Here is a 72,089-nt window from a genome sequence, read left to right on the forward strand (position 1 = left end):
GGCCCACGAATATTTTCTGGCATTGATGTCAGGGTAATTTGGTAATGTGTGTAACTGCTATTCACAATGAAAAAGACACCCCATTTTGACGTTACGAGCATTCTGTTTGGTATCGTTGTTCTGTTAGAAAATGGAATTTCCATCTAAACCCACATTTTTAGCACTTTCCTTTTGACTGCTGCGAAGTATATTCAAGTAAACCATATGGTTTATAATGCCTTCTATAAAAATTAAATTTACTACCTGATGTGAAGCAATGCAACCTGAAATCACGATTTAGTCACCACCATATTTACCTGTAGGACGTAAATTTTTTGGATCCAAAGCAGATACAGTAACCATCTTACTGTATCTCTCAATACAGTAAGATGGCTGTCACTGCCAGAAATGTTGAGTTTCCTTTCATGACTAAATATAACTTTCTATCAAAGTTATTGGTTTTCAATTGATGAGATTTTGCAAACTTTAAGTTGCTTCGCATTATCTGGATTTGCAAGCTGATGAACGGTTTCTCTCTAACAATGCGCCTTTTATATCCAGTTTGTCTAATGACATTTTGCACAGTTTTAACACTTACACTTTTGCCTATGATTTGAGAAGTTTCTGCAGAATATTGGAAGAACCATACAGTCGCGGCAATCGAAAGGAAAGAGTTAAAAATTTGGGTTTAGATGGAAATTCCATTTTCTAACAGGACAACGACCCCAAACAGAACGCACGTAACGTCAAAATATGGTGTCATTTTCATTGTAAACAGCAGTTACACAGACCACCACAGTAACCTGACATCAATGCCATTGAATATTTGTGGGCCATACTCGAAAAAGTGGTTCAAAAACACAGAATTAAAAACAAAATCCATTTAAAACAAGTGCTGCAAGAAGAATAGGATAAAATATCTTTAGATACCGCCAAAAATGGGTCGAATCGGTACCATGACGTTTAGAGGCTATTATGAGAGCCAAAAGATATGCAACTTAACAGTGACACTTTGTTTCTATGCGAGATATTGCAAACATTTCATTGTTGTATTCTCAATTTTTTGAGGCAAAAATCTGAGTATGTTTATTTAAAATGCTTCTAAAAATTTTCAATTTAGGAATTTTTCGTTGATTTTTCTTTATTTTTACTTTAAATTAAACCATTTGTTATGGGTAAAAATAAAAACATGTTTTCACTTCTCGGTAATGTGTTATTTATTTTGAAAGTCGGATTTATCAAGTAAAAGTAAGGTGTACTCTCAATTGTTTGAGCCACTGTATATTTATTATATATTAATATAATATAATATATATATATATATATATATATATATATATATATATATATATATATATATATATATATATATATATATATATTATAATGGTTTTGCACTTTTCTTTTTTTATGATAATAACATCATTTGGTGAAATGCAAAGGATAAAAAATGAAACAAATAGCAGAAAAAAAAGAGAAAGAGAAAGCCAATGAAATTTAAAAAAAATTCTGCAATTGATCGTATAGTATTTAAATTATATAAAAATAATTTTCATGATTCTTGTTGCACTAATTTAGTTTTTCCTCAAATCAGCAAAGAAGCAAAACGTTTTAAAACAAGTTATTGTATTCTTCCTTAGATCAATAAAGAAAAGAATTGACTTCATTACAAAGCAGTCAATAAAAAATATCAATAACAAAAGTTATTTTTATTTTTTATTATTTTTCTTCTTTTAAATTAAAGATAATTTTTAAACAAAATGGTCTGAAAAATGAGTTCAAAAATAAAAATAAAAGGCATTAAAGAAAGTTTCAATTTGATACATTTTTTCACATTTTTAGAAAAAAAAATTATTTAAAAAGAAATACTAGAATTCAATAAACTGTAAAAGCAAATTTAAAGTAATCTTTTCACAACTTAATTTTTCAAATTCTTTAAAACGATGATTACGTTTTTTCTTAAATATTTCATGGAAAAATTCTACAAACTGTTAAGCGGTATTATAAACCGATAGGAATAAAATACCATACTAAACAACACATTAAATGATTAAATAATTCGTACATTAAATTTTAAATTTTGAATTTTAAATGTATTTATGAACTACTGTTACGACATATGCACTATATATACTATATGCACAACCACTTGGCTGTAAATGCAACAGACTTGCTCCTAAATATGTACACATCATCACTACCTTTTATGAATTTAGATTTGTGTTTAAAATACTATTTTATGCGTATGATCTCTCTATAATATATCGTCCACAGTTTGTAACACTGTGTAGAATTTAAGATATTCTCGCTACTTCAGTCTTCGCATTAATTGGCTTTGAAATAACAGCTTCCATTTTGACGTCTGGCAATTGAGACGAGTTTTAATTGTGTGTAAATAAAACTTTTACCGATTATTTACCGATGTGTAAATAAAACTAGGTAAATTGAACTAGGACTTTATAGACTCCAAGCGTTATTTTCATTTTTTATGCAGAATTGTAGCACTTTTAATGAGTTCAGAACCGCACTATTTTTATTACTTTATAGTCTCATTTCATTCGCTGCTTATTTCTAATATTTTCTTTCTTATTTATTTTTATCTTATATTTACTATTTCATTTTCTTCTATTCTTAGACCCCCTTTTGTTTCAAACTCATTCTAGAGATAATATTTAATCTGAGAGCTCGTAAAAATGATGGGTAGAGAAAAACCTGCAAGGACAGAAAGTTTAAAAAAAATATTTCAAAAATATTTTTTAAATACACTGCTAAATTACATGAGATTTTATAGTACAACTTTCAATAGTTCATCTGTGATAATCAGATTCGATAACAGCCTAATATGACTGACACATTTTTTTTTGTTTATAATCTATACTTACATAAAGCTAAATGTGTGTCTGAATGTGTGTTGGCGCTCTACAGGCCAGACCGTTTGACCTACAGCTACCAAATTTGGCATATGTATACCTTGGAGGTCGGGAATCTGTAGCTTTGGTCTCTTTTTTGAATTTTTAATTAGAATTTTAATTATTAATTACAAACTAACTTTCCCGCCAAAAAAATCCTTCATTTCCCCACCGCCAAATGAGTAATGCTTCAGTTTTTTTCCCCACTCTAACGAGGTTTAGGCCTAACATATTTTCGGCCGATTATTTCATTTTCTGTTTATTTTCTTAGTGTTTGATGCATTGAAAATCAAACATTGTTAATAAAGCTATCTTTCAGATTCATTCTGAAGTACTTTTGAATTGAAATAAAACAGAATAAAGGAAATTAAAAATTTCTAATCTGCATAGCGTTACCCCATAAGGCGTATGAAAATTCACGCATTTGCGTTACCAACTGGCGTTGAAAATTCAAACATGCGCATTATGTTCTGATTGTTGACAATTATTATCAACGTATTTAAATTATTTTTAGGTTAGTTGTATGCTTTTTTAATTAAATTCTATTTATGTTAGTTATATATTTTTGTATATGCTTATAGTTTTAAGTACATCTTTCTTTAAGTATCTTTTTTAAACTATTTTCGACCGATTATTTTAAACGATTCTTTTTATTTTCTTAGTGTTTGATGCATTTAAAATTAAACATTGTTAATGAATCGATCTGCTCAAGATGAATCTGTGAAAATTTTGTTCACAAATTCTTGAGTTTCTTCATAAATTAAGAAAGGCATTCTTTAGTGCCCATAAAGTTTAAACTCTCAGTGTTTTCAGTAATCATATTATGAAAAGAAATGCTTTGTTTCAGTAAAAAATATTATTATTTTAATTGCAGATTAATCCTTTCCACTTTAATTTAAAGTATAAATTCAACTGGAGCTAATAGAAAATTAGAGAGAGACATATTAAGTTATGACTGAAGGTCTTTATAATATTATGAGTGAATTATATGACTATCAAAATTTGAAGTTTTAATTTTTTTTTTATGAAGACGCTATTGAAGTAGGAATTGCATAAAATATTTAGTTATTAAAATTTTAATGAACATTAAGATTGGCGAACCGGCTGGTCGCCAAAGGCGGCTAGTGTTTAATAAAATAAGAAAAAAAAAATTCAAAAAAGTATAAATGAAAAGTATACTGACTGAACGTCAGGAAAGCGTTGCTTCAATGTAAGTATCAGGTTTTGAAAGCTATATGATTTTGTAAGAATATTTCAAAATCAATTCAACTTTTGCTGTCTGCAAGAAAAAAAGAACTTGGAAAACTTGGGCGCAGTTTTGAAATAATCAAGAAAATAATTTTTCATGAAGGCAGATTTACAAAAAATAAGTTTTCTGTATTTATAGCATTGTTGTTAATTTGAAGAATTCAGGTACATTTATATTTGAATAAAAGTTTTTTCCTTTTTTAGCATATTATACTTTGATTGAGAAGATTTATTCTATTGTTGTTACTTATGGCACTTGTCATAGACATGCCGCTGATGAAGTCAGCTGATAAAATGAGTTAGTGCAATAGCTTCTCAGGACAAAGGCTCCAGAGCACCCGAGGGCAGACGTCTGACTTCGATCTCAGTTGAGGATGACACTCTCATATTCACTTGCACAACCCCTTTTTACAGAAGAGCTCTTTCACAAACCTCACAGATAAAACACAAGGTAAAGAACAATCACGCCCGACTAGGACTCAAACCCGGATGCCGAGATCGTGGGGAAGACGCGCCACCCCTAAACCAGGTCGACGGCAGGTTTATTCTAATTTATATTATTGCCGCTGTACAAGAAATCTTAAATATTCATAATTTAATATTCCATTGATATTTAATAATTTGAAAATATTTATAATTTCATTAAAAATGTACTCTTTTGCATTATCATGCAGGTGTTTCAAGTTACGCAACGGATAAAGTTTAAACAACGAAAAAAATAATCGAAAATAGAAAAAAACAGGAAAAATGTGAAAAAAATTTGGGTTGAGGATAATGGAGAAAACATTTTTCTATTTAGGATGATCCTATTTCAAGTACAGAAAGTTCCTAACTTTAATCACAAACATCTTCATCAATTTGATAGATTTTTCATGAAAAATTTCTTGTGTTTTTATTAATGTGTCACATGCATTTTTTGAACCGAACATTTTGAACACGAGGCGAAGAACAACCATGCTCGACCCAGGACTTGAACCCGATATGCTTGAATCATGGGAAAGACACGCGACCCCTTAGGCAGGTCGACGACATGTTTAACCGAATTTGTATCCTGCACAAGAAAACTCAAATATTCATAATTTAATATTCTGTTGATAGTTAATACAGCTAACAGAAAAAGTGGTAATAAAAGTAGAGTTTTCCTAATCATATCAACTTTCAATAGTAAAGGAAATTATAAATATTCGCAGTGTAACCACATAAACCTTTATTTAGTACTTAGTACATATGATTGTATGTATAATATTGGTATTTTATCATAAGAAAAGAAGCAAACGTAGTACTATATTTTAATTGAAATAAATAAAATGTTGCCCAATATATTGGAATTTTTTCGCCTTTTATATTTGCTTTCTTCATAATATTAAATTAAAAATTTCTTAATATTTCTCAATTATCAATGATTAGAAAAGGAAAAACATGATTTAAAAATCATGATTTTTTTTTTCAAATCAAGCACATTTTTCTATGTTTCCATTTGCATTAGTGGAAATGGGTTTTCTCCAATAACGTGAATTTATCACTTCATTTTGTTATTTAGTAAAAAATGCAGCCAATTATGTTTTACTTTCAGAACAATAATTTTTATTTAAAAATTTATAAAATACAATGATATTTCTGAAGATGAATCAGAAAATTCTAGAATATAATTATTTATTTTTTTTAGTTTTTCACTGTCATGACTGTATGTTCACTTTTGAAATTCGATAGTTACATTCTTTATGCTTTGCAAAAGAATTTTAAAAACATAATAAACTATTAGCTCATGGTAGCAAAATAAGCAAAGCACTCAAATGTTTAAATGCATAATGTATCATTTTAATAACAAGAAACGTTCATCGTCTCTAAACCGAATATTATAGATAATATAATGTGCTTGCATATCAAAGCAAGATCCTTCATTTCATATTTAAATTCATACTACTTATAAAATAGTAAAATGAATAATAATAATTTGAAACGACTTTTTATTATTTTAATAAATATTTAATAGCTAGAAATACTTGAAATCGAGAGTATATTTCAGAGAGGGAAATGGCATCATTCAAAGAATATGTAAGCAATTTTTTATCAAACGATTTTGCTATTGCGATTGAATATTTAAAATATGAGATTGCATAAAATTGCTGTTGAAGTTATATTAAATATGTTATTTGGGTTATTTTGTCTAGACAGCAGGATAAATATTTCATTGCCATTTTGAAATGAATTTTTTAATAAATGTCAAAGTGCGTAGCTGCTGCAGCAGAAAATACATGTTGAATCGATTCATAAATTCACTATTATTAGAATATTTTGCAAGCTAGTGTTATAAGAGAAATCGAAAAACAATATATATATATATATATATATATATATATATATATATATGTTCTAACATTTATGCAATATTTACATATTTTTGAAACTTCTTACACATTTTATGAGTGCAATTACAAATCGGCTACAAGAAAATAATTAAGAAGCAAAACCTATTTTCTTTTAACAAGAGTACGAATTTTATAAATGAAAGCGAATGTGAAAAACTGCAGACTTAATTATTTAAAGTAAAAGAAATAAACAAACTAGCTGTGCCACCAAAGATACCATTATAAGCAAACTTTACATAAGCGAAATATAAATTTAATTAGCTTTGAAGTTATCGACAACAAACCAGACGATATTAAAATCCCTCTGAAAATAATTTTTATTCCGAAATGAAATGCTGATAGATAATTTAACAAAAGAAATAAACAAACTCGTCGCGCCGTCTGAAGAGGATGTTATAAGGAAACTCTACAGAAATGCGGAATAGTGCGAAATATGAATTTACTTAAATATGAAACTTGTCGACAAGAAACGCAGACGATATGATAATGTTACGGAACATAATGATTATTCTGAATTGAAATGCTGGCAAATTATTTAACAAAAAAATCAGATTAATATTTTAAATAATAACCTGGAAATAATAACTCCAATAAAATATTATGTCAGTAATTTAAAATCCACACTTTATGAATAATTTGATACTAATTAATATTTTTATTTTTTAGAAATATTTTTAGTGGGCTTTGCTATTTGTTATGAAACCTTTTTAGGTCATTTTTATTCAAATGCTTTAAGAATTTTGATTTAGCTTTACATGTTTAATTCATTATAAACTGTGCAATGTGTTATGCGAGTTTCGCCAAGTGAAATAAAATAATAATAACGATATTTTAGGACCAACATTTATAGAATTTATCTTCTTTAATTTATAAACAAATCTTTAAGCTTCTAATAATTAAAACAACATTAAATACTATTTTTCACGAATGTGCAGCTTTATGTTTTATTTTATATAAGTATCACAATTCATGAATAAACAAAAAAATAAATAAAATCTTTTTTTTTTCTCTGCCAACAGAAATTTATCCTACAAAGAGTAGTTTAGAGACTTTAGAATAGTTCTTTGTCTTTCAGAATCGGAACCTCATGAACTGTAAAGAAGAAAGCAGTATTTGTTTAATTTTACTGTCTTATTAATAATTAGTAAAACAAAAAAATTCAGATCGCCGCCAATTATCTTGGCATTTTATATATAACAAAAGTTGGCGATTTTGGCATAATCTGAAAATTGCCAAGTTAACCTAATGTTCAGTGATCTTGATGAAATCCTTTCATCTTATGTACTTATTTTCTATTGTACAGCTCTATCTCCCGGTGTTTTTCGAACTACTTTTTTTTTCTTGTACTCCGTTTCCCCATGTCTTGAATAGTATGTTCAACAAGTTTGGAGCATTTACACTCAGTAGTTCGCTATAGAGAGAGCTCAGAGTAGGGATGTTTTAATTTTGATCATTTTGTGTAACGGAGTTTGCTGATCTTGTCATACTCTGAATGTTTCACTCACTTTCTTGGCCATATCAGTGTGTACAAAAAATCGCCAAATGAACGATTATCGAATGAATGATTACCGATATCAATCTCACTGCTATGCGCATATTAAGGACAAAAATGGAGGCCCCTCTCATGAGTCTAACAAAATAAAAGTTAGTAACCCTGATAATATTATTATTAATGCCATCTAATCACCAGAATGGAATGCACTCGATAAATGGCTGCTATTAAACGAATGTCCACAAAAAAAAATTATCTTGAATATAAAATATAAAAAGAAAGAGTTTAGCACTTCATGTGTACTGGCATTGTCGAATGTCTTTGTGGATTATGAAGAGACAGATTCATGCATATTCAAAATATTAGTATTTGAATACTTTTCAAATGACAACGCGATTTTGTACAGCTATTTTATTATGGCGTTTAATACAAAAACAGAAAGAAGAAATCGATGAAAATAAACGATTAAAAACAATAAGCTATGCTACAGAGAAAAAAAGCAAAAATATCTTATTACATGGTTTATGGCAAAATTATTATGATGGCATGAAGTTCAGAAACACCATGTTTCGATCTATATATCAAAGTATAAATGCTCCTTAAACTGCAAGTTAAAAATATTTCCTCCATTTTGGATAATTGCTATATTACAGCGTTGTATCTAAAATCGGTAGAAATAAATACAGAATAAAAATAACCATTTATATGATATAGAAAACAGTTAAAAAACGCTCTTTCCTTTAATAATAAATGTCAAAAGATTCGACGAAAGATTATGTAAACAATATTAAGCGAAGTAATAGCTGCTTAAATAATCGCTTTGGCGATGAGGGGAAAATACGTTGCTAATTACATAGGCCAAGTATTTGAAAAAAAAAAGCATATCCGGAAATATATGCTATAATTAAGTGTTATGTAGAACAACTTAATGTTAGAGACCACATATAAGCGAAACCTTTAACGCTTAAGTAAGCCATAACGTAATTAATACCGAAATGAAATAGGTAGATAGCAATTTATACACAATAAATCTCTTGCGTCTTCATAAAAAATGTTGCACTCTAAAGTTCTGTCACTAGGACTAATTTCTCTTCTGTGTTTTTTTTTCTTTCCTTTACTTCTGTTGATTATTTTAATCACGGTAACCGTTTAATATCTCGTGTAGCTCCAAATTAATGATTGTGCTAATGAATTGCGGGGAGTTCTGCAAAAGAGGGGAGTTTGGAACAGTTCTAATTCTGTTGATTAATTATTGCCAGCAGTTGTGAATACTGGCGTGTTGAAGAAGAAACGCTCTTTTAATGGCTGCTACAAAAAAGAATGGAAAATGGAACTCAAAATTCGTTACAGCTGATAGATAGACTGTAAAGGAATTATAATAGCATTTATGCATTTGTTAAATACTGTGTACGGATACGGATTTATTTATTTACGGAATAATTATAATAAAAAAATATTGAATATTAACCCTTTTTACATATTTATTGAATTGATTTTTGAACTCTGTTTAATTTTTTAAATGCATTACATGCCAGATAAAATTTTGATGATATTTTATCATTATTATTTGTTTCAATTATATTTTTTTTATATTATATGTAAATTATACTTCGCATTCTTATAGTGTAATTTACATTATAATTAACACATTTATTAATTATTTTCATTGTATTTCTCATATTATGCTTATTTATATTTTTACTTTCTCGTATTCGTAGTATAGAGAAATTATAATAATCGACAAAAAATTCGAATTCGGAATTTTATAGAATCTCCACGTTTTAGATCCCCTTGAGTTCGAAAAACACATTTTTGGAAAATGTCAGTCTGTCTATCTGTATCTGACAAAGATAACTCAGAAACACTTTCAGATAGGCAAATGAAATTTGATATACATTCTTTATACCAAATTTGTAAATTTCTACCAAATTTTGAGCAAAAATCTGTTCTGAGGAAGTCTGTCTGTCCAATTGTTCGAATATAAGTTAACACGATGCAAAAGATGAAATTCGGCATACATATTTAACATCTATAGTGTAGACACCTATCAAATTTTGAGCCAAATCCAACACTCGCCAAATAACTCGCCAAGGGCGACAAAAAATATTCAGTAAAAATGTTCAATTCAAGCCAAAGGTTGAGGTTGGGTAATTATTTTACACCAATGATGTGTTAGAAGTTATCCTTATTAGAGAGTAAACGAAAATGTTTCTTGGAAACCACTCCCACTGCTTTAATTATATCTTATATTATTATTTTTATTCTATTTTCTGTACAAATTTATTTACACATATTTTATTATTATATATTTCGCGTACAATACACTTTTTCAAAATTCCTGGTACCTGCATCAGAAAGTAAAAGGTCACAACTAGACAAATACAAATCTTCATAAACTGTGCGCTTCGAACTAATTTTCATCATTTCCAAAATCTGTCAACTATTTTGTCAACATATTAACTAAATTAATTTTGCCATTTTATCTGTTGAACTCTTTGTTGTACAAAAGGTGAAAATCTCGGTTGATTTCACCCGAAGTATTTTATTTCAAATGTCTCTTGGAAGAAAATGGGTGACGAAATGTTAATTCTCAGAAAACAATTTTTTAATAAAAAATAAAAATAAATATAATTTTGGCACGTCATCACGGGTATTCTTTTTTCATTCAAGCCATTTCAATAAGACAATAGGACCGCAGTGGCCTGGTGGTAAGGTCTCGGCTTCGGAACCGGAGGGTTTTATGTTCGAAACCCGATTCCACCGAAGAACAGTCGCGTAAGGGGGTCTGTTGCACATTAAATCCGTCCTGATCAAACGTCCTCCCGCAGGTGTGGTGTGATGTGGAGATGGGGGTGCCAGCTCAGGTGTCGTCCTCGTCATCTGACAGCGGTTCAAAATGACGAGGTCCGTCCCAAAATAGCCCAAGTGTTGCTCAAACGGGATGTTAATATAACTAAACCAAACCAAACCAATCAAAAAGACAACAAGGGGCTGGAAAGATAATTCGTCTTCTGGCTTCACGGCTGTATTCCGAATATGCATAAATGCCTATTTGTGCTTCTCAAATTGTATTCTACCGTTTCTTCACGCAAATACTACGGGTTTCAAAACACCCTGGATACTCTAAGACACGTTATATTTAATAAAATATACCAGTGAAATGTTAAGATTTTTTTTTTTTTTTTTTATTTGCGGGGGTGGCGAGTTTCTACGGAGGGTTTCTAAAAAAGATCTATAAATCTCTGAACTATCTGATTGGTTTGTTTTTTCTTGAGTCATCTTTAATTTTAGAATATGGGGTTTTTTTCCTAAAGAATACTTTATTATGTCGCCATGATGGTTAATCAGGGATATATATATATATATATATATATATATATATATTCAGTTTAATCGTTTAGATATAACTTCATATCCATGATACCATGAAATTTCAGACATAAAAATGTGCTGGCTTAATTGTTTTACATAAGCGCCGATCATTGGTACATGAATCGTTTTAATGTAGACCATTTCCATGAGACCATGGCACTATTAAAATGTAAATATATGGCTCATATATCTTATAAATTTCATGGCATTTCAATTCCTCTTTTTTATTCTTATCTTACACAGATATTATGTGAAATTTTTCCTCCTAAACTTTCGATAATGGAAGAAATTTACGGATAGTTGAAGAAAATGACAGCAGTTTGAATTTTATGTCAGCATTGTAATAAATTGTTTGAAATCCATCGAAATATTTTTTTCAAACAATTTTCGAATACTCCGAGAAGTTTCACAGCTAATTAATTGATATCAATGTATTAGAAAAATTACAATTTTTTTAAATTTTAAAATGCTGTAAAATTAATTTTTATGCGATAATAGTACTGGATTAAGGTTAATTTTAATTAATTAAAAATCCAAAAATCGAACCGAGACAAACATTTCTACCTATCAAAGTATATTTAAGCCAAATTTGGCAGCTTTAGGTCAAATGATTTGACATGTAGTGCGCCAACACATACACAATTTTTCTTTCTCGTATACAAAGTGAAAAAATTCAACTCGAGATTTCGACGAATCTCTATGTTTCTAATTTCTCTGAATTCATTTTCGGACATGTGGCCGGACATCTTTGGGAAATGTCCGGCTGTCTATGACAAAGATAACTGTAAAACGGTTTAAGATAGACAGAGGGAATTTGATATACAGACTTAAATCAAATCTGTTCAGAGAAATTATGTCTGTTCGACTTTCGAATATAAGTTAGCAAGGTAATTACAAAAAAACGAAGAAAGCTAGACAGATGAAATTCGGTACAGAGATTTAACACCTTCAGTTTAGGTTTCTACCAAATTTGAGTAAAATCCGACAAGAGGTAGACTATCTGTCAGTCTGTACTTTCAGAAACATATAAACACGTTCATTCAAAAATGCAATGACTTAAATATATCAAATTTGGTATGCAATTTTATGACAACAATATCAAATTTGGTATGGAATTTTATGACTACAATATCAAATTTGGTATGGAATTTTATGACTACAATATCAAATTTGGTATGGAATTTTATGACTACAATATCAAATTTGGTATGGAATTTTATGACTACAATATCAAATTTGGTATGGAATTTTAGGACTACAATATCAAATTTGGTATGGAATTTTATGACTACAATATCAAATTTGGTATGGAATTTTAGGACGACAATATGAAATTTGGTATGGAATTTTAGGACTACAATATCAAATTAGGTATGGAATTTAATGACTACAATATCCATTTTGTGTCAAATATTGCTTCAAACGGTTGGGAAGAAAGGGTCTGGAATCCAAATTCGATTGTTGGATACTTTTGATCTCATGCCAGGGATTAATCGCCAAATCATTTGCCAAGGACGGCACGATAGAGACTAAAAATGCTAAATACTCTCCAAAGATTAATATTTTTTTAATTATTGTTAGCTAATACCATGCAAGGCGAAAACAGCGATAACAACTTTATTAGAAAGCATGCGAGAAAAGTTTGTGGAAACCATCCCATCGGTTTAATAATAGAGATTGCTCATAAATCGTTTATATCGAGAAGTGTGCTACAATTTTTAACGCATTTGTGCATTATCTACTTAATGGCCTTCGGTCTATTTTAAATAAAACTTCGAAAACTTTCATTATAAAATTCCGTTTTTTCATGTAGCGTCATCTTCCACGGAGACGATAAATTCGCAGTTTATTTTAAACGTCAGATCTCCGTCAAATGTTATCACCACATCTGTCAATAATCGTTATAGCATTTAATTTAATCGTGGGACCCATTAACCAGCTCTTCAAAGTCGGCTAATGGAAAATCTATCTTCTCCAAAGACTTTGAGAAAACTTGAATATCCTTGTAATAGAGAACCCGGGAAAATACTGATGGAGGGGGTCATGGCTCGAGATAAAGTTAGAATATCTCAATCTTCTCGATAAAGCAAGCTAAGTCCCTTAAGTCATGTTTTGATTAATTTGCATTAACCCCTTCACGTTTATTGGCGCCTTCCATAAGGATCTTAAGTTATTTCTAGATTGAAAAAAGTAGATTTTGTTCATTATGTTAATAAAGCACAGTTAATACAAAACTGGATTTTGACATTGATACTTCTATCAGGTTTAAACAAAATTCGATGGAATTGGTTTTTATTATTTAATATCTGCCATTGATAACTGACTGATTTGCCTTAAATATTGGTAGAATTTAATTCAATTTAGATGATTAAGTATTAATTGATGTACATGATTCCTTCGAAAATAATATAAAACAATGTCTATGCTTTTTTTATGAGTTACACAAAATAAAATGCGAAAACATTTTTTTGCACTAAGAAAGATAATGATTCTATACTGAACTGAATTTAATTTTGTTTCCTACAAAAAGGTTCGAAATTGTATTCCATAGTTTTTTTGTCTTGGTCATTTGCCATTATTCATGGAAATATTAATACATAAAATGAAAAGACATTTTATAGAACGCCGGATCTTAAACTTTACTGGTTATATTCTTCCATCAAAATGGGGTTGACAACCTTCCGGTATTGTAGTTTATTGTCATTATCCGGGATTGAGTCACTTCTGGCTGATGAAGGAACGGTCTTCCAAAGGGACAGAATACACCGTTTCTTGTAGATGGCCATTACAATTCAACTATAATTCTCATATATACTGTAGCGGGGCATTTTGACCATCCAGTTTTAACATATATCTTCGAGAAAATAGGAATACCTCAAGCGTGCTTTGATAATAACAGTGAAAATAATTTTTTGCTAGTAATGCAAAAGGCTAAATAAGTATTAAAATTTTCTTTTTGCTGTTTGTTTCCAAAAAGTCATTCGCAGTTTTAAATACAAATTGAAAATATTTGAGATAAAAATATTCATATGTAAAAACTTTTTCATTTCGAAAAAAATTAAGAATTTAAGTTTCTTTCAAGAGGACGATTTGTAAAATCAACCAAATCATTCAAATTTTGTATCGAATGTAGGTTTAGTTTCTTTCAATTCTACTTCATTTTTGACGAAATTTCAATCCGAGGATGATTTTGTTATGACACAAACTTGAACAGAAGAAGTACATATTTATGTTCAGCTTTTTTAGAGTTAATTAAAAATATCCGTATCCGAAAAATAAGTTAAAAAACTTAACTATTTCGAGAAAATTAAATAACAACTGAATTTTATATTCTTTTGTTGGTAAGTGAAGGTTTTTGTTTATCCGATAATATAGAGTGATAATCAATTTATAAAAAATATTTTCAACATTGAAATTCTAAATGGTGAAAAAAAAACCCATTATATTTTGTTTTTTATCATTTGCCATATATTTTTATTGTAATAAATGGCAATGTTTGTGGTAATTTGAGAATGTTTGATGGAATTCCTTCTTAGCCGTGAATGATTGATTTTTATAAATATGTCTTAGAGAAGTGCGGACATTCAGAAATGAAGAGGTCTGAAAATCTTGAGACTTATCAGTGCAGCGTTGACCAACTGAATTTCTCTGTGATCCTTAAATATTTATTTACTTGATAGATAAATTTATATATCTAGATTAATAGATCTATTTCTTTACTCCCATATTATCAAATTCGTATAAAAAAACATAAGTATCGCACTTAACATAAATTTTGGGTTAGCAAATATATAAAAATTTTGCCATCAAATAGATGAGAAAATTAAATTACTGTTGTGCAAAATAATCACGATATATGAGCAGTAGTCACTATCATATGTAATGCAAAAACGTTAAACAAAATGTTTTTTTAGAACACAAACTTCTTCATTTATTATCATGTGTGAAGATGATTTTATTTTGGTTTGAGGTTTTGTGAGGTTCCAAAAGGCATGGGCAGAAAATCGGCGATCCATCGCTTTTGATTCATCATTTTTTTTTTTTTTTTGCTTTTAAGATTATTAGAGAATGATAAAGAATGTTGTCACATTTGACAACTTATTGCCAATAAAAAGTTACAGTTTGGGGCGAATGTCCGTCATGTACCCGATTCTCCTGTATAAGGGAAATGGAGGAAGGAGGGGAGGTATCTTAAGTTATATATATATATATATATATATATATATATATATATATATATATATATATATATATATATATATATATATATATCAATTCGATGCAAAGAAGTTTTGATGCTCGAATACTTTTGAGATGAAAAAAAAAAAAAAAGGAAAGAAAAAAAAAGAAAAACACCGCCTTTCTAAAAGTTGACGATTGCGCAATATAATAGTTGATGATTGCGAAATATCAGTCAGGTGAGAACATGATGCTTTTCAGTCTGAATGATACCACGTGACTTAAAAATGTGATACTCTCTCATGATAACTGGGCATTTCTTACTGAAATGAGTTTAAACATATATTAATAACCTACTGTAAAAAAACTGGATTTTTAAAGTTAAAATTTTAAAAAAAATCTTCAAGTGTGTGCGCACAGCATTGACCAATCGAGCATTGACCAAATCGCAAATCGTCTGCGACGATTATCTGCCATTTTAAATTTAATCAAATGTTTTTGCTTTTATTCAAAAAAATAGTTTTTAAAAACGTTTTGTGACATTTGAATCGATTTTGAAGCAAAAATTTCATCGGGAATATTAAATTTGATGCATTAATCAAATATCACGAAATTGAAAATTCTTATCTTACTAAAAACAAATTTATTTGCAGATAATAAATTGTTTTTCGCAGTCTAGAAAATGATTAATAAAATTTGGCAGATGATTTCTAGTATTAATGTGCTTGAAATAAAGTAAATACTTATTGACCATAGTATAATAATATATATTAGCGTAGTATAGCATGATTGTATGCTAAAGTAACAACTCAGATGGATTCAACTTTTTTCATTTGCAAAATGTATGCTTATATATGAATGAAATAGGTTTAATTCCTGGTTTATTGAATTCTAATTATTACTATTTTACTTATTTAAAATATTTATACGATTCGTAGGAGTAGGAATGACATAATTTAATTTCGGATTTAAAACCAAAGGGAGTGGTCTTCTGAAAACTTTCTCGCATAAATTCTGATAAAATTATCATGCCAGATAATTCTTTAATGGCGTGCAATAGTTACGAAATATTAACTTTTGCCATGAATTTAACATTTTTACTGAATCTATAGTGCCATCATTGGCGAGTTATTTGGCGATTAATCCCTGACAAGTAAAAGTTAATAGTATCCAAATATTGAATTTGTGTTTTAGACACGTTTTTATCACTTGTAATCACATAATCCCATACCAAATTTGATATACTTAAGTCATTACGTTTTCGAATTATTACTTTTATGTGTTTCTAAAAGTACAAACCGACAGACGGTCAACCCGTAGTTGGATTTGTCTCAAAAATTGAACAGGTGTCTACATTATAAATGTTAATTCTGTGAACCGAATTTTATCCATCTAGCTCTCTTTGTTATGTAATTATCATGTTAACTTATATTCGAATAGTCGGACAGACGACTTCGTCTGTATCGATTTTATTCAAAATTTGGTAGAAATTTGCAAATGTGTTGTTAAGTCCATATACCAAATTTCAACCGTCAAGTTCAAAGCACTTTATTGTTATTTTTCTCACAGACAGACGGAGGGAAGAACGGACATGTTCTATAAATATGTTTTCGAAATCAAGAAGATCTGAAAGGAGAAAATACGTCAAAATCTCGAGCTTGATTTTTTTCTTCTTTTTATTACTATATTTCATCCAAATTACATATACGAGAAAATTAAAATTAATTTATTTAAGAAATCACGAATGAAGCCTAATTCTCCCCTTTATGTTTTGTCATGTAATAATAAGTAAATATTAGATGAAAAAAATTTGAAAACATTCGAAATACATTGAAATTGTTTTAAGTTATAATTAAAAATATTTCCTTTAAATAACACATTTGAATCGTCTAGTTCAAAACTTTTTTGTGTTATCTTTGTCACATACAGACGGACTTGCGTACATGTTATAAAAATATGCTTTTCAAACTGAAGGCGGTCTCAAAGGTGGAAATTTTATTTTAGTTTAATTAACTTACATCCTGTTTGAAGCCCTTCAAAGCCTGCCATTTGAAGCCTGCCATTTTTCAAAATTTTGTAAGATAGACTAATATTTTAAATCGTATGGTTGCAAAGATATTATCCTGTTATACTATCTAGTATATGACATGCACAAATGTCCTGTCCTAGCACCAGTAGTTATTTTGTAACTATTAATAGCCGAAGATTCGCAGCAACTGTATGATTTATGATATTCGTTAATGATAGTTTAAGATTAATGGACATGTATGCATACCGGAAAATTCATGTTATTTCTGGTACACATAAATATATGGTAGAAAGCAACTCATATGCAGCTGAATAGGGTTCATTCTGAACTGAAAAGTAAGTTATTTTTAAATATTTTTGTAGACATAAAAATATAAATCTGTGATTTTTGATAAAAATTTGACAAACATAATTCAGGAGATTAGATATTCAGTTAAACCGAGGAATGCTAAATTTATGAAAGTGTGACATTTTTAAATATTAAATTGTCTCGTGTGTCAAGTATACAAAGAGTGAGTATTCTAATCGTCAAACTATTCGATCTCGGAATTTTTCATGAAATTCTAAGGCGCAGATTTCCTGAGTTCTAAAAATACATTTCTGGAATTATATATAATACCTTCTTCTTCTTGCGTACAGCCGACCACCCCGCCACCACTGAACGTAGCAGTATCGACAGGATTTGTTGTGGCCGACTGCTATCTTGAGTATTGTCCATCCTTGCATTGACCGATTTGTCAAACTGACATTCTCCTCGAGGTAATTGGCCACAAAGTGGTCAATTATTGTCCTTATTCCTTATCTACAAACTCTCAAATAGTTGGTAAAAAACTGACAATTTTTGACATCATGTCCTTCAGAGTTTTAAGATTACCTGGTACCATCAGTACTGTACTTAAGTCATTATTTATAATTTTCAGATTTTTTCTTAACTCCGAGATTTCAATACATTCCTTTAAATAGTGGTAAACAGTACCTATTCCTCCACAAATGCATTTATTGTCCTGCATTCTTCCAAATCTTTGGAAATATGCAGGAAATCGCCCATGTCCTGATATAATTTGAATTATCAGTGGATGGTATCTTCTTATTTTTATTTCTGGATTAGGAATAAAATCGAAAGTTACTCTTCCGTTTTTGGACATATACCATCTGTCAAACCATTGCAGCTTTATTTCTTCTCTTAATTCCCATTTTAAGACACCATTTGATTTGGGGACAACCCTATCAACACCCTCTTTCTGTGCCGCCAACTTTGCATATTGATCCGCTATTTCATTACCATATATCCCAATATGAGCCTTAACCCAATTCAACTCTATCCACTTGTTAGTTTTTACACTTTTTATCTTTTCTTTTATTGTCCATATTTCCTTATTACAATTGTGAGAAGATTGTATGGCTTGTAGGACTGAGAGACAATCTGAAAAAATTGAGCACTTCTGTCCGTCCTCCACCCTTTCACAATATTCAATGGCCATCTTTAAAGCTTGCACTTCTGCCTGGAAACTTGTGGCATGGTTCGATAATTTCACAAGACTTTTATCGATATCTTTCCCATAGTAGTATACTACTATTGCAGCTCCTACTTTATTTTCATCTTTTGAACCATCTGTAAAAATTTCTATTCCATCCATATCTGGGATTTTAATTTGAAAACCGTGAATAAACCATTCAGCAGGATGTTGTTCGAATTTGTCAAAATGCATCTCATAATCTTTTTTGCTGAAGCATTTGTTTCCTATTTTAACTTTATTACTAGAAGTTCTTATTTGAAATTTAGTGAAAATTTCCGTTGCTCTGAGGTCCATTGGCAAAATTCCCGTTATCACTTGAAGGGCTTCTGTAGAAATGGTTCTATAAGCCCCAGACATAATGATGAGAGGGCGCCGTTGGATTGAATTTAATGTTTCTCTGATTTTCTTTAGATTTAGCCTATGTCCCCATGCTCCGTGCCCGAAAAGAACAAATGGCTCAATGGCCCCAGTGTAGATTCTTCTTAGATGATATTCCTTTTTCCATAAAATTTATCCGCAACTGTCACTAGTTTATATGTTAATACATCCACTTTTTTCTTGACCTTATTAAAATGTGACGTAAATGTTAATTTACAGTCCCATGTAACTCCCAAGTACTTAATTTGATTTGACACATTTATATTGTTATTGCCCATTTTTATGTTAGGCGGATCTGTTAATTTTAAACATTCTCCAAATGTAATAGGCATTTGAATTGTTTTCCTTTCATTAAACTCAAGTTTATGAATTTTGCCCCATTTTACTAGCCTATGAATTATTTGTTTTCCTTTAATTTCCAGTTCATCTTTTGTTCTTCCCGAGATTATTAGTAGTACATCATCGGCATACGCCTGCATAAAGCAGTTCACTGGAAGATTGATTTTAAATGCAGAATTCATAACCAAGTTCCAGAATAACGGTCCGCTGCACGAGCCCTGTGGCACTCCTCTATCCATTATAAATTCCCAATTGTTCTCTCCATCTTGGTAAATACATTTCCTTTCATTTAAGTAATCTTTAATCAATTCAAAAAGATTTCTCGGGCAATTCATTTTTATAAGGGCATATAAAATGCTTTTCCTCCATACGGAATCAAATGCTCCAGCTACATCCAAAGATATAACTGTTGTTTTTAGTTTTTGATTCATCGCACCTTTTATTTTACTCCATAGTGCATTTTGGGCTGTTTCACAAGAGTGGTTATATCTAAAACCATGTTGATCATGATGCAGTCTATTTTGTGCCGTTAATAAGTGCTGTACTCTTTGAGTTATCAGTTTATCCAAGATTTTACTTGCTGTTGTTAGCAAACAAATTGGTCTATAGGATTTAGGATCCTCTAAGTCTCTATTAGTTTTAGGAATTAAAATCAGTTTTGCTACCTTCCACTGATTAGGGAACGCACCTAATTCTAGGCACTTGTTGTATAACTCTAAAAGTATGAATGGATTCTTTCTGTTAATTTCAGCAAGCATCTCCATTGGGATGTTGTCTAATCCAGGTGTTTTCTTTTTGGCCATTTTATTAATCGTTGTTCTTATTTCATTTATTGTAAATATTTTATCTTTTTCTTTTGTTTTATATAACTCAATACTTTTCCTCAATTTCTTCTGCTTTTTACTTTCTTGTTGGGATTGTTCCTCTTTGAAAAGGCATCTCACAATAGTTTCTATAGTTTCTTTTGTATTTTTGGTTTTTGTACCATCCTGTTTTTTGACACCATGCAAAACTGTTTTCCTTTTCATTTTATCTGCCGCTAATTTATAAGGTAGCTCAAAAGGGTTCATTCTCGTTATTTCGCTACATAACTTTTCAAAGCATTCAATACTTTTATTTCTTAACATCCCTCTGTATATTGATTCATTCATTTTATAAATTTGTCTTCTCTTCATTCTCTCTTCAGTGTTTTTACATCGTTGGTATCTATGCCGCAAGGCTCTTGTCAGTTTTCTTTGTTTCTCCAGTTCAGTGTCCCACCAGGGGACCCTGAGATAATTTGTCTCTTTACTGTTCGATCTTTGGCTAATTCCTTGAATGAATTCTGTAAATTCTTCTACCCATACTTCTAAATCCTTTTTAGTCTTTATCCTTTGCATTGTTTCTCTTATATCAGCATATTTTTCAGCCACTTGAAAACTAATTTTTTATATATATACATAATACCTGTCCGTGAACATGGGAAATTAAAAGCAAATTGATCTGGAGAAATGAATTTTGCCATAAAGTGAAAACACTAAACTTATAGGTTTTTTTAATCAAACAGATATCTTTGGTAAACGTCTATCTATCTATTTGCATGCATTTTATCATAGTAACTCACAACTGCAAAGATCTATATGAATGAAATTTGCTATGAAAATTAAAAATCAGAATTTTAGATATGTGTGGTATTTCAAATAAAATCTGTCTAAAGATTAATAAACTATTAGTGCGTATTTCTGTTTGTATATGAATGTTATGGCTAAAAAATACAACGACTTATATAAATAAAATAGGAATTCTTTCTTTAAGGTCATAAAACTATATTTGTACCAAACTTTCAATCCAGTCGGTACAAAGAAAGACATCTAAAAGGCATTATTAATTTTCTTTATTATATTACAAAACACTCCACTACTCGTAGTAACTGAGCTGTTGAAGAATTTGAACTTGCGGAATGCCTTGAACTTCGAGGGTTTGCAATTAATTTTCTTAAACTATCCTATCCTCTCAATATGTTCAACGGATGCAGAGTAGAGTGGAAAAAAAAGCAGAAAAGAAGGTGCTAGATAATCTAAACGTACCAGAAAGTCGAAGAGGCAGTATCCTCCTGATTTATTTTTTTTTAAAATAATTTATACTAATAGCCAGCAGGAATCGTATCCCCGAAAATTTCTTGTATATTCCCCGGTCAAGGTCTTATCCTCGCCCTTTTCGTATAAAATTATTAATAAGGTCGGGACAATCTAACATTTGCTGAATCTATTATGCGAATATGCATTTTGAATATCTTTATGCCTATAGAATGAAAACAAAATTAACACGGAGCTACAATTGTATTAACAAGATAATATACATATTTTCGTTGATTTAAAACCCTTTCGCGACTGGCTTGTCATATATGCATCACCAGCGAACGTCTCTCATAGTCTGGCTTCGCACCCGTGCATTTCTGGAAATCGAACTCATGGGATGATGTGGCACGTATCCATTCTAAACTAAAACATTTAAGACGTCACTAGATGGCTCCCTGTGTCCATTACTTTTGAAATAAATATAGTTTTACTACCTTTGCTTCAGTTTGCAGTCAGCCTTTGGTATTTTACTCATCAGCTAATGCGAGGGAGGGAGGGGGGTGGTTGGATAAAAGTAATGTAAATAAACAGAGCTGAAACGTGTAACGCTGCAATTGATAGAATCATTTGCATTTCTGATCTCGCCACGAATTCTTTCTTTCTCCTTTTTTGTTATTGCTGTGTTATTGGTTTTACGGCCACTTATGTTTGTTTGGTAAGATTTCAGATACATTTCTTGTACATATCTTTCTAACGGAAAGCCTTGGTTTCGTTTTATCATGGCAAGAAAACGATATTTGTGCAGAAAGGATGTGCTCCAATTATGAATGAAGTAATAATCTAAAAAGGTAGAAAAAATGAAGACGTTAGAACTTAAACTTTATTTTTTGTGATTTTTTTTCCAGAGTTAGGCTTAGCGACGCAGAACCCCCCCGCCTCTGCGTACGTCTAGGATAGAGACCTCTCTTCCGGAAAGGGTTAAGTCATTGCGTTTATGAGAATTTGGTTTTAAACGTATGCAAAAATACACACCAACTAACCTATCTTCCAATTGGAAATTTTAGCTCAAATTTTGATGAGAATTTATATTGTAGATGCTGAAATCGTGTACCAAATTATATCTTCCTAGCTCTTTACGTTTAGGACTCATCGATTCACATGCAATCAAACAGCTAGACAGACAGATTTTCAATGAATAGATTTGGTTCAAAGTGTGATAGAAATTTACAAATTTGGTCGGAAACCATATGCAAATTTTATCAATCTAAATTAAAATGTTTTGCATTATTTTGCACTCAGACAAACATAATGCTTTTTTGTCCTTTTATACTCAAGGAGATCTGAAATGGCGAGATTCTTCGAAACCTCGAGTTTCAATTTTTCAATAACATTACATCCTTTATATTTCTTAGACGAAAAATCAAAAAAGGAAATTGAATATATCTCTAAATGTTTGTGCGTGTTGGTTATCTACAAACAACCACATATATAATTTCAAGAGTTTGCAATGTTGATAGCGCTATTAATTCTAAATCTGTTTAATTTAAATTGTTGCATTTTTCAATAACAATTTTCACATATAATATATTGTAAGAATTGTCTAAATTACTTTCTTGTAACATTAATGCCATTCCTGAGAAAGAGTGAGTTACAAACATTCCAAACCCTATCATAAATGAACCGGTCTAACCGACCGTGAAAATTCTCTCCTGGTGGGATGTAGAGAGGTTCGATAATGATGACGGACCTTTTTTGTATTTTAAAGATTTTATTGTTTCTCCGCTTTCGGGAGTTGGATTGAGCCTTGCCTTTCGGCGTTGCTGCTACGTCGATGATGTTACAAAGGCTGACGGTTTTTTACATATACCACTAGAGGGCGTTACAAGTGAGAGGCGGGGCAACATGCTTACGTAACAGGATGGTTTCTATTTCAGGCGAGGGAAGCAAGATCAAAAGCTAGGACATCATAGGTGATAACTCGTTTTACAACCTGTACACCTAAACGGAAACCGATCTGCCATATGCACGGTCGGCTGGGTCACGTCAATAGCGAAATGAGTAATTGTTGCTGAATGGATTCTGGTCGTTTATGTTTAATGGATGTTAGTTTGTTTATTATTGCTGAATGGACCCTTATTTAGGTACTTTTGCGACACCAATGAAGAACTTTTGACTCTGTCTTTATTATGAGCTAGGAAGATATGTTATGAAGATTCTTATAACAAATTATATACCATGTTGAGCAATTACACTTCATATCATATTGGGACACAATAAAAAGCAAAGTGCTCACACAAGAAAATGATTCTTTCTTTGGTGTATGTGTCATGGAAAGTGTTCTCTAGAGGCAATCTGAATGCTATTGTTTGTGAATCCGTTGTAATATTCTACGTGTTCTGTTTTTTTTGTGTGCGCCTTTACTGTGAGTTTCCTATCTGTGGAATAAAGCGTCACTTTCATTATCAAACCTATTTAATTTTTTTTATCGTATACCCATTGAAAAATTCCGTTGCAATTTTCTGAAATATATCTTGAATACTTTCACAGAATAGACACAAACGAAATCCATATCTATGATTTAATTAATAAATATATATGCTCAGTTGTATTTTTCCAAACTACTGCGATTTTAAGTGTATATAAAAAAATGTTTTTACAAGCGTTAATAAACTGAATTTATTACACACTCATATGCAAATATTTGGTTAAAGAAAACTGAAAAAAAATCTTCCTTCTTTTGAAAATCGTATTGAAACATATTTTTTCGACAGTGTTTTCATTCCAAACATTCCACGGCATGTACGAAAAAATACACCAACCTTCTTAAATCTAGCACTGTTGGAACAAGGTTTTGATTTATAGGGTAAAAACTTTTTTTCGCAAGATTGCTGCGTGGATTTTACGATTGGTTATACCTCCCTAGATTTATGGGCGATGTACTGAATTAAATATTTACACCCTAATTATGTTTGGGGGTAGGTTCTCTCCATATTGTTTTGTTGGCTATGGTGTTGCCAAGAGAAATGAGAATTCCTGCAATTTCACGTTCTGACAAATTGTTTCCTGAAATTGAAAGTCTCAGAATTGGAGAGAAGGCGTAGTTTACGAAAATAGATCGATTCGTTTTCAAAGTTTTCATCATCTTTTTAGTTAGAAAATAATTAGTGATACTATTAGAGAGTTAATAATTAAACACTTTTAATTTTGTTAAGGTAGAATTTTTATCCGATTTTCTCTTCATTCCATTACTTTCAAGAGTTTTGTAAAAATGTACACATTTGCATTCTTTTCAATAATATACTGTTTTAATATTTTGAGAATTAATTCATTATTTAATAAAGTAAATTTACTAAATTTTTAATCTAGTTAATTTAACCATAGCGACATCTGGTGGAGAATTTCAGAAAATTGATGTAATGATAATAAAAATTGATATAATTCAAAAGCTTACGTAATGATTCAAAAATTGTCGTAATAATAATAAAATAGTTAAACCATGAATTACTTCATAAAAATGAAATGTGAATCGAAGATTAAAAAATAGGAAAAAAATTAATCATGAAATTTTGCCTTTTATCTATAAATTCAAAGTGTTTTCTTGAAACTATTTTCGAATTAATTGCTACTAAATATTGAAGAGAAAAATAACAATGCTATTTTTATCAATACCTTCTTTTTCAGAAATAAGATTCCTTGGTTTTTAAATGGAATATTTTACAAAAAAAAAATGGCTGCTTAATGTTTGAACAATAATGAAAAGATATGATACCTACATAAAATCTTACTGAATTACATTTTGGGAAAACTTTGATTTTCAGAAAGAAAAAGGATAAAAAATGCTTTTATGTTAACTTAGGATGAAATTAATTTGATTGTGATATAAAAACTATTGCCTTGTATACCATGTATTATTCCTCATGTTGTAATGGTTTAATCATCGAATTTTGTTAAATGCAATTTTGCCTTAATATTAAATTTTAATAGAAATATGCAAACGGTAAATATATTTTAAAATAATAATAATAATTTCTCTGACACACTTCTAGCGCTCTGTTACCATTTCCAAATGTTTTTTTCTCCTTATCTAAGTGCTATAAATATAAAAAAATATTTATCTGTATAAAATACAGACTGTATTAGATATCTCTAAATTTAAAGATTTACATTTTTTTTTTATAAATCTATACCAACGCATTGAAAAAATATTTTCATTCTATATTTCCATCATTGAACTCTTATGATTTGTATTCTATAATAGACACTAGTGGTAACTAGATAATTGGTTAAAAATATAGATAGTGTTTAATTCCATTTATATAACTTATACACCTTTCATTGTAAATAATTTCTGCAAGAAATATTTTTAAGCATTAAGTTTTAGTAGGTAAAATATTGTTCAACTGTTCTGTAGATATATACCAAAATATTCACAAGGCAATCACATCCCATGACATAATAACACCATTCAAATCTCCCACTCAGCTACCCGAATCGCCTTTCTTTTAATTACGTGTTCGCCTTTGAGGTTTACTGTAACTTCACCTTCTAATTCTTGCAAACAGCAGAACATAAACAGAGTCCTTATTTCGCAGCTTATGGCACTGTTAGAAAATCACTGAAATAAACATTTGAAGAACTATATAAAGTTGGTTAAATTTCATTTTTGTAAATAATAATAATAATGATTTTTTTTTCAAAAAATTACAAATTATAAAAATATATATATATATATATACTATAAGTTTGCCAACGGCTTTCACACGGCGCTTTAACCCTTATCTGGGGAGGTGCGGTGTCTCAAACCGCTAGGGATGGACTTACCCTATGATAGGATGGTCACCTCTATTCTACTTTTAGCTGAAACGAATGGATTTGCCCTGTAGCTTCACTACACGTGCACTTTTTCATCCGGTTTCAGCGGATGCTTTTTCAAATATTTCAGCTGTTACTCTGTAAGACGTCAGTGAGACCGCACCTCTCTTTTAGTGTTCCAGTATCACACAAGGCTTAGCAAAGAGCTCTAAAACTTTGTCCTCTAAATATCCTTCAACTTACTATCTCCTTATGAAGCAGAGCTCCAGAGGCTTTTAAATGAAGCATAAAATGATTTTTAGTGACGTGGATAATTGTACAGAAAAATGTTTTCGATGAAAGTTTACATTTGGCTGATTATGATGTGTATGTTCAAATATAATTAACTTTTCCCGTGATAATGTATTTTGAAAAATTTATAAAATATATTAATATGCAAGGGAAATATTGTTGAATTTATATATTATATTTATGTATACTATATTAATATATCTACAAAATTTATAGGTTGACTTTTATACAAATACTTTACCTAACGTTTAAAATGCCCTCGGAAAACGAGCTAGGAAAGTTTCTGATCTGAAATAATACCGAGAAAAAAAGAGTCAATTTTACCCATTGTCATTTTTTTTTTTAATATTTCATATCAATGTTGAATTTTAAATTACATTGTTTTCTATATAAATTTGTATACTGTAAAAATAAATATTATTTAAAAAGTAAAATGTAATATGCTTTTTCAAGAATATTATTTGTTGTAACAAGTAATTTGAAAAGAAAGTGCATGTTCACACCCAATTTCAATCTTTTTTCAATGATAACATTATTTTGAAAATTTTTTTAAACTTATTTATGTATTAAGAAAAATATCTGCAAAATAAATTGGGCGTCTTTCATATTAATACTTTTATTAGAAAAATTAATTTGAGTATAAAAAAATGCGTCTTTTAGACCACACTTCCCTAGTTAAGCCCTACATTTTCACCTGCCCAGTTAAGAGTTAAACTTTATCTGAAGATTAATTGTAAAGTACTGGCAGCTGCAAATATAAGAGCTGAGCCATCTAGCGAAAAGAATGTTAGAGGTGTGGGATCCTACCATAATGGTTTCTCTTACTGCGTTTTGCTTTGATTAATTGTTTATACATACATTATTGCTATAATGTGTATAAGACTGTTTTCATGCTAGTACCTATCAATCTCTTACATGTGTGTGCATCCGAAATCAAAAGTGTTAAGAAACTGGCGAAGATTCACTATATTATTCTGTAACTGTAGACAATTCTTAAATTGTGTTCAGTAATTCGTTTCTATTTTTCTGGGCAAAACCGTGTGACAGCATCGCATGGTGCAAAAAGTGCAATGCCACATTTAAATATCGTGTAGATTTGCAATATGATTGAAGGTTAGACGTATAAATATTGACGACGCTGGCCTTGAGGAAAGAACTATGAACTGCGGCAAATTCTGATATGGTATTCATGAGAATAAAATTAGAAGAAATGAATGCACTGAACAATTTGGAAACGCCTCAACGAATGTTTAAACAGTGGATGTAATTATAAAGGAAATTATAATTTGCAGGAAATTTTTGATTACAAATATAGCTAAGAAGTGGTGCAATGTGATAGAAAATGATACAAACATTGACGACGCTGATCTTGAGGAAAGACCATCAACTGCTCTAAATTATGTCTTCGCTGCTCATGTGAGTAACGTTATACCGGAATACTTTGCAGAAAGCACTGAAAATTGTGTGACACACCTCAACGAATGTTTAAATAATGGAGGCAATTACATCGAAAATTTTCAGGAAACTTTTGGATAAAAATATAGCTAAGAAAGGTGCAATTTGATAGAAAATGGATGTACAAACATTCACGTTATACCGGAATACTTTGCAGAAAGCATTGAAAAATGTGTGACACACATCAACGAATGTTTAAATAATGGAGGCAATTACATCGAAAAGTATAATTTGCAGAAAACTTTTGGATTCAAATATAGCTAATAAAGGGGCAATTTGATAGAAAATGGATGTACAAATATTGACGAAGCTAAACTTGATCCAAGACCATCAATTGCGACAAATTCTGTCTTCGGTGCTCACGTGAGTAACGTTATACCGGAATACTTTGGTGAAGTCATTGAAAAATGCATGACACACCTCAACGAATGTTTAAATAATGGAGGCAATTACATCGAAAAGTATAATTTTCAGCAAACTTTTTGATACAAATATAGCTAAGAAGTGGTGCAATGTGATTGAAAAAGGATGTACAAATATTGACGAAGCTAAACTTGATCCAAGACCATCAACTGCGATAAATCCTGTCTTCGTTGCTCACGTGAGTAACGTTATACCATAATACTTTGGAGAAGACATTGGGAAATGTGTAATATGCCTCAACGAATGTTTAAATATTGGAAGCAATTACGTAGAAAAGTATAATTTGAGATACCAATAGAATATTTTGATCTACTTTATTTATTAATACACAGTCTTTTTTATTTTTTAGAAAGCAGTCGAAAAAAAAAAACACGTTGATAATTTTAAAAAAATGACTCCAGATTGTTATAATTAAAGATTTTAGGCTATTAAAATGTAAAACTGTTTTGTAAAAATTGCATTTTCATTGAATTTTTTTGTGAATTATCTTTTGCAGTACTGTTTTTGAATAGACTGATTTCGAAGGCTGTTAGCATTAATAGCATTGGCTCATGCATTGTTGCCACGGGGATGTCGTAACTTAATTGTGGAATGATTCCTTCTAATACATCTCAAGTTTCGATGAATTCAATAGAAATGCAATTAATTAATAAATACTTGAAAGCAATTAATGAATACTTTATTAACTAATGCAAGTAGTAAATACATTGTTACAATATATTCGCTGAATTTATATTGTTATATAATATTTTTCCTCTTTTGTGTCTCTTTAAATCTAGTGTTCATTTACGATCACAGAGAAAAAAGATTAGCAGAAATAATGAATTGATCGATGTGGAGCATTTTACGACAGATATCGCATTTAAGCCTACAAAGGTTTGTTGTAACCATGATTGTAAAAAAATGACAAGAGTATCTGAATATTAGTTTCAAACCTAAATCTAGAAATTGCAGAGGCTATTGGAAAAAAATCCAAAATGCAAGTATAAGTATCCAGCCTAATATAGCGGAAGGACAGGACGGTTAACAAAAAAAAAAAAAAAAAAAAAAAAAAAAAGGCCGGAATTCTATGAATTCATTTAATTTATTTGCCCACCAATAAAAGAACACAAAATTTTTAAATCAAAACTCACTGTTATAATATATATTTTCTCATTTCTTATTGAGTACTAAGCCCTCAATGTGAAACCAGCCGCAGCCCGGTGAATCATAAAAGCACTTGCCAGTAACGTATTGAGTTAAAATAGAAGGCTCTGTACTGGTAGTTTATCTATGTTTATATACTGTACTGCACATTTCAATAATTTATTAGAGAAAAAGTTAAACTTTTCATATTTTAACATAAACCCTGTAATGTCTACTAAATTTCGTTAAGGAAAACTAGGCTGGACAGTCACAAGCCGATTTTCGGAAGTGTACTGTATAAATTCCGTAATGCTCATCTTAAATGCAGAACACATAAACAAAACATAAACGTAAATTGTAGGTCCAATTCATAAGAAAATTGACTCAAACTGATTTTATTTTTCATTGATAAATGATTACACAGATATGAAAAGGAATCCTAAGATGAGTCAAAACCTAGTTTTTAGTTTTTGAAAAAGTCCTTAATAGATGATAATGAACAACGGGAAGGACGCTGTTCTTTTCCTATCACAACTTATATTTTGCACACGATACGTAGGAGGATCGTAGCAGAGGCTCACTTCCAGTGCCTTAGCAATGTTGTCAGTACAACGCCATGGTTTCCTCGTTTCATTACAATAAAAGAAAACTAGGACAGATAGTACGAAAGCGGAAAGTCGCGAACCGAATATTCGGGAGTGTACTGCTTATGTAAATAAATGAATGAATTGAAATAAAAGCTCAGAAACGATGGAATGGTTAATTATTTAAAAATATTAAGAGCCAAGATGAGATTAAAAATACATAAATAATATTTGACATATTACTTCCCTTTCAGCTTATAAATCGATATTGATCATATTAAAGTGACAGTATTCAAACATAGAACAAGTTTCAAGAACAATTTCTTCATAATCTAATTTTTAAAAAATTTCAATTCAGTTGATATTTTTGAAAATAAATTATTTATCGATTGTAACGAAAGGACACAATCAAGAATATTTGATTCAAATTCTGAATACATTTTAGTTCAGAAGAAGGCTGAATAGAATAGGTATTATTCTATACGCATCTGATGATTCGTATAGAATAATACCATCTTATACTGCGACACTTATAGTTATTGAACGGTTCAATGGATATAAAAACATTGCCTTTATTAATGATAAGGCATATCAATACTCCGTCCCGGCCGAACCAATGCGGAAAAAACAATGGGCCGCCGCAAAACAATCCTACTCAGAGCAGATGCGTAGGTCTAAGAACTTCTAGGTCCAATTGAAACTGGTCTAGGTTCTTCAGTCCACCATCTACTCCTTTATTTTTAGAATATCAAGTTGTCTCTAGGTGCCCATTTCATGTCCATAAATACGGACCAAAACCTAATTCACATTACCTTAATAATCTACTAACAAATAATAGTTATTCAATTTAGTCATCAGCAATCATAATACCAATACTGTACTAAATTTACATATTTGTTAGTGCATAATAGGAAATTATTATGTTAATATAGTAATGGCATGATAATTAACAGAGTTAATTTTAAAATTAGAACATTTCCAATAATTAGTTTATTTACATATGTACATGATGTTCATTCCAATGCTCATTCCGTGATGTTCATTCCAATGCTCATTCCGTGATGTTCATTCCAATGCTCATTCCGTGATGTTCATTCCAATGCTCATTCCGTGATGTTCATTCCAATGCTCATTCCGTGATGTTCATTCCATTGCTCATTCCGTGATGTTCATTCCATTGCTCATTCCGTGATGTTCATTCCACGATTTCCATCTGCACCAACTTCATTTGGTTTTATTAAGGACTAGCCGCCTTTGGCGACCAGCCGGTTCGCTAATCTTAATGCACGTTAAAATTTTAATAATTAAATATTTTATGGAACTCCCATTTGAATTGCTCCTTCAAAAATATTTTAAAACTTGAAATTTTAATAGTCATAATTCACTCATATTATAAAGGCCTTTTGCCATAACGTAATATGTATCTCTAATTTTCTGTTAGTTCCCGTAGAATTCATGCTTTAAATTAAAGTGAAAATGATTAAACTGCAATAAATATAATAATATTTTTTTTAACTGAAACGAAGCATTTTTTTAAAATATGAGTGCTGAAAACAGAGTCGCTGAGTATTAAACCTTATGGGCACTAAAGAATATTTTTCTTAATTTGTATAACATCTCAAGAAGTTTTCAACAAAAGTTTTAGATTCATCATGAACAGATCAATTAATTAACAATGTTTAGTTTTAAATGCATCAAACACTAAAAAAATAAACACAACAGTTTGAAATAATCTGTCAAAAACATATTAAGCCTTCAAAACCAAGTTGAAAATAGTTGTCAACAATCAGAACACAATGCGCAGGAGTGAATTTTCAACGCCAATTATGGTAGCGCAAATGCGTGAATTTTCTACTCCAGTTGGGGTAACGCTATGCAGATTAGAAGTTTTTAATTTCCTTTATTATGTTTTATTTTAATTCAAAAGTACTTCAGAATGAATCTGAAAGAACGATTAATTAACAATGTTTAACTTTAAATGCATCAAATCTTAAGAAAATAAACAGAATCCTTTGAAATAATCTCCCGAAAATTTCTTAAGCCTATCCTCTTTAGCGTGGGAAAAAAACTGAAGCCTTACTCATTTGACGGTGGGAAAAGGAAAAGAATTTTTTGGTGGGAAAGTTAGTTTTTAATTAATAAAAATTCAAAAAAAGGGACCCCAGGTGCACATTCCCTACCTCCAAGGTATGCATGTGCCTAATTTGGTAGCTGTAGGTCGAACGGTCTGGCCTGTAGAGCGCCAACACACACACACACACACATCGAGCTTCATATAAGTATAGATAAGAACATATTTAAGCATTTTTCGTTTCATTTTCAGGCAACAAAACTCTTCGAAGAAGAATTTGGGGTCAAAGCCATACCTCTGGACATAAAAGAGATGCAATACGCCTTAGCTCTGTGGAATGCCAAGTACCGAGAAATCGGCGCTGGACCATTAAGAAATGAACTGTGCTACGGCAAAAAATCGGTCAACCTTTGGCTAGAATTGGTGAAGAGTTTCTTTCGATGCTCGGATCATACTTTGCATTTGATTTATTTCGGATTATTAAAGCCTATGGACGACAAAAGGTACCACAAGTGCCTGGAGATGTACAAATCACTTCATAAGAAATTCGAGGCCATATTTGAAGATGCAATTTTCCTTTTCCCAACCCACTCGGAACCAGCACCACATTACCTCATGACTATTCCTAAATTCTTTAACGCTGGATACACTGCTATATTCAATATTTTGGGTTATCCTATTACTGCAATACCTGCAGGTTTGAGTGACGGGTTGCTCATCAGTATACAGGCCATCAGTGGTCAATTTAAAGACCACCTCACAGTAGCGGCAGCACAGGAACTGGACAAAGTATTTGGTGGTTGGATTAGTCCATGTTCAATAAATGTTTAATGAAAAATTTGGAGAAATAAAATGAATAAAAATGAAAGAAAAATAAACTATTTTGCAACTGTTTTAGTATTTGTTTGGCCTTTCTTATGTTAGTTTCTTCTTATAAAATCTTTTTTAGTGTTATAAAAAATATTACACAAAGAGTAATTAACTTATTATGCAATATAAATATGAAAAGCACAACGATAAAATTATTTTCTTAATCATGTGTTTTCAATACGAAATTATCAACCCAAAATTAAAGCAATCTTTATTAAAATAACTTAAAAGTAAATATTTCCTGAGTCAAAATTAATAAAAGATGCTCTGTATTTAGTGCGCATTATTGTTGAAATATCTAAACACAAATGAACTTAACCAAATTAGAAATGAATATTAAGTTTAAATGCAGTAATGAATTAAATGGAATAAAAAAGAAATAAATGATGAATCAGTTACTGAAGACTTTTACAGGGGTCACCTCAGGCAGGGATTCCAACACGGGAATTTTTCTGTGTGGGGTTTGACGTTCGTCCAAGTATTGACCCCTCGTGACCCAAAAATTCCAAGAAATTGAGGGTTTTTAAAGAAAATAATTAATATCAATAAATCAAACAAAATAAGCAAAAAGTTATTTCAAAATTTAAATCTAAGTAAGACCACAGAAAAATTCAATTCTGCTGTGTATATTTGAAGGTACTTTCTGTCGAAAATCAAGCAAAAGAAAACTTTAAAAAATTGTCGAATAAAAAAATTCACGACAAAAAAATTACATGATCAAAAAAAAAATCTTCCTTGATTATAATTTGTATTTTAAAATGATTTCGAAAATATTTTTGCTGTATACTATTCCCGGAAGTAATTGCCCTAAAACGATAAAATCTTTATTTAAATGAAATTATAATTGAATTTCCAATTATTTTATATATATATATATATATATATATATATATATATATATATATATATATATATATATATATATATATATATATATATATATATATATATATATATATATATAGGGTAAGGCCCAATTCGACCGACAAATTCAGAAGGGGGGGGGAGATAGTAGGCATCAGGAGGATAAAAAGAAATCACCATACAACCTGGGGTCCCAAACATCGTTTAGGGGGTGAAAATCGCAAAAATATAGAGAGTCGCAGAACTGTTGGAAACTAAAAAAATTTAACAAATAACAAATAGTATTTCAACTAAGGATTTTTTTTAAAGTGAAAACATATTAAGTTTTTTTTTTTCCATGTTGGTACCATGTACTATGGGATGATCTAGGGGGTCGTAAATGACTGAAAACGAAAAAGTAGTTTAGAACTCATATTTGCAAAAATATTAAAGCTTGTAGAAAAATAGAAGCTTGAAAATATATAAAAGAAGTTTTAAAAGCATGTTCTCATCTATCGAATTGCTTTGATAGATGACATATATAACGTTTCACGTAATGTAATCTTAATTTTTATGAAACCAAGAGACAAGCAAAAATGAGTTGCAAAATAAGATATTTTCGGAATGTGTATTTGTCTCACATTTTTTTATGATTTAAATAAAAACAATAATGCGTAACTTTTTGAAAACAAAAATGTTAAAACTTCTTTAAAAATTTAATTAATGCTCTAAAATATCTTTGCAATACAATCAAAAATTCAGTGAGCATAACAGTATATATTAAAAAATGTAATTTACTTTAAGAAGTCATGGTAATTTACTTTAAAAAAGTTCCAAATATTTGATAAATATATTAAAATTTTTGATTAAGATTTAAATACACTATAAAATTTAGCAACGAATAATAGGACACATTCATATAGTAAAATTTGCCAAATTCGCAGCTCAGAGAAAAGAGTCGAATTTTTATTGCCGAATTCTATTCATCCACAATATATAAATCGGTGAAAAATATAAATATCAACATAACCAGGTAAAAATAAGATTTCAAATCAAAAATGGCAATACATCTGTATATTTAATAAAATCTTAATAAAGTAGCAAAAAAATGTTAACTTATTTTTAATAAATTTTAAAGTTGAAAATGAGGAATAGTGCAGCGAAACTTCAACTTCAACTGTGCAATTCACATCCAAATCATTGAAAAAATATTAATATTAATTTTTTTCTTAAGTACAGGACTTCAAACATTTACTCACTTACCATCATAAAATATAGAAAGAAAAAGATAAAATAGTAAATAATTATAAACTTTGAATTCGAGTTGGAGATTAAGATTTAATAAAGAGAAATTTCAAAAATAAAGTAGATTTTGAATTCCGCAAATTTTACTGCATTTCTAGAGCATGAACAGTTCAGCTAATTTCTCATATATATACTATCATTAAAAAAGTGAAATGAATCAACATTTCTAATTTGTCATGTTTATACTCGATCAATAAGTAAGCAAATAAATTCTAATGATATTTAGATTAATAAAAAGATTTTAGGTAAAGATTGATTAACATTTAAGCTGAATTGGCTATTGATTTATATTTAAGCTGAAACTAAAAATTTAATTTAAGGGATAGAAATTAGTAATTCATGTTAAGAATTTTCACTTTATATCAATTCAATAGTTCTTAGACGATGTAGATGTCTAAGTTTAAGATGGTACATAAAACGAATATGTTAGTTATATTTTCTAGAAACTGCATTGCTATCAAAACTAACAGATATCTGAAAAATATCAGAATATTTGGTAATTAAATAAAGAAATCGAATTAGAAATACATAAATTTTATTTGCAAGTTTGATATACAAAAGCAGAAGATTTAAAAGATTGTTACAATATAAAAAGTAGAATGTGAATGCATTTGAAATAAGAATTCATAACTGGTATCAAAGCAAATCTGGTTTTGCAATTTTATGTAAAATCCTTAACAAGAATTCAATCAAAGCATTTTTAAATAAACTGACTTCATTTCCGAATTCTATGAATGAATTCTTAAGAGTTGCATACATTTAAATAAATTACTCCTAATTTATATAGCAAATTTTTAATAATTTCAACGAATGTTTTCAATTGCATTATACAATTCAGAATGAAAATTAAATATTGCATTTAATATTTAAGAAAATGTTTTTCCAAATTTAATACACAAAACTTCTGAATAATCAGCTGCTAAAAGGTTTCATTTTCATTATCATAAAAGAAAATTAAGAAGCAATCAACGCTAGGTTATTGCAACCTTCACAATCATTCACCCTTTTTCTCAAAATGTTGTTTTATTCACAAAAATCTATTTCTCGAATAAAGAACCTTACAAATTTATCCACTTGCGATCGAGGAAGACAGAAAGTTAATTTGACATTAAATTCGAATGAAGATGAATTCCAATTAAAGACAAGGAAATTTCTATGAAAAACAGTGTTGAAAAGAACCAGAAAAAACTGCAATTCACCAAATTCTATATTTTTATAGCATGACCAGCTTCCTAATCTGTCATATCTATATTCTTATCAATAAACTATCAAATTCTAATAATTTTTATTTGAATTAAAAGGATTTTAGGTAAAGAATATAAAGAAATAACTTAATCTTATGCATTTCTACTTTTCATTTGAACCAATTCAATATTCTACCGACCTGGATGTGCGCAGCGTCTTAAACTAACAAATTCATTAACTGAATTTATAATTTCCCTAAGACGTCTCCCATCGAATAATTTTTCTGTCAGGAGTAAATAATATTCAGAAATACAAAATTGAATTCAAAATGCATGAAGTTTTATTTGTATGTTTGATATACGAGTACAAATAATTTACAAGATTATTACAACATAAAGAGTTCAATGTAAATGCATGAAGAATCCAGTACAAGTATTAAAATAGCAAAGACATAAATGACGGCTTAAGAATTCAGTTTCATAAGTAAAGCATTCGTTTAACATTAAATTAACATACTTGAGTTGGAATATTTTATGCAGCATTAATTGCTATAACTAGGGAAAAACATTTACACAAGTTAATGCATTTGTCAGAATATCAATTGAAAATTCATTATAAAAATATCATTTCAACACGTAATGTAACAGAATATGCAAAAGTTTAATAATATTCTATTAAATTAAAAGAATTCTTTAGCAAATTTATTATTACTGAAAAGCTGATAATTCAGAACCCTAGACTTTCTCATGTTATTGGAAAAGAAAAAAGCGACCTGTCCTACATTTAGATTATTTAACATTCATCGCATCCATTCACTTTTTCCTTCAACAAAAAGAGACATTCAAGTGGAATTTTATGCATATTATTTTATACTCATCATTAAAGAGCATTGTATTTTCTCCAAAAGCATACTGATCACCGTGATGATCAGGCACGATGATCAAATGCTTTCTGAGAATCAAAGGATATTTTGATTGGCTGGCCGGCCGAGCCAATCAAAGTATACTTTATCCGCGGGTGTAAACTTTACATAAAAAGCCAAAGTAGCGAGATATTTAGAAATTTAAATTTACTATTAATCTTACTGTAACTATTGCCATTTTATTTTAAAATTTTAACATAAATAAAATGTTTATTTAAAAAATAATTGCAAATGGATGCAACGAACAGATAATATATCTAAACAGACTACGGTAAAAAAATGTTAAAGAGATTTAAATTAATAACCATTGACATTACGTCTTAATTTTGATTCAGAAACAATGCGATGCATTATGAAATTCGCATATAAAAGGTAATGAAAAAAAAACTGAAAGTTTATTTACAATTTTAGAATATTTATAATTGCAAAAGTAAAGTATTATCAAATTTATAATATTACCTTAAAACGTCTTATCAAAATACAAAATTGCTTCATGTGCGTTAATACATGACTTCCGATTAATATTTTTTGAAAATATTTTCGAAATTTCAAACAATGTAAGAAGACAAACATACATGCTAACAGCACCTTTTGATTTATCCTCCATACACAATAGACATTTTTCTTAACAAGAGTTACTATTCGTATATTTTGAATTTGCTGAACATGCTTATGACGGTTATTATAGCCAATTTCATAACTTTAGAGTTTAAATTTAAAAAAGAATTTGTCTTAAAGTAGATATCTTGGAAAATATAACTGAAGTTAAACATAAAATATACATATGATATTAAGTATAAAATAATTTTGCATATTTAAAAACACATATTTCAGAAGGAGAATACCAGGATCATTATGAAATGCAACACTCCTTCATATACTAGAATCGTATACATATTTAATTATCGTATATAATTAAATATGTTCTGCATCATAAGAGCATATTTAATTATTTAACAACTCATTTTTACAATCACAAAGCGAGCTCTAGAAATGGACAAGATCATGGAATTGTCACGAGCGTTGCCATTCAGTACAAAATGATATCAAAAGACTCATTTTGAAAAATTTGTAGCTAAAATGAAAAACAGATCAGTTTACAAAAAAATATTTACATTTTAATTATGCTATGGTAATCGGCAATTAAAAATATTAAATCATCTAAAGGCGAAAATATTTATTTTCCACTCACAATGATGAAGTAATGCACTATGCAAATAAAATTTGTTTATTTCATAACTGCTATTCCTGCCTCTATTGCTGGGTCAATGACAGCTCTGCCTGTCAACTTATTGGGCTCTAATAAGAGATTAATAACCATACAGAACTTTTAAAGCGAAAATTTATCTGTAATGTACAAACATTCAGTCTTGTTGGAAAGTTATATAGATTACTAGCAAAATTAAATAAACTACCAAATTTGAAGTTATTCATATTAAAAAGCCATTTCACCAAAGTAATTGATTTTAAAATACTCATTTCGCAAAGATTAAAAAAAAATATATATCAAGTACTACATTTGAAAGGAATGAATGCTGGTATAAGAATAAAAGTTTTCAGACAATTTTAAGACGAAATATCGATTGAATTGTCAAACACTTGTTTTGAAGAGGATATTTCGCACACATCAAGCTATGCAAAGTTTGAAAAAAATTGTAAAATATTCAGTATCTTGCTCTTAGAATAGAATAAAACATTTCAAAGAGGTATTGTTTTCTCTCAAGTAATGTTGACTACATACATGATCACACTTCCTCTGTGCAGACTATTTATGTATTAATTTTTTGTACTCATTATAAATTTAGGCGAAGCCAAATTGAATTTTACAAACTCAGCTGCCTACATTGGATCTCCATTCATAGCTCCATTGAAATGCTCCAAATTGCAAAGGTGAAGGCTCCAAATGGTGTCTTGTGCCGTGATCATTTGGATTAAAACATGTAGACATCTGAAAAGAAATAGATTAAATCAAACTATCTAGAACGCCATTAAATGCCAGAATATACAAGACTAAATTTTGATTTTTAAATCCACTCCATAACTCAATTATCTGAAAAAAATTGCTATCAATAGAAGCGGAATCTACATTAAGATTTTCCACCAACAGTTTGCACTATGAAAATGCAACTAAAAATTTAAACACAATTTTAAATTAAGCAATTTTTAATTATTCCTGAATTTTCTGAGACATGCGAATGTTTTTGTTCTCTATGAAAGTCAGAAATGGCAAATAATGAATGCTCCAATAGCGTCTGGTACTCGTTTAGTTTTTAGAATAGGGTCGATTCTGCCATTCTCTCGAAACTTTCACAGAACCGCTTGAAAGCTCCGAAAACGAATGCATCCTTGCATAGTGGAGAGAAAAAAAGAAAGGCCCGATGTTAAGAAATGAGCATAATTCCTTTCGTAGAGACTGCAGATGAATTTCCTAGATTGCCGTTTATATACTTGAAAATCAAATGAGTTTGCCTTACTGATCCTTATATGCTGGTAACTGCTATTAATAAAGAACTGAAAATTTTAAATATCACCAACTGCAATACGTTTGGTTTGGCCCCAAAAATAACTTTAGCGGAGAAATGACACAAAATTAGGTAGAAACATTTTTACTTATCTCTCATAGGTACATGCCTGAAAAGGTTTGGCCTTACACTTCCCCATGGACAAAAAGAAAGCATACATAGGTCAACTCCATTCTTGGTCAATGAATTACTTCAATGTCTATTTACAGAAATTGATCTCCCAGTATAACAAGAAAGTTAATTCTGTTCTTATATTCAGAGGCAGCTAAAACTTTAATGTTTCCAGGAAACTATGGTTTATGCAATTTTTGTGCCTTCGGAATACTTTCTAGAGGGTCCAAATAAACTAATTTCCGAATATCATGCTATTCTGATAATTTATTATAATGATTCAAGAACTGACCATGACAATTTGATACTACAAATTATCTTAAGGAAATTTGGGAGTATTGATGGCTTGTATATGGAAACGAGAAAGCCGTATTACTAATGGTGACGGCATGCTTATCCAAGAAAAAATGCATCCATAATGGTCGTAAGTTATTTGACCTATGAATACCCAATGAAATAAGAACATTTTTATAGGTCTATTTCATAATCAAAAGTGATTGGATACAATTTTCAATTCGATTTGAGTTATAATTGTGCAACTTACCGATATCACTTCAGAACCAGTTTTTCCGCCAATCCAGACATCAGCCGCAAATTCTAAATATGGAAGAAGCCGAATTGGTGTTCACTGCCCAGGTGAGGAGTGGTATTAAGCCGTTGTCGAATTAAATGGCCTCTCATGTATTCTTTGAAGAATGCGCTGCTCTAATATCAATTGCAGGAGATTCTGCCTCTTTTTCGATTCATAAGACGTTCCATCATGAGTAAACACGAAGAATTCCGTCAGAATACTTTCAGGTATGAGAAAATTAACTTAAATTGATATCTCCAAAGTTCTTGCTATTATTAAGCTAAAAACTGAAATTCTCATTCGGTTTTTTTCCTGCTCACCTCTTCAAAACAGCGTATGTAGTAATGGCCATGGGTTTCTCCCTACCTCAAACTATGACAAATCAACGTAATTCAGACTCGTCACTTTCTTTGAATATGCAGGGATTATTAACATTTCTTTCACTTTCAATTCACTGTGTAGGTCATCTTTAAATTCCGGCAATTTTTTTGTACAAAGTTGACACTAAGCTCAGCTTAATATTTGAGGCTTTATAAATCATGCAATAAATCTTTAGTCTGTTAATCGGATTCCATAGGATCCGAATTCTAATATGAGCTTGTTGAAGCTCCATATCTGTTGTGCCGTGATCACTTGCTTCCAAACCTTTGAACATCTGAAAAAAAAATTAATGATTAGATATGAAATCTATCAATACTATAAAATGCAAGTATATACAATTTACTTTTGCTTTTTTTATCTACATCGAAAATTCTAAAATCTAATAAGAATTTGCTTGCAACTTTATTGACAGAAATTTAAGATCTCCTGATTAAAACTAGAAACTTTTAAGCTCACATCAGTTCATTTTTTCTTTACAAAAAATTTATCTATTAGCAGTATTTGAAATACAAAGTATTTGTTAAACAATTCATCTAAATATTTGGTTTTAAAAAAATGCTTCCAAATCTTTTCCCGAGAGCTATAAGCTGATAATAAGCATAATTGCTCATTCTACTTAATATAATAATTTTATTCGCTAAACGCTAGAATACTCTTTAAAGCAACCCACAAAATGCTTAGAGGTAAATTATATGAAATATCATTTAAGGAACATTCAGTTTTAATTTTGTACGGTTGCATTTCAAATTTTATGGATTGTCATATGTAGATGCTTGAAAAACAGAAAAGCATCTACATTTGAGGATCATACCAAGAAGCATATTTATTGATTAAAACTTAGAGGATCGAAAAAAAATGATTTTTTAAAAAAAGTAATACATTTTTTCATTTATAAAAAGTTTCCCCCAGGTCCATATAGACACAACACAATTATCTTTAATCTTTTTTTGTCCTGTTAGAAGTAGGGATTGCAATACCGGACCAAAATTTCAATACCGGTATTCGGTATTTTTAAAATCTTAATCCCGGAATACCGGTTTCAATACCAGTATTAGAAATTTTAGAAAAAGAAAAAAAAAACACAGGTGTATCTTTGTTTTATTATGCCAGTTTTATAAGAGTGTAAATATCACAAAAAATATGTAACTTATAAATTATAACAGTATATAAAGAATCACAAAAAAGTAAAGGAACAACTTATTTATTTAAATCACAAAAAAAAGTGTAAATATCACTATTCAGTCTGTGGTACTATTACAAATTTTTGAAATGCATCTTAAACATAATGCATCAATTGTACTGTCCTTAAACCTGAACAATTATTGATTTGCGCCAATTAACTTTCCAACTTTTTTCATAACTGTTGCTCCATTAGTCGTTATGGATACAATATCTTCTTTCAGGGATAATCCATGTTTCGCTAATTTAGATTTAAACAATTAAGCCCTTAATTAGCTAATTAATTTCGCCCGTTAGGGAGACATAAAAACAAAAACGTATACTATTTTGCTATGTTGGCGATCCCTGAACATATAGTGGAGACAATTTAAAAAAATTCTAGTAAATACCGAAAAACCGGTATTTACACTTGTGAATACCGGTATTACAAAATTGTAAAAAAGCTCAAAACACCGGTATTCGGTATCCCGGTGTAGCAATCCCTAGTTACAAGTGCTTGTTGGAATGAATGATTTGAGAGTTCTTTGTCCTGTACTACCCAAGTGATTACATGAAAATAACCATCATATAACATATTTCAATACCGGTAGTTCTTACATTGGAGGTAGTTCAAAGGATCACACATATTTCAATAAACGTTTCCCGGAAATTATGTTTCACTTCTCCTTGCAACTTCCAGAAAGCTTACTTTCGAGACGAATCGAATACAATTGGTTTCCAAACCCCTGTCGCTTTATCAGTTTCATTAATATAATTTGCAAACTTACCGTGTCTTTGAATTTCTTGTATTTTGATGTCATCTTAAGAGAATACTTCCTCGCATCCAGCATTGGTGCAGATGGAGAGCATGTACTGTTTTCTCAGTTCCATGTACTGGTGATTGACGTCGTGCCTTTGTCAAACAAAATGGCATGGACACAGATAAATCGTCCACCCTATGAAAAACTAATGAAATAAAAAATACATTTTTATAGCTCTAACTACCATTAATAAACTATTACATTCAATCTTCATTTCGATATGACAATTATAAATAGCATAACTTACCGATACGAATTCTGTACGGAACCGAGAGAAAGTCCTCTGGCCATCTAGATGGCTGCTATGAACACAGTTTTTGCCAAAAGCTGGGAAGGCAGTCACTCCACATATGAGGAAAGGCATTTGCTTCATTGCTCCAACAAACATCTGAAGAGTCGTAACTGCAGGATTTGTTCAGTTGATAATTTATGTGAGGTTGCCTTTTCTTTTGAATGAGTGAAAAATCTGATGAATCTAACACAAACTTCCTGGTATGAGCGAGGCAGTTTAATGATCCAAGATTTTAACCTCAGAAACTTATAAAATTAAATATTCTGCACATTTTCAGAAACGTCACAAGAAAACAATCGCTATGGCTCTTTCCAATATCATTAGACTATATCAAGTAAAATCCACATAATTATGGCACTTTCTTCACTTGAAAGCCACTTTTGTAGAATATCCAGAGATTATTTCTTCCGTATTCAATCAAAATACCAAAAGTTCAGATTCCAATGCGTCTTAGAAGCTTTCCTAAAGTTTAAAAATATACGAATGGGCAACTAGCACTTTAGTGTTTCATTTTAAATTTTGGAAGACGATGAATTACAAAGATCATCCCACGCTTACTTTTTTGCTCTCTAATGAAACAACCTCCTTTCCCTTAAAGATGTACCGACTGTTTTTTAAGCTCTATGAAAAAGATAAATCATTTTTTATGCATCAAAGGATAGAGAAATACAATACGGAATTTTCCTACTTTCATATACGTTCAAAATAGCTGTATTTAAAGACAATATATCCAATACTTAAATCGATTACATATCCAAACTTTTCCTATCCCTGATCTAGCTGATGACTTCCTTTCATTCAATTCAAAAAAGTTAATTAAAATTCTTCCGCATTCAATTCACGAGATTATTCAAACTTCTGTTTTCGAATTTTGCTATGGAACAAACTAAATTATTTCTAATTTCTGGACCTGTGATTGTTCAAATAGGCTTAGCTACTTTATTCAGTAGAAATTATACTTAATTGCGCCTCAAAATATCTAGTCACTTTAGGATTAATTAATATGCGAGCACGAATTGAACGAATTTTTCCGTACGAGGTGCGATGTTGTAACGTCAACTAGGGGAATAAATTCATATATATAAAAAAAAGAACGACATCCACAATATCAATGTTCATATTATAGGTTGATGATTTTAATTTGAAGATTGAGGGGGAGGAAAGGTGGTTAGAAGAACGAAATGCTTCATAATTTAAGATTACGTATACGGAATTAATACTGTCCAAGATGGCAAGAACCACGAGCTGAAATTTAAGAAAAAAGGCAGTTTTAAAATGAGATGTAGAAATTTTGGAATAAATTGTTTAATTTCTGCCACTCTACGAATAAGTGAATGTAATTAAGAGAAAAATATCTAAAGTTTATATAAGACATTTCAGAGAATTGCATTTTCTAACGAGCCAATAGTTTTTATATCGAGCTCAGTCCTAAAGAAAACGCAATAAACCAAAGACTCTGGAAATGAAATCTCATTTCACCGCAATATGAATTCGAATCTATTCTGTCCATCAGTACGTTAATCAGGTGCCATTTGTCGATCCTTATTATACCATGAAGAATTTCGATTATTGATTAAAATAATCCATTTTAATTTATAGTAATTATGAGAGATACTCCGAAATATCAAAACGAACAGCATCAGAACAATCGATTTATCTATTATTCCATCCGGTTCGAGCTTATTCCTATGTAAAGTGGAAACTTCAAAACAAAAAAAAAAAAGACTTGTTATATCAGATATAAATATATAACTCAAATTTATGGAATTCAAATCGAAAATGATTTTTAAAATTATCAAGGAAGACCTGGTTTAATGTAAACCCTATTTCCTAATTATTCTGTTAAGCATTATTTCCTTGTTTTCCTACTTCAAAGCAACGTTTCAAGCTCATCGCCGCCTATCTCCCTACTTTCTATTGAAATAATGGTCGTCAACGGGAAATTAAAGAGTTAAAAATGATTAGAATGAGCAAATCCTCGTACAACACACAAATGCAGCTCCGTTTGCCTTCCTTTTCCATTTCCTCAAAGCCCCAACTCGCACACACACACATTACCCACGCCTCCAACACCTACCTCAAAGCCCCAACTCGCACACACACACACATTACCCACGCCTCCAACACCTACCTCAAAGCCCCAACTCGCACACACACACACATTACCCACGCCTCCAACACCTACCTCAAAGCCCCAACTCGCACACACACACATTACCCACGCCTCCAACACCTACCTCAAAGCCCCAACTCGCACACACACACATTACCCACGCCTCCAACACCTACCTCAAAGCCCCAACTCGCACACACACACATTACCCACGCCTCCAACACCTACCTCAAAGCCCCAACTCGCACACACACACATTACCCACGCCTCCAACACCTACCTCAAAGCCCCAACTCGCACACACACACATTGCCCACGCCTCCAACACCTACCTCAAAGCCCCAACTCGCACACACACACATTGCCCACGCCTCCAACACCTACCTCAAAGCCCCAACTCGCACACACACACACATTGCCCACGCCTCCAACACCTACCTCAAAGCCCCAACTCGCACACACACACATTACCCACGCCTCCAACACCTACCTCAAAGCCCCAACTCGCACACACACACATTACCCACGCCTCCAACACCTACCTCAAAGCCCCAACTCGCACACACACATTACCCACGCCTCCAACACCAACCTCAAAGCCCCAACTCGCACACAGGCATTACCCACGCCTCCAACACCAACCTCAAAGCCCCAACTCGCACACAGGCATTACCCACTCCTCCAACACCAACCTCAAAGCCCCAACTCGCACACAGGCATTACCCACTCCTCCAACACCAACCTCAAAGCCCCAACTCGCACACAGGCATTACCCACTCCTCCAACATTAACCCCCGAAACCACAACTAGTACATGAATTACCCACGCCTTCTACACCAATCCCCTAAACCACAGTTCAAGCACTTATTACCCTCGCCGTCTGCTCTACCTGCAATCCATGGTTCTCGTATATATCCGCTCCACCAACCCCATCCATTATCCACAATCCTCACACCTACAAACAGATTACCCCTCTAACACCAACTCTCGATATTACGTACACTATCCGATATCACGATTAGTTAATCAAAACAATCATGTCTTGTCCATAACGCATGGTGAAGTAGCTTGCATACTTTATCACACGTTGACTATTTTCAAAATCCACAGATCTGTCACTCCACTCACTGCCTAATGAAACACTCACCAACGATGTGCTTCATGCACGGTATTGGGGTGGAAACACCGTACCTTAATGCCTAATGAAACATTGCATAAATTAGACTCCACACCCACTCCAGCTCCCAAAACAATCCCGTGAATCATGCTCGTACATAAGGTTTTTCGTTATGCACCTGACAAGGGATTTTTCTGATTCGCATAATGCATCTCAGCCCGATACTAGAATGCATGTCAGTATCCTCATTGCTCCGCAAAAACCAAATCTTTTGCACTAAAATTAAAAATGGAATTTAAATACTGTATCCAGTTTTTTATGCTAGTTCTGATTAACACGTTGAAGCAGAATAGAAACAGAGCATGCGATTTGGGCGACATTTTTTATAAGTTGCATACAAATATTACCAGTATTCTGTACCGCTTCCTCGGTCAATTCATGAATTTAAATATTCAATTTTCTCAGAGTTGGGTGCCAAGTGGCCCAAACCCGGCATCTAGCAATTCTCGATCATGTTTCTGAACAATTCGATTCATTAAGATTATATATTGCGAAGAAATCGAGTTTTAGTTGAAGCGCTATTTGTATCGCATAACGCAAGAATGATTTGAATCTCAAGTTTAGGAATAGATACTTGGATGAACGATTCTGTCTGAAAGCAAACCATAATATCGCCGATTTCTTCCTTGTCATTTCCTTAATTTATCGTATCAAATTTTCGATCTCAATATTTCAGATTCCTTTGTGCTCATATCAGTTGGATACAAAACTAATTTTCTAAATTCCAATTTATAAAATTTTAAAATATGTTTATGTAATAGCTTATGCAAGAATTCGCGATTTAAGTAAATAAAGTGACAATACTACACAGTGAAGCTAGATAATGCTAATTAAATGGCACTCCTTAAAGGATACAATTAAAATGCAGAAATACATAATACAAAATGATTTATTCCATTAGTATAAATTACACGAAGGACATTAAAATGAGCAAAGATTAAGAATGACAGACAAATACAGAAAAGTAAAAGAATCTTTATATCAAACTTGTTTAAGACATTAAAAAATCTAAACACAGGCAAATTATTTTGAAGAGAGAATGTTTAGGGTACTAATCTGCAATTTCGCTACGAAATATGGTTTTCAAATGCGAATTAGCGAGGAGTACTTCAGGCTTAATTAAAAAATGACGTCGTTTAACATCCTCAGAAATGGATAGTAAAATTAGGATATCATTAATTTTCTTATATCCTTCTGTCCTCGCTTGATTCGATTTTCCGTTATCACTATCATTAAGAACTAATCACTCCGAAAAATTTCGTCATTACGACTTCATCCAATTCACTTTACTATCCCGGAGAAAAAATTTATATAATGTATATTTTAACCTCGAACTCTAATATTTTTGTATTTAGCAAATTATTTCTCTAAATAAAGGAAATTCCTCTATAGCTTAAAAAAGAATTAGTAGGCCGTGATTCTTTTATTTTAAGGAATAAACTGTTCAGGTACTAAACTTGGTTCATCTTACATTCGATAAAATCCTATCAAGAATTGACTGCAAAACTTATTTTTATTCGAAACACAGGAGCGCCTCATTATAGAGTTGGATATATTTTGATTTAAACTTTCCTACTTGAAGAATTTGATTTGTAACCCGCAATACGAAATTAGCCATATCCATTCATAAACAGAAGTTTGAATAACAGCCGGAAATTAGAAATTTGATTACTTTAGAATATACCGACTGAAATGAGTAGACGTTATTAGGAAGAAATTTCAAGAATCGTCAACGAGTTCGATTAAGTAGTCCTTCCAATTTCGAAATACCCCGAAATAAAGCTACACCAGAACTTAATAGAATGGCTTTTGACAAAGTTACAATCAGTATTTAGAGGTATAGCTGATCTCTAAATTAACAATCGCGGAAAATAATGAAACCAAACTGTAATTTGAGAATCATTTCGGAAAATTTATCTTTAACTTTTTAATAGATTATTGTATCAGAAAAATATTGAACTTCCGCTTTTAGTTTGAGAGGATGCACTTATTGCCAGGTTATTATTGGTTTGACATTTATTCGTTTTTGAGCGCGTATTCGATTTCTCTATATTCTAGACTGTTCTTTAAGATGTTTTCGACACCTCGCAAATTCGGGAAAAACACTAAAATCTAAACCTCTAGTATTCTGAAAGAATAGGGAGGAATTCATAATATCTGAATATTCGACAAAAGTAACCTCCAAGCAGCTAGGGTACCACAATTATGTAGACATACCTCGTTAGTCCAATGCGATGCGTCAGCAGGGAATTCAGGAGAAAATATCGTCCTCCATCCAAAAACAGCCCAACACTATAGTAATGGTGTTCCTTTCTTAAATAATCTTGGAACTAGTATTAAATTTTGAGTCGAGAAGTTGGAAGAATGGTACTTGCAAAGGCGATAGCTTTAAAATATATAGTCCATCACAAGGAGAGTCGGGCATAAAGATGCAGGAGTCACTTCCACATCGTAGTCGTAGCGACATTGTTGCTAAATGACCTGAAAGAAAAATTGTGGTTACCTTGGCACAAGTTAGATTATAAATTAAGAATTATTTCTTTTTACGAAATGGGATGCGTTGTCCTACTTTGCATCGATTTCTGAAAATATTTTATGCTTTATGAATAATTCACAGCGCGAATAAGATTTGAAGAAATTATGGTCGTTCAGCGAGGTTCTAATTTCTCATTAATCTGGGCAGCAAAAATGCTGTTAATAGAATTGACAGAAACAAGAATTCTATCCTTGAGTCGCTTTATAATCACAGAAATAATGATTTTTATGGCAAAAGGACCAGAATTGTATAAACTGTCAAACAATGATGCACCATCTACGCTACATACGCAATAGAATATCATTAAAATATGTGAGCGCCCCATTACATAGCAGAACACACGAGCTTGCCTTAACATTACAGCTTTATGCTTTTATCATTTTGGGTAAAATGAAGGAAAAACCTTATTCAGCTTTCATTGTTACAATAGAAAGATTGTCGCACAAATACGTTTTAAATGTTGTTTCGTAGAATACCGAAAGCCTTGCAAGTTTCAGGGATTTTCCTTTATAGTGCAATAAGTTTATTATGCGAAAAATATAAAGTTGAAGTATTACCTACAACTAAGAAACAAGTATTATCATATTTTGATGATTTTATTTCATACTAGCCGCCTTTGGCAACCAGCCGGTTCGCCAATCTTAATGTTCGTTAAAATTTTAATAATTAAATAGGTTGAACCGTAGTTTAACCCCCTTCTTCGCCAAGTTTCGATAACGCACCAAAGCTGGCAATCTTTATTATGCACTATAATTGAACATCTGCTTCTTTGCTTTTGAACATTTCGCAAGACCGTTGTTTGCGATTTTTAAAAATTTCGCCCAGCAGGGGATAAAACTCCGGTCGTGCCATTAAATATTTTACACAATTCCAACTTTAATAGATTCTTCAGCAAAATATTTTAAAACTTCAAATTTTGATAGTCATATAATTCACTCATAATATTATAAAGGCCTTCAGTTATAGCGTGATATGTATCTCTCTAATTTTCTGTTACCCCTCGTAGAAATTATGATTTAAGTTAAAGTGTAAATGATAATTCTGCAATTAATATAATAATATATTTTACTGAAACAAAGCATTTTTTTAATAATATGATTACTGATAATAGAGCCACTGAGCGTTTAAACTTTATGGTCACTAATGAATATCTTTCTTAATTTATGTAATATCTCAAGAATTTGTCAACAAAAATTTTTCAGATTCATCATGAACAGATAGATTCATTAACAATGTTTCATTTTAAATGCATCAAACACTAAGAAAATAAAATGAATCGTTTAAAATAATCGGTCGAAAACCGGTTTAAAAAAAACTACTTAAAAAACGATGTACTTAAAACTATAAGCATATACAAAAAATATATAACTAACATAGATGCATTTTACTTACAAAAGCATGCAACTAAACTAAAAATAATTTAAATCGTCCGTTGGTTGTCATGCCAACAATCAGAACAATGCGCATGCGTGGAATTTCTTCGCCAGTTACGTTAACGCAAATGCGTGAATTTTTCTACGCCAGTTGGGGTACCGCTATGCAGATTAGACATTTTTAATTTCTTTTATTCTGTGTTATTTTAATTCAAAAGTACTTCAGAATGAATCTGAAACATGGACTAATTAACAATGTTTAGTTTTAAATGCATAAAACATTAAGAAAATAAACAGAATCGTTTGAAATAATCCACCGAAAAATGTTAACCCTAGCCTCATTGCTGTTGGGAGAGAAATAAATTGAAGCCTGACTCATTTGGCGGTGGGGAAAATGGAAGATTTTTCTGGCGGAAAAGTTGGCGGTGGGGAAAATGGAAGATTTGTTTGGCGGGAGAGTTAGTTTTTAATTAATAATTAAAATTCTAATTAAAATTTCAAAAAAAGGGACCTCAGGTGCACATTCCCGACCTCTAAGGTATACATGTACCAAATTTGATAGCTGTATGTCAAATGACCTGGCCTGTAGAGCGCCAACACACACACACACACACACACACACATTGAGCTTTATTATAAGTATAGAAGAATAGCCTGTGATCCTTGAGGCTTAAAAAGTGTTCACAAGATGTTATGATAATAAAATTTTTATTTCACCACATGAGACTTTCAAGAAAAATATGACATGAAATTAAAACCGGGACAATTTTGCAAAATGTGCTATTAAAATTCAAATCAACTAGGGAGGCAAAAGCTGCTGGCCTATATTTTAAGTATAAACAAACCTACTTTTATATGTTTAATGCAGCATTCATTGTTTAGCCCCATTCTAGTAACAATGTGAGTAAAGAATTTATAAGTATAGGTATTTGTTCAAATTATGCATTTCAAGAAATCTTGGTGATTTGCGGCTCTAGGGCGCTAAAGCCATGTTCAAGCACTTGTTCTCAGTATGTCTCTTATGATATTCAGTTCATTATTTTGGATTATTAGAAGCTTGCACTGTCGAGATTTATACGCTACACTTCGACACTATCAAGAAATTGTCCTTTTAAGACAAATTTACCATGAATCGTGAGGGACATCACGCGCAGAATATAACGTTCTTTAGACAAAGTTTAGACCTGAAGCTTTCAATTTTGGTAAATAGCGATTTTCTTGAAATGGCGTTATTCGAGAGAGATTAGCTTTTACAAAATTTGATTTCTAAAAATTGAATTTAGACCAAAATTTATTTTTAGTAATAGAAATTTTTTCTTGGCAACTCCAGAAATTATGATGAAAAGCTAACTTTACAGAAATTTAAAAATTAATCATTCAGAGATAATTCTATGTGTGCATTTAATTTATTCAAATTTTAAAAAATAGCAACAATACTTATACGCTGTAATAAAACTCAAGAATTTGTTTAGTTACATATTTGAATCTCATGCTTTATCCAATGTAAGTCTATAATTTAAAAAGGTGCAATTTCATTCATTCATTCCAAAGCATAACTTTCACTTCTAACAGATTTAAACTGGCATTTATTCTGCAATACTAAAATACTTCGAGTAGAATGCATTCACTTATGAAATGGAATTAGATCGACAATTCAAGCTTGAAATATCATGCTATTACGAGATGTAGATTTGCCATATTATTTTAACAATTTTTTTAATCCATTTCTTCGTTTGCATATAAACCATCCTAATAAAGTCAAGATGCAACTTCGCGGATGGTCTTTCTAATTTTCACTATACTATAACTTATTTCTTCGATTCCAATGAAAAAACAGAATCTAGTTTTCAACAATGTTTTGAGTCACTCGGTTCAATATTTGATGAAATAACGAAGAGGTTTCAGCTTCTGAACAATATAATCTATTGAATATTAATGAAATAAGAAAATTAAAAATTGCGAAAATTTGGAAAAATTTCCCCCGATTAAATTGGCATTAAAAATTTTTTTTTGTATCACAGTATTTTAGAAATTATAACAAAACTCATAAAATTCAACTTTAATAAAAATTCTCGTTGCCATTTCAAAAAATAACCGAGAAATTACCTTACCACCCATAAAATTATATATGTGCCAAATTTGGTAGCATTAGGTCAAAGGGTCTGTCTTGTAGAATGCCCACAAACGCATTTATCTTTATTATTAGTAAAGATGCAGAAATTAACAAGCGAATTTGAATTTTGGGATGTATCAAATCCCTAATACAAGAACTTATTGTACGTTTTATTGCGCGAAGCACATGCATTTTTTTATTTAGCTCAAAAAATTCTTTTCAAAGTTCAAAAGACTTAAAATGATCTTTAGCTAAATTCTGGAGGATTTTACAATGTTCCTATTGCACACTTAAATTGAGCTACAATTGAGTACATTCGTTCAAATGAGTAAGTAAAAGAAAAGTTTAGAAGTCAAACTACCGAATATCTGCAACACTATAAAGGTGCTTTTTAACACTAGTTATCAGAAATATTGAATAGAGCATTAAAACCAATATATTATGTATATATATATTTAATATACATAACCATACGTGCAAATTGCTTCATGAAAAATTCGTTTTTGGTGAGATTTACTTATGAATGAAGTCTCGCTTACAAGAACTGAAATTCTAGACTGTTTTTGTCGGAATAAAATATCGAGGTTTGCCTATAGAATTTCACAATAAATATGACGAAAAATGAACTATATGATACTGCCATTATGTTTTCCAGCAAGCCCTTTATATAAAACCAATAGCCTTTAGCATATTTCAAATTGGTTCATTCAATCTAGTAAATAATAACGTCATGTATATAGTAATGGTTTAATCAATAATTGCATAAATTCTGCTATATTCTTGATTTCCTAAAAAGTTGTTTAAAATAATTAAAACAACCTTTTTGGAAAAAAGATTATGAACAAATATTTCAGTAGAACAATTCTTCGAATCTTCGATACATAACAAAAAATTAATTGCAGTTTATTTTTGTACTTACGCGAACTCAAAACAACTAAATAACTTACCCATTATTATTCAATTCAGTATGATTGATAAACTGTTCTCGAAAACGAATATAGCACCAAAGAGTTGCAGACAGATAAAATACTCCATTTTTATTCAGTCTCCGAAGAGACAATAATAGTTTACACAATGAACCCAGTTTAACAGAATTCAAAACCATTTTATGAAATTCGCTAAACGGAATGTTATAACACGCGCAACAATAAACTGCAAGCCTATCAATTCTTTGAGTTTTTATCAGTTTATAAGGATCTAGAAATTTCTTATAAAGCGTCCTCTTCTTCCAAAGATTCTTGCAAGGTGGCTGCTCAGCTAGCGCGTACGAAGTGGAGTACAAAGATATTCTCTACAAGTTGCTCACTTTTTGAAAAGGATTTAAAAATATTTATCCGAATTTGAACCCGAAAGAAGCATACTCAATGAATATAGATATTATTAAAGAAGAAGAAATTATCACGATAAATTTAAAAATAAATCTGTCGTCTTTCGTAGTAAATTAGGGTAAGGTGAAACGAAGGTGCCCTAACATTCATTCAGTAGCAATTATATATTATTACTTTACATGCCATAAGCGGGATTTTCGCTTAAGGAGCGTCCAGTAGCCCAGTAGCGTAGGAATCAATGAAGGTACACCATGGTATTTTTTATCTCCGAATCCCAGCTAATTCTTGCTGAAACACTCCGGTATAGCATCTTAAGATACTACAAATAGCCGGTTATGTACACTGCTGATCATTAAACCAGGAAGGAATGATCTGACGAATGTCAAAATCATATGGAAGAAAGAACAGGTTGGGATTTCCAAATGATTAGCATTTCAACGTATTTAGATGACGCGTCTACCGTCCTGGCATAGGGGTAGCGCGTCTTCCCCATGATCTGGGCGTCCTAGGTTCGAGTCCTGGTTTGGGCATGGCTGTTCTTCCGTTGTTCTATGAGATGTGTGAATGTGCCCTCCTGTAAAAAGGGGTTGTGCAAGCGAATGAGTGATGCGTGAGTAGCAAAGTCGTAATCATGTCTCTAGTTGCCACTACTGAAAAAAAAAAGAAAAAAAAAAGAGTCGCTCCCCTTCCAGTTTAATTCGCTGTCTTCGTAACAGCGGGCTTGCTCGTGGCAAGTGCCATAAGAAACAACAACAGATGACGCGAGGGAGAAACAACATCGGAAGCACTGCATAAAAGAAAAATTGTAAAGGGGATGCGGCCTATTCACATTGCAATTTTCTCGAAAAATGGGTAGCGACTCTCGTTATCGTGGAGGAGTGGTTTTATATTCCCAGAATATTATTCTATCATCAAAGGGCCGTTAGAATTTTTGATGCCGAATACAAATTATGGCTTCCAAATAGCATTAAAAGACCCAAAAAATATCGGGAATTTTTTCTCCTTCATAGAATGAGATAAGTTATATAAATGCCGAGTTCCTTGTACGAATGCTGTTCTGAAAATTTCTCTTCAGTTGTGAATTTCTACTCTTTTATTTTACGTACTGTTTTTGCACTAACAGAGTAATTTTTGTATTGAAACGCTTATTATTTCTTCATTATGAGTAAAAGAAATCATGAACACACTGAAGAAGAAATTAAAGCAGTTTTACTTGCTTCTGATGAACGTGACAGTGATCTATCAGCGAAGATGATGTTAGCCAAAATATGATACTTTAGCTTATCTCTCGTTTATTCTAAACAAAGAAGCAGGAGATGAAACTAACGAAGATCAGATGAACGAGAGAAAGAGAGAAATGAGGAGTCAAAAAATGTTATATAATTTACTTATTATCAAAAATTTGCAAATGATTCCCTTATGCGTAAATTTGTGGAAATTTAATATAAAACTTTCGTTTAAAAATTTATCTTGTCTTAACAATACTATAGAAAACTTCACATAGCATTTTAAATTCAGAAATTCAGCATGACAGGTTTTAATAAAAAAGTAATATTTATGATGAATGTAATAGTAAATGTGTTAAATCTTCATATTTAGTTTATGAAGAATGTAATAGTGATGAATGTTTTAGTAAAATGTCCAGGCTGAAAACTCAAGGAATGTATTTTCGAAATATATTTCGCTGAGTAATTTTTTCCCCGAATTTTATTTCATAAATTTTTGTATTTCAGTATTAAATAAAGTTTTAAAAATATGTTCTCATCTATCGAATTGTTTTGATATAACTTTGGACGTAATATATACCCTTCGTGAGACAAACATTTTAAAAGTTATGTTTTAAAAGATTAGTAAAAATGAGTGGCAAAATGAAGATATTTTTGGAATGTATATTTACACTACATTCTTTTTCGATTATTTAACGTAAAAGCAAGAATGCGTTATATTTTGGAAATAAATTGTGAAAACTTTTAAAAAAATTTAATTAAAGATCTAAAAATTTTTTTCTTAGTATCACTATTAAAAATACAAAATAATATTTTATATTCAAAAATTCTATGAAGATAACCGTTTATACTTAAAAAAAAATGCTAAAGACAATAAAAAAAATCTTAGCTCAGTGTTCAAAGAACGTATTATTTTCTAAACGTCTTTAAAAAAGTTAAATAACATTTTTTTTTATTCAACGAATGTTTTTATTTTGGTATTAAATGAAGATTTAAAACATTATCTCGTATATTACTGAATTGCATTGACATCTATACTATGTAAATAAATGTGTTGATTGCATTGATATATGCACAATGTATGTTCTACATTACTGTGTTAAAATTTTTACATGGTAATATATGACATATTATTTAATTTCGGCAAAAAGAAAAAAAAATGTAAAAGTCTATTGAAAATTAGATGAAAAATAAAGATATTTTTGAAATTGCTAGTAAAGCCAGTTTTTATTTAAATGGTTAGGAGGACTAACATAAAACTTACAAAAAAAACCACTTATTTTTTAAATTATAGAATAAATTTCAAATTTTTTGTAAAAAAAATACCCCACAAAGACGATGAGCGAAACGCTTCACACTAAAAAAAATATAAATACATTAGAATAAAACTCTTAAGCTGATAGAAAATGAATCTCGTCGTCGAAAACCGTAAGACAATTATTCAAGGTAGAGAGTCGACAGATTTATTACTTCGGAGTGCGGGGGGGGGGTAACTGCCCCTCAGCTTGGAAGAATCCATGTCTTCCAGAGACACGCTGAGAAAGTCTGGATGTTAAAGGGAGTGCCGCTTAAAAAGTGCTTCGATGTTAAAGAGTTAAGCAATGAAACTATCTTTTTGATTAACCCTCGTACAATGGTAGTATTAATAGAACCAATCTAATTTAATCTGCCTAAGTCATTGCTTTTCCGAGTTAACGATTTCATGTACTCACAGTTATATAGATAAACAAACATTTAACAGAATAAGGGATTCTATCCAAAATTATATAGCTCTACTTTTCAAATGATGAATTTATATACAAAATTTTATTTATTAGATTCCTGCATGTTGGAAACATCGTTTGATGAAGTTCATGACGGAAGAAAAGACAGACCTTCTTTGGACTATATAATCAAAATTTTGACAGATATTTTTTTAATTGACAAATATTCCCCGTATTTTGTTTACAGCTTTATAAGTTTTTTTAATTCATGAGTTCATATTTACCAAATATGCACATATAATTCCATAAATATGTTGAAAGTCTGAAATTTCAGAATTCCTCAAAATCTGGATGCTAATATTTTTGACAATTCTTCTTCGTTATATTTCAATAAGCGATAGTATAAAATCAGAGATATAAATGAAAATAAATGACTGTAATGTTCTTCAGGTTTAATGGCGTGACTTTATTCTATATTTATAACGCAATGGAAAGAGATAAGGAAGAAGAAATGGAGAAAAATCGATCGAAATAATTTTTTTTCCCAATGTAAGGATATATTTATAAATTTTTGAATCATTAAGATAATATTTTTAATTTAAAATTCGAATTGGGAGGGTATAATAAACTTATGTTTAAATGAAAATATTAATATTTAATGAACGTATAACACCAAATAAGAGTAATTCAGAAATGAGTATCCCCAGTTTCATTTAGTTTAAGATTTATTTTAATTAAAATTTAATTTATATATATACTTACATCAAATTATTTTATTTTATGCAGGCATTAACTCCTAAAATTTAAGAAAAAAAAATCGTTGAAGTCCATTAATTAATATACGTCTCTCAAACTGAAACATTTTTTTATTCGAAATTCTTTCGAGATTTTTTTTTTCTTTTTACAAGACAGTTCACCCTTCAGCTCCGGAATATTGACCATAAACTCACACCTGCCGTCTTAAACACCCCCTCCCCCCCAAAAAAGATCCTATTCCCATATATCACCGTTCGATTACTTGCTTTTGGTCATCATTTTCGAGTTCGGTCACGGCCAGAGCTTAATTTCTCACGAAGTGTCACGTCTGAGAAATATACGACTCCAGGCCAGGCTATTCTCCACTCCTTATTGCGTGCTTCTACCAGTGGTGACAGTAAAATATTATTTTAAAAGTGCATGGAAAAAATTTCTCCATGTGAACCCCATTAAAAGCAGAGACATTTTTTAAGCAAAAAATACGTCGTCTATTTCATAAAATAATTTTAATTTTTTTAAGAAATGACGAGTTAAAGCACTAAAAATACATAACTGTGTTTCATTACAAGGATTTCTTTATAACTCAGGTAATATTATGAAATAATTATTTTAAAATTTATGTAATATACAAAATACAATTTCGTTACAAATTGTTTACTTTGTTGAAGATTATTGCAACACAACTTGCCGGTTTGGACTGTGTGCACTGGATGCACAGTTTGATCATAGAGACAGAGTACAAAACTATAAGCAACGATGCTATTCAAAGAAAGATAAGCTCAGTGGCATCAGAAATGAAACTGATTGCCAGATACAATAGTATAATATAAGAATATTAACAAAATACACTGGGACAGTACAAAAAACAAAATAAAAGTAAAATTATTTAAATACAAATATTATCAAAATACAAACATATATAACCAACAGCTATAACGGTTTAGAATATCACTGTTTCGAATATGTGATATAGGCATTAATAAAGCCACTTATTTAAGCAAATCTCAGTGTGACCATTTTCCGTGTCTCGAAGAATGTAAAAGCAATATTTGAATGCTCACTACATATTATCCAACATTTCAGCTTTCACACTAAACACACTTTCTCTGATCCTTATTTTGAGGGCACCAACACCTTCAACTGGTGTTTTAAGCATTTTCCCCATTATATAACTTGGATTTGAGATTGAATAATAATGAGATTTCAGTTATTTGAAATCAAATAACACATTGAACCTTTTTCTTCCACGACTCCATTTTGATAACCATACTACACAACTATTCCATCAAAAAAAATTACATTACTATATCCATTTTTTTTTTGTAATAAGGGAAGGATGACTAACCTGTATTATCATATTCAAACAAGTGCATCAAACTTGCTGTAACATTCGAATATTTTTTTCACAAAGTAAAACTCAGAGTATGTGTCAAAGCTTTTATTAATAATTATGAGGCGTAGTTTTTAAAATTCCTTTTTATACATAGATTCTACCTGTATTACTTATACAACTGAACATATGTTTGTTTATTTGTGTGTGTGCGTGCGTGCGTGCGTGTGCGTGTGCGTGTGAGTAGGTGTTGGTGTTTTACAAAAAACCTGTATTACCATAGAGGTATTGAATTTCACACATATATATATTCGAGTGTTTAAAGTACAACCCATGGGAAGGAATATTTTCAAATTTGAATCAGAATTGTGCTTGATCAAAAATTAAGGGATAATTTGAAGTTTTTCTGTAATAAATTCTAAAAATTTTATTGCACGAAGTTGATTTTTGCAGCATTTAAAAATGTAAAAGATGATTTTTTTAAGGTTATTAGCTTAGTTATTGCACAATATTTTTTCCGAATTTTTAAGATTTTGTGATATTATATTTTGCATAATTTTTAGTAAGGCATTTCATATTTGAAATCAATTTAAAAAATTTTTATAGGAATTTGACTACGGTGTTTAAAAACAAGGAAGAAAGATTACAATTATCATCTAAAGTGATCTGTATGAGAAATCAGAGGGTGCAATTGCATAACCTCCAAAGACAAGATACAGAATGAATAAATTGCTCGGAACATTTAAATATTTAAAGCATGACGAAGTTATGCGATTCGATTGTTTTAGATATATTTAAGCATCCATTAAACGAAATGGTTATAAATCTATTAACCGCTTAACTGCTTTGCCAGAGTGCCATACATGCATCGATTTATCGAATTTTGAAAGTTGTAAGCAAAAAATAAACCATTCACAACGATTATAATTCAATATTAAAATTAATTTGAATGTATAGATAAGTTAAGTATTCAATGGATTTTCATTTGAATTAAAATAAGAGAATATTCCCAAATAGAAGGCATCATCTTATTACATATTAAAGGAAATAAAACAATTAAGTGGTTAAAATTATATTGCTTAATTGTGTGTTACAATTCCATGCTAAAAAATGCTTTACTGCAGATATCATTGAATCAAAATTCTACATTAAAGATTGGATAGAAATTAAATATAATCAATTTTCATGGCGAAAAAATAGTCACCATAAGCGAATAATATTTAAAATTTTTTGAAGTAATACCATTTTATTTCTGTACAATTTCCACTTTTCTAATAAATTTTCAAACTTTTTGTTAGTAAATTCTACAATTATAATTATTATATTTTCATTTAGTGTGATAAGTTGTTTTGTGACATTATTAATTATTTTCTTTATGTGCGGAGTATCACTTTTATGTAATTAAAAGCGTTTAGAAATGCAACGGTTATAAACAAATTCAGCCTAAAAAATTATTATGTTATAATATTTCGAACAGAGTTTCAAATATTTTTTTTAATTTACTTTTTTTTGTTTCATCTAATTATTATTAGACTTAAAATTTGATAAATGGTAATAATGAAACCATAGAATCATTAAAGTAAAGCGTTAATTATTCTATGGGAATTGAAGAATTTTTCATTAGTTTATCTTTAATCGCACATCAACAGTTTACTTCTTCGTTTAAAAGGAAGGAAAAAGGTGAAAAAATTTCCACGACAAAGAAAAGATTTTAAATTTCTGTCACGATCTCTCCCATTAAAAACTGACTGCCGTGAAGTTTTACTTTCCTTTCTTTTACAGAAGAGAAAGAAAGATTCGATTAAAGTACATAAAATACACATTAGTGAAAACTTTTCGAAGTCAAAATTTCGAAATCTTACTCTGCAAGAAATGAGATTTTCTTGTTAACCGCAAAACTACGTGAAGTAAAAATAGCTAAGAGCGACATAATTGAAATGTGGCTATTTTTCTTATCGTGTGTTGCTAATAAAATATAAAAAAAATGATAAACTTTTGATAAAAGTTTCTTTTGCATTGTAAAAGGAATATAACTTATCAACATCTGTTTCTTTACATTCGAATGTGGCAATAAAATATTAAATAATTTCCTTTTTCTTCATGGTTGCAAATAATAATGGTAGCAGTTAATAAAAGGTTATCTCGAGACAGTTTGAAGTAACTTTATTGATGGGAGAGAATGACAAGTACTGCATGAAAAGATGTTTGAGTAAGTTTTTTGGACAGTTTTGCATGGAAAAAACAAAGCGTAGTATTAGTAATAATCGAAGTCGTCCATTACTCTGTAAATATTGATAAGCCCCAAATGTCCGTTTCATGAAATTACGGCCTATGCCAATTATACCTAAATTCCTCTGAGAAATATCTTTCACTTTTTTTAACTGCCTTTGAGACTGATTTAACACCCGAAGCTCTTTCTTTGTTCAATAGATAGCGCCAGAAATATAAAGAAGAAGAAAGATTTTCGATTAATCTGAAAGATGGAAAACTTGTGCATGCATTTTACTAATAGTTATCAATGATTTGGGGTTGATTTTTTGTAAGAACCCCTTAAGAACAAGGGGATTCATTGAGGGTTTGGAAAGGTTTAGGTGAGTTTCAGTTTACTTCTAGATCTAGTTTAATTAGTTTATCAGTTTACTTCTTTCAATATTCTTTTTTACTTTTCTTTTTCCAACAATTTTGTATTTCTACAAGAATAATGTGACTATGCGTTTTATGGAAACTGCACCATTAGTCGAATTTTGACCAAGCTTAGACATCCAAGTACAACTTCTGGTAACTGGAATCAAAAGCCATACTAAACAACTTCTAATGGCCTTTCCTATGAAATGTTGGTAAAATACACCGACATTTGTCGACATTCAAAGGTCAGATAAAAGACGATTAACAATATACGTTCCATGAAAAATATACCATTAGAAGAATTCTGAAAGAACATCGACATCGAAGAATGGCTTCTGAAAAAGGAAATCAAAAGCCATGATAAAGAAAATTAAAAGCCATGATAAAGGAAATCAAAAGCCATGATAAAGAAAATCAAAAGACTTTCCCAATGAATGTTGATAAAATTCTCCGACATTTACCAGTATTTAAAAGTCAGAGAGAAAACAAATGATCATATATGTTCCATGTAAATCCAATCATTAAGCGAATTCCAATTAACAACAGGTCTCAACTAAGACCTCAAGAAAATCATGCTTAAGGCCATGGGAGCAAGACTTAAAAAAATGAAACATGATTTCAACTCAATCACACACTTGGATTTTAGCATAAAAAAAAGAAATTTCGTCCTCATCTTATGTATTTGAAAGACCTGATGATCTCAATAAAAGCAGTAAATTGTAACATTGCAAAATTTTTCTTATTACCAGGAGCATCTCGAAACAGAGTATGACCCTTAATAGGTGATAGGTTCTTTAACCATTAAAAAGCACTTGTATTCTATTTCCAGGGGATGTAAGAATCTATTTCTGAATTGGAATGCTTCTCTTACTTATAGTAAATACCCCGTCCTCTTATCACGAATCATTTATTGATAAACAGAATTGATTTTCTCTGCAACAAATGCACCAATGTATCAAATTGAATTTTTAATACTTTATTTTTTATGTACTTACATTTAGATAATGTAATTTAGGGACTTGCAGTTAAAACCAACCGAAGAAAAAATAATTCGTATTAACCCTCTCGATTCCAGCGGGGCGGTTTGGGGCGGTTTGAGAATTTACCCTATAATATCCACGTGGGTCGGTTTGGGGCGGCTGTTAGCCGTTTTAGGGGAGATGGGTATTAAAAGAGGCTCCTCTACTGAACACTCCAGGAGGTCCTCGTTATCTTCGACAATCGCGGCTTTTTCACAGTAGTTTCCCCTGTGCCTTAGGGCGGTAGGGGTTGAGGAGGAATTCAGTAAATAGGTTGTTGGCGTACATTTTGTATTTTGAAAGAGTTTTAGTTTCTATTTTCACGTGTTGTTAGCTCAAAATTGGAAAGATTTTATGGCCATTTATAAAAGAAATTTTCCACTGAAGTTCTCTGGTAACGATGAATGATATATAAGGATACCGACACTTCGTTTATTTTTCGGACAAGCATCAAAAGCCCTTTTCAGTAGTAAGACTATTGTAATGATATAAAGACAAACCATTGCATTGACACTGATGCCTATTCACATCGCAGTTTTCTCACAAAATGGGTAGCGACAGCTGTTACTATGGAAGGAAGTCGTTTTACACTCCAAGCATCTTATTCTTTCATCAAAGGACTGTCGGAAATTCTGAGGCCGTGTACAAACTACCGATTTTAAAATAGAATTAAAAGACAAAAAAAAAAAAGACACAAAAAAAAGATTGGGAGTATTCTTTATCGCCCTCTTTAAAGAATGAGATAAGTTATATAAATACTGAGTTCCTTTTTAGAATGCCATTCTGAAAATTTCTCTTCAGTTGTGAATTGCTACTCTTTATTTTATGTACTGTGAATCGGGTGTTTGGATTATCAGAGTAATTTTTCTATTGAAACGCTTATTATTTCTTCATTATGAGTAAAAGAAATCGTGAACATACTGAAGAAGAAATTAAAGCAATTTTACTTGATTCTGATGAAAGTGACAGTGATCTATCAGATGATGGTTGGCCAAAAAATGATACTTTAGCTGATCTCTCGTTTATTCTAAGCAAAGAAGCAGGAGATGAAACTAACGTCGGTCAGATGAACGAGAGAGAGATGAGGAGTCAAAAAATGTTATATAATGTACATATTATCAAAAATTTGCAAATGATTCCCTCGTGTGTAAATTTGTGGAAATTTAACGAAGCTTTCGTTCAAAAATTTATCTTGTCTTAACAATATTATAGAAAACTTCACATAACATTTTAAAATCAGAAATTCAGCTTGAAAAATTCAACATGACAGTTCATACTAAAAAAGTAATATTTATGATTAATGTAATTTTAAATGTGTTAAATCTTCATATTTAGTTTATGAAGAATGTAATGTTTTAGTAAAATGTTCAGGCTGAAAACTGAAGGAATGTATTTTCGAAATATATTTCGCTGAGTAATTTTCCCCCCGAATTTTATTTCGTAAATGTTTGTATTTCATTATTAAATGAAGTTTTAAAAATATGTTAACTCATCTATCGAAACAATTCGATAGATGAGATATATAAGATTTGACGTAATACATTCCCTTGGTTAGAAAAAAATTTTAATAGTTATATTTTAAAAGATTAGTAAAAATGAGTGGCAAAATAAAGATATTTTTGGAATTTATATTTACCCTACATTCTTTTTCGATTATTTAATGTAAAAGCAAGAATGCGTAAGGTTTTGGGGAAAAAAATGTGAAAACTTCTTTAAAAATTTTTCTAAAACTTTTCTCTTAGTATCACTATCGTAAATGCAAAATAATATTTTATATTTAAAAATTCAATAAAGATAATCGTTTATATTGAAAAAAAAATGCTAAAGACAATATAAAAAAATCTTAGCTGAGTGTTGAAAGAACATATTATTTTCGAAACATCTTTCAAAAAGAGCAATAACATTTTTTTATCCAACGATTGTTTTTATTTTGGTATTAAATGAAGATTTAATACATTATCTTGTTTATCACTGAAAAGCATTCACATCTATACTATGTTAAAAAATGAACTAATTGCATTGATATGTGCACAATGTATGTTTTACATTACTATGCAAAAAAAATTTACATGGTAATATATGACATATTATTTAATTTTGGCAACAAAAAAATGTAAAAGTCTATTGAGAATCAAATGAAACATAAAAATGTTTTTGAAATTGCTAGTAAAGCAAGTTTTTATTTAAATGGTTTGTAAGCCTAACATAAAACTTACAAAAAAAAACAACCTATTTTCTAAATTATAGAATAAATTTCAAATTTTTTGTAAAAAAAATACCCCACAAAGATGATGAGCGAAACACTTCACACTAAAAAATATCAATACATTAGAATAAAACTCTTAAGCTGATGGAAAATGAATATCGTTGTCGAAAACCGCAAGGCAATTATTCAAGGTAGAGCGTCGACAGTTTTATTACTTCAGAGTAGCGAGGGGGTAACTGCCCCTCAGCTAGGAAGAGTCCATGTCTTTCAGAGCCACGCTGAAAAAGTCTGGATGTTAAAGGGAGTGCCACTTGAAAAGTGCTTGGATGTTAAAGAGTTAATACCTAAGCTTCCTGGTTTATCCGGAATGATATTTTATAGAGAGATCTTAAAACTCCAAACATTTCCTTATACTATTACTAAATGGATTTTGGCACTTAAACCTCTATAGCTTTTTCTAAAATTTAAATTGCATCTTGCTTTAATTTTCACCTTAAATATAATATAATATAAGCAAATAGTATATAAGCAATCTATTTTGTATTCAACTGACTCACAAGTGTTACAATACTTATGTTTTTTCCTTCTGCTGCTAGGTACCTCAAACATAGTAGAAGTGTCTAGACACTAAGAGTCTTCACATATCTAATTCAAGATTTAGATAATGTTATGAAGTATTTACAGAATAGAAATTACACATGCCTCTTATATACCATATGACTAACTCCATACACCTCAATATAAAATATTCCTGCGTCATTTTTTACCCCCATTAAGTAATCACCACATAGATAACAATAAAGTTTCTGCAAAATTACTGTTTTCAATTTCCTGATATCAGTTTTATATAAAATGTCTAAACAAATCTTTTATTTTTTCCAACAAACCATTCTTTTCAAATATTATATTTGATGCTTCATAATTATTGGCATTTTCGAGATATACAAGCATTTACACTTTTTTTTTTTCATTTTTCTGTATTTAATTGGAATAATTAATCAGCTTGGATGATTTAGTACCTTACCACATATCATGCGAAGAAAAGATAAAATCTCAGAAAACTGCGAGCAATATTTAGTAGGCTATCGTGTGCATTTTTATTAATATTTGTTTTTTATTTATTAATTTTTTCTTTACTTTTCCTCATTAACTGTTAAACGAATATTTCTTCAACAAGATCTCTCCTAATTACAATTCCTAGCTATAATTAATGAGCAGAATGAGAACTGTTGCAAGCTCACCTCTTTCGCAAAACTCTTTCCATTTAATTAAGAACAGCCATCATTTTGGAATTACACGAGATATTAAATGGCGTCCACGCTAAAAAACTAATCAAAAGAAAGAAATAAAAAAGAAAATATTTTGTTCTATTTGTATTTCGCACCTCAGAGATAGAAACTTTTCAAAAGACTGAAAACATATATTTGGTTCATATAATCGAATACCTTTTTCTTTGTGTAAGCCTAATGTAATTCCACAACCTTGACAGAATCGAACACAATTTGTCACATATGTCGCTTAGCCTTAATATACGATTAATTAAAACTAACGCTTCTGAAAAAATGATTGCATCCCCTTTACGACCTGAAAAGCGGAAAGGTGATGGGTGTACAATTAGTTTGAGTTTTCCATGATAACTTTAGAAACACCATAGTAGAGAAATTATTTTTACACATTAAAAAAAATATTTTCAAAAACATAACGATTAAAACTTGTGAACAAATATTTCTCTAATTTTAACTAATTTAAAACAAAAATAATTGGTATATTATAAAAACCAAAATCTATAACGCCTATTCAGCACAAATTCATTACTGAAGAGTTTATTATTAAACGAATTTTAAAGAATAAAAAAGTATATACATTTTTCCTGTGATTCAAATATTTGCAAAGGAATTATATTTAATTACAACACAGGCCAATTTGCCTAGAACATTAATTTTTTGGTAACTACAGGGTGATCAAGAAATGACAGGAGGTGTTCCTATCTCTATAGCGTGTTTTGTACTGGACGAAATATTACAAAATTAGGCCACCATACACATTAAAGAATGCGGTTTCGATTTGTCAAAAGAGAGTACCAAAAAACACCGACTGAGGAAATACTGGCAAGCGTATAATGTGTGGAAAAAGAATACATAACTGCCAATAAAAACAGTAAATAACAACACACCAAATAACAATGAAAAACGTTTATTATAGCATCTTACAAATTTGGCTCAAGGTGACCACCACTCTGATGTTCCGATAATTGCATGTGGTACAGGAGGTTTTCGGCTGTGTCTCGCAGCTTATCGGCATTTGTAAGTCTGAAATGCAATGTTATTTGATCTTTTAAAGTAGAAATGTCAGGAACATACAAACGCCTTACAAGTAACCCCGCAATAAGAAATCGTTCTTGGCCTAATTAAACACCAAGAATTCCTGTTATTTCGAATTTTTCAACCATTCTTCGTAAATTAGTTATTGCCATTGGTTTTCTACGTAGCTGTTTTAAACGCCAGTGTTCACGAAGAGCAACATTGTCATTTTCATTCCGCTGATAAAACAGCTTTACTAATAAGGTATGTTCACGTAGTGACAACAACATCTTGCAGAATGACGAATTCTCGCAAACCTTCCTTTTATCATCTATATTGTGTCGCAAAGTACTCGTATATGGAAATTACATAATGAAGTTTTTCGATCATAGAACCCTGATTTCCGCTATCGGCGTTTATTTATACTAATTTTTTTTCCTTGACAAATCGAAACCCCATGCTTTAATGTGTATGGTGACCAAATTTTGTTATATTTCGTCTAGTATATAACACGCTACAGGACCCCGAAGACCTCCTGTTATTTCTTGCTCACCCTGTATTAATAAGAAATGAATTCTTTAAAAAAATCAAATTTGTGATTCAATAAAATTGAAAAATGTGAATTCGATAGAAGTTGTTGCTTGTGCAATACTAATTTTCCCCGAACTCTCCTTCGAGATAAAACACTGAAAAATTTATGTACACTAAATCGTATTATATGAATAGATATCGACATTTAATCCTTTATAGGGGATTTTATTTCAGGGCATGTTCAAATAAAATTGTTAGGGATATATCATGAAAAAATTGTTTATGTAAATACTAAAACATCAAAAATTCTTCCATTTGCCATTTGATTTATGATATATGTGGTGGTAAATATACTTTCCAGAGATCGTTCATTGGAAGTTGAAAGTGGTAAGCATATTTACCACTGAACGCAAAAAATATCATCTGTTAACCCATTAAATGGTCATTTTTTTCTAATCATATTATGTAAAAATATTTTTAGGCTTGAAATTAAAATAGTAAAAGGGATTCATTCAGCTTATTAGATAAATTTAATTTGGTTAATTAATAATTAAGTAACAAATCAAGAGACATCATTTTGTGTGAGATAGAGAACTGAAGCATCTAAGTTTCTGTCTTTCTAAAATAATTCTTCAGAACTTACGCCAACCTACATAATTTTCATTTCTACATAATTTCATACTTCCCACGACCTTAGAAAGGGTTAAGGTCAAAAATATTATCAATTATTCATTGATAAGTATACTTACCACTCAATTTTAGATAACTTAAAACAGCTTTATACAGATTTTTTTAAATTCGGAAACATGAAATTGCTCAGAATTCAAATTCAATAATGTCTTACATTAAAATTTGAAGCTTTTCCTGCATTTGCTATGACGGCTGGGATGATCTTACATTGGATAAAAATAAAACTGCTGTAATCTTATGCATTTTTATTACCACGTTTTGCGTTAAGAAATAAACCAAAATATTCATAAACTACATTATTCAAATAAACAACACAGCAAAAATAAAGTAAAAATAAGCCTAAAATCATTAACAGGTTAATATGGTAACTTCTTTAAAATCTTGTTTATTTTTAAAAAAGAATGCTGAATTTAAGTTAAATAAATTCATTTACAAATGCTGATAATTAAATATAAGAATATCTTAGACATACAGAACACAACAGAATGGAGTTTCATTTCTGAATCTTTTCCAGGAGTTAAAATTTAACGATAAACGCTGGAACTTAATGCCCTTTTCGAAAACCCTAGTACCGTGAACGAGCAGTGGTAAGCATAATTACTGTTTTTGAATTTAAATGCTATTTAACTATAGGCTTAATGCATTTCTGAGCTATTAAGGTAGCTATATCGAATTTTAAACATCTGATTATTTTATTTTATCATTTTAAAATACTTATTTTGAGCCTTCATAAAAAATATTTTGCAGGTGTTAAAAATATATATACCAGAAGGTAGTTTATATAGATATATACATAACTATAAGGGGTTAAGCATTGGCAAACCATAAAATTATTTTATTATTTTCATTCAAAGTTAAACCAAACGTTTGTTGCTACAAAATTAAAAATATTTAATATTTTAATATATTTTTTACTGCAGTAGAAACTAATGTAATTAAATATTATGTGAATTAAAATGGTTACACAAAAATGATTACACAGCACCCTGTTGTGACTATCCGCAGGCAAAGAAATAATAATCGGCGACACAAAATTGAAAATAGTTCCAAATGCCACAATAAATAGCTTCAAAACATCAAATACATAAAATAATTCTTATTATAATTAAGTATAACTTTACTAAATAGGTTTAAATTTTACCAATTAAATTTATTATAAAATAATATATGAGGGAACGTTAAATCATTTATAACAAATATAAAAATAAAATTCACGAAATTTTAAATCATGTAAAAGAAAACTTATCTTTTAAAAAATGTCATTACGGACTTTTGCAGATTTTTTTTTCATTTGTAATCTATTTCATTTAAATATTCATTTTTATTGCATTTTAGGAAATTTAAATTTGCTGGGACACAAATTATAATATGAAAATAGATGCAACACTTTTATCAAAATCGTCTGCGATCAACACATGATTAAATCTAACTAAAAAAAAAGATTATAAAATATATGAAATAGTTTAAATTATGCAAAATTGCTCATAATTGATGTCGAATTCAATTTATGGAAACGTTAAGTATTTACTATTTTGGAATTTAAACAAAACATTTATTTTATGTATACAAAATTATTAATAAGCCAAAATCATTCAGAAACAGTATTTGGTAATCTATCTAGATAACAAATGGGAAAACTTTTCATGAAAAAAAGACCCAAGCAGAAATTTTCTTTTAAAAACTTTTTTAAGACTGCATTGCTTCTGAATATATAAAGTTATTTAAAAACTGATTTATTTATTATTGTAGTTGAAATAAAAAGAGTAAAATATAGATTAGAATCAACGAATAAATCAACGAAATAAAAGTCGTTCTAAACAATTTTATAAAAAAAATTATTAAATGATTTTTTTAAAATTTTATTATGAAAACGATTGTTTATTTTTTTTCTTCTAATTTTGTCGCTAATGGTGTTAATAAAGTGTGGAGCTAAATAAATCAACAACAGCAATGCTTGTTCTGCCTGCTAAACATGAACTTAAATTTTACTATCCAGTGATACATGCAGTCGTTTCTAAAAAACACGAAATTAATCTTAATATAAAAAGACTAAGATATGTAATATTAATTGAGTAATTCCTATAGAGCTCATTCGAGTAATCACTCAGTCAATCCATGTTCAAATGTGAGTAAATGACTCTCAGCCTGTGGCTAATTGTTAAATACTTAAAAAAAATAATTCCCTGAAACGTAATGCAACCACTTCTTTATTCGTATTCTATGTTTTAAGCTTAATGGGTCAGTGGAATCTATTAGACACTTTTAGGAATTATTTCGACAGGGTTTTGAAATATTTATGCATAATTAATAACATATAAATGCGTCAAATTTCTTAAAAAGCATTCAAAAATGAAATATATTATTTTTAAAAATTTTTAAAGGTATATAAATTTTAAAAACTTCAAAACATTCCAGGCATTTTAATTTTTTTTATTTTTCCTATTATTTTTTCTTATTATCCAATGTAAATTTATTTAGAACAAAATTGCGTGTGATTTTAAAATTCCAATTAAATGCTAATTTTTTAAAAATATTTTTAGGCACACTTTTGGAATTTCCATAGGTATTTCATGTTTTTCTGAACTAAAATTGACTTTTAATGAGCTAAAAAGACTCGAAACGTAAAATGCATACCCCAATTTCTTTTAACGTTTGACAGAAATCTCTACTGTCAATTTCATTTAATGAATTCAAATATTAAGACTCCAGGAACATTTTAAAGACATTAAAATCTAATTACAATATCATTTTGAGAAAAGTCATTAAGATGTACTTTCTTCCTCTTAACCCTTCAAATACTTATTTTATTCAAGAATACATTTTATAACACTATATTAGTTGAATGTAAAGATATGTTTTAGTAAAGAAACAATAAAAATAAAATTTTACGTTTTCGTCCATTTTTGCTTATTTCAAAGTCCACTGTCCCCTTAATTCCGTCACTAAACTTGCCTGGAGACAACAAAAGGGGATTTGCATTACCGTAAAATGCGGAACAATAATTGAATAAGAATTTGGTTCAGATATTTTTGCTAGTCTGAGGATAATTAAAATTTGAATTTTATTCTGCGGGGATACGTTTTCCACTTTGATATTTTTTAGTTTTCGAGGTACTAAAAATCAATCGATTATCTAATCAGAATAACGAGTTATTTCGTTTATAATGAAATTTTTTCAGTCAAGGGTTGTTGCTTTTGTAGATATCTTGCATGAATTTTAACGGTTTGAGCATTCGCAGTATATTATTATTTGTGAACATTTACAATTAATGAATTTTTTTTTAAATTTTTTTGTTTGGCATTTTAACAAAAATTTTAGCTTCTTAATGATATAATTTCATAAATTATTTTTGGAGATAAAGTTGGATTCTATAGAAAAATCGTTTATCCTTCTTACATCATTTCAGTTATGAATCAAATAATTTCAACAGACATATGGTGCACATTTGGAGTTG

The 72,089-nt window shown here is 30.4% G+C and overlaps 1 protein-coding gene across 1 annotated transcript; it reads left to right on the forward strand.

Annotated features, from left to right (window-relative positions):
- Positions 1-28,864: 28,864 nt before the first annotated feature.
- Positions 28,865-33,459, forward strand: LOC129956652 (fatty-acid amide hydrolase 2-like). The gene is made up of 2 exons (XM_056068583.1): positions 28,865-29,026; positions 32,881-33,459. The coding sequence occupies exons 1-2, from the start codon at positions 28,865-28,867 to the stop codon at positions 33,457-33,459; spliced, it is 741 nt and encodes a 246-aa protein (XP_055924558.1).
- The last annotated feature ends 38,630 nt before the right edge of the window (positions 33,460-72,089 follow it).

This window comes from Argiope bruennichi, chromosome 11, assembly GCF_947563725.1.
Source record: "Argiope bruennichi chromosome 11, qqArgBrue1.1, whole genome shotgun sequence".
Taxonomy (NCBI): domain Eukaryota; kingdom Metazoa; phylum Arthropoda; class Arachnida; order Araneae; family Araneidae; genus Argiope; species Argiope bruennichi.

Excerpts from the sequence above, each read along its gene's own strand:
- LOC129956652 (XM_056068583.1), top strand. The coding sequence starts at position 28,865 with ATGGAGGCAATTACATCGAAAAGTATAATTTTCAGCAAACTTTTTGAT. Across the intron at positions 29,027-32,880 it reads ATCCTGTCTTCGTTGCTCAC|GCAACAAAACTCTTCGAAGA; the intron begins GTGAGTAACGTT and ends TTTCATTTTCAG.